The 67,190-nt window shown below is 49.2% G+C and overlaps 3 protein-coding genes across 3 annotated transcripts; all 3 read left to right on the top strand.

The window, feature by feature from the left end:
- The first annotated feature begins 11,309 nt into the window (after positions 1-11,309).
- On the top strand, positions 11,310-22,073 carry LOC129082465 (leukocyte immunoglobulin-like receptor subfamily A member 5). The gene is made up of 7 exons (XM_054588161.1): positions 11,310-11,340; positions 19,131-19,166; positions 19,329-19,604; positions 19,737-20,039; positions 20,324-20,374; positions 20,962-20,973; positions 21,904-22,073. Exons 1-7 carry the CDS (start codon positions 11,310-11,312, stop codon positions 22,071-22,073), a joined length of 879 nt encoding a protein of 292 aa, XP_054444136.1.
- Positions 22,074-28,089: 6,016 nt separating this feature from the next.
- Positions 28,090-43,046, top strand: LOC129082464 (leukocyte immunoglobulin-like receptor subfamily A member 5). Its single transcript, XM_054588160.1, has 9 exons — positions 28,090-28,127; positions 28,287-28,315; positions 28,478-28,753; positions 28,885-29,187; positions 29,472-29,522; positions 29,810-29,860; positions 31,132-31,184; positions 32,210-32,327; positions 42,910-43,046. Exons 1-9 carry the CDS (start codon positions 28,090-28,092, stop codon positions 43,044-43,046), a joined length of 1,056 nt encoding a protein of 351 aa, XP_054444135.1.
- A 13,119-nt stretch (positions 43,047-56,165) lies between these two features.
- Positions 56,166-61,914, top strand: LOC129082610 (leukocyte immunoglobulin-like receptor subfamily A member 6). Its single transcript, XM_054588340.1, is given in 11 exon segments — positions 56,166-56,196; positions 56,361-56,396; positions 56,558-56,833; positions 56,979-57,281; positions 57,494-57,790; positions 58,048-58,350; positions 59,979-60,149; positions 60,433-60,474; positions 60,708-60,760; positions 61,556-61,744; positions 61,801-61,914. Coding segments are annotated over 11 exon segments (1,815 nt in total).
- The last annotated feature ends 5,276 nt before the right edge of the window (positions 61,915-67,190 follow it).

Here is a 67,190-nt window from a genome sequence, read left to right as displayed (position 1 = left end):
CGGACATAGGCAGCTGGAGACACAAAGAGCTGTTTAAAGGGCCAACGAATAAATTTTTGTTTGAAGCCACTTACCCTGGTCTCTCGCAAAGGCGGGGGCAGAGTGGGCTAGAGATGCCTGAGGAGAGACTGGGGAAGGAGGCGTTGGAGAGAGAACTGAGACAGTAGCCAGCAGGTTCCTGGTGCTGACTCATCCCCCATACAGCAGCAGCCATCTTCCTTGGGCACAGACCACTCCCCTGAGTGGCAACGGCGTGAGAGGAAGCGAGAGTCCTGGCCCCAGGAGTGACTTGACCCTGGCCCGGTGGTGCTAAATCCTGACTGCTGAGTGCAGAGTGGCAGCCACAGAGAGTAGATCCCTGGCCAAACGGGGTGCAAGGTGGTCTACAGACACTTGAGGAGAGACTGGATAGGGAAGCTTTGGGGAGAGAACTGAGAGAGTAGCCGGCGGGATCCCGGTGCTGACTCATTCCCCATATGGCAGCAGCTATCTGGCTCAGGCGGACCACTCCCCCGAGCAGCAGCAGCATGAGAGGACCCAATAATCCCACCACCAGTAGGGACTCTGCTCCGCCCTTGGTGTTTAAGCCAGCCTGCTGAGTGCAGAGTGACTCAATTAACAACAGCTGAAGGAGACAGCCACAGACAGTAGATTCCTGGAAGTCTTGAACAGGCTGCCTAAGGTCACACAGGGTCGACATCTGACATCTTCAGAGGCAGATCCAGAAAGAAAAACAGTGGTCTCCTACAATAGAAGTTCACACCACAAAGTCAGGAAATCAAGACAGATCAATTTAAGAAGCAGAAGTGAAAAAGAGGAGTCTCACAAATCATGGGAAGACTAAGAAACACCCCCCCCCCCGCCCATCGAAGGGAAAGGAGGAAGCCCCGGAGAGCGAACTGAATGAAATAGAGGCCAGTAAACTATCACATATTGAATTCAAAACAACAGTTCTAACGAAGCTCAATGAGCTCAGTCAGCTCACAGAAAATTATCAGAAACTATAAGGAAACTAACAGGAAATTACTGCAAACTGTATCAGCATGAAAAAGGACATAGGAACTATCAATAAGAGACAAGACGAAATGAAGAATACGATTTCTGAATTGAAGAACACAGTAGAAGGAATCTAAAGCAGGGCAGATGAAGCACAGGAACAAATCAGCGATCTCAAGGATAAGGTAGAAAATCGCTCCTGAAAGAGCAAAAAAAAATGAAAAGAGACTCAAAAAGGGTGAAGAGACATTTAGGGAAATGCAGAAAACCCTGAAGCGTAGTAATATCTGGGATCCCGTATAACAGGGATCCCAGAAGGAGAAGAGGATGAGGAAGGGATAGAGAACCTGTTGGAGAAAGTAATGATGGAAAACTTCCCTAATTGGAGGAGAGACAAAGTCACACAAGTCCAGGAAGCACAGAGGGTCCCTATCAAGAGGAACCCAATGAGGACCACTCCAAGACACATCATCATTAAAATGGCAAATAGCAAAAACAAACGGAGACTCCTGAAGGCAGCAAGGGAGAAACAGGTAGTAACATATGAGGGAGCCCTGGTGTAGCCAGCAGTAGACTTCTCCACAGAAACACTGCAAGCCAGAAGGGAATCGCAAGAAATATTCCATGCGATGAAAAGCAAAGGCCTGCAACCAAGGCTGCTCTTCCATTTTAACATGGAAGGCAAAACAAGGAGTTTCCCAGACAAACCAAGGCTCCAAGAATACTCCTCCACCAAACCAGCACTGCAAAATATGCTAAAGGGACTGCTTTAAAAAGATGAAGAAAAAGGGTCTAGGAATACCCAGTTCCTATCACAGTCACCAATACTTGATATGACCATTATTTTTAATACTTATTAACCCGATTATGACAATGATGTGGGATTTAATTGTTACTTTATTGTTTGTTGAAACTAAATCTGTATTTGTATATTTCTTGCCTATTTCTATTTTTTAAAAAAGCTTTAAATGACTTTTTGGTGTTCTTTTTCCATTTATCGATTAAAGGTTGTAGAATTTTTTTCCCTAAAAAAGAAACTATTAACCTTTTTTCAGATGTGTGAAGAACACTTTCCTGTTTCATTACTTGTCCTTTACCTTTTTTATATGTATATTACTATATAGTCTTAAATGTTTACTATAGTCATATTCTTAATATTTTACTTTATAGTTTCTGGGGACGAATATTTTATTTCAGTGTAAGAAAAATATTCGTTTGCATTATCTCCTACAACTCTTTGTATTCTACATATTGATTTTTAACTCACCTGAATATTTCTTGTATCATGTGTGAAACAGGGCTCTATATTTGTTTTATTCCAAGTAATAGTGGTCCATGCACCTTGTTTGTTGAATAAGCCTTATTTTACCCATTGATTTGAAATATCAAGTTAATCATATATTACATTGTTAGACAATATATATATTTGTTTCTTGATCTATTTCGTTGATCTACTTGATTCTTTCTGTGCTTGTGTCATGGTGTTTTAATTGCTGACAATTTATAATGGTTTTAAATATTTTGATATTTTAGACTTGAGTTTGACATTTTAAAAAATAAATACAATCAATCCGCATTTAAGAAATAAAGGAAGGAAGGGAGGGAGGGAGGGCTAACACATTGCCTTCTTCTCTCCTAGGCATCTCCTACAGCAAACCCAGCCTCTGAGTCTTTCCCAGCCCTGTCGTGACCTCAGGAGGGAAGGTGACCCTCAAGTGTGGCTCATGGGAGGGCTTTGAAAGGGTCATCCTGACTACGGAACGAGAACACAGGCTCTCCAGGACCCTAGACTCACAGCCACACCCCAGTGGGCAGGTCCAAGCCCTGTTCCCTGTGGGCCCCCGACCCCCAGCCACAAGTGGACATTCAGATGCTATGGCTGTTACAAGAGCACCACCCAGCAGTTGTCTCACCCTAGTGACCCAAGGATCTACTGGTCTCTGGTGAGGAACCCCTGAACCCTCCCTCTCTGAGCACAGTCGGCTCAGGATGCTGTCCCCAGCAGACATCTGAAGTTGGATGAAGAGTGAGGGTCTCTGAGTGATGGCCACCCAGCAGAGATCTGCCCCCAGAGACACTCAGCGCAGTACACCCCTCCTCCTCACCTGGGTTAGGAAGGTGGTAGGTGGGGAGGGGGAAGTCTTGGAAGCGTCCCAAGCAGACATGGAAGAGTCCGGGTGATGTGCTGACTCCAGGGTTAGTCCCTGACCCTCACCCACTTCTGCCCTCATTCCCAGGACTCTTTGGAGACCTCAGCCACCCACCCACAGGGCCCATCCCCACAGCCAGTGAGTCCCTGAGAACTCTGCTCAGAGGGAGCACAGGGCGGCCCAGAGAAGTTCTCAGGGTCCATCAGGGTGTCTAGTATCACCCAGACACTCAGGGATGGGCTTATATGCCAGAAGCTGGGACTCAGGCAGAAATGCCAGAACCACAGGGTCCCCAGGGCTCTGAGGCTGGCAGGTGACAGGACGGGTGGTCATGGGGGAGTGACATGCTGGGTCATCATTGAGGGAGGAGCCAGATCAAGTGTGAAGAGGCAGCCTCCGACCTTCACTGCCGATCCTGAATTCCCAGAAGTCTCTGAGGATCGGCCTCTCCCCTCCATCTCCACAGGAGGCCAGCAGAGCATTAAGGAAGGGTCCTGCGGGGAGGGGGTGGGTGCGTCCATGGGGACTGGAGCTGAGGCATGTCATGTGGAAATTCAGGCACCTCTGGAGGCTCTGACTTGGACATGCCCTTCCCCTCTGTGCCTCAGTGTCTCCAAGTGTAAACAGAGAGAACCTTCTCCCAGATTTTAGATTTCCTTTCAGTGTAACTCTGACTTCCTGGGAGGACGGACTCACAGGGAAGACCCCAGGACGCAATGTTATGGGGAATGTCCCTTCTGTAGCAGTGATAGTGACACTGTACGTGGAGGAGCATGCAGGACAATGGTTTTCGGTGTCAGGCCATTTGCCTCATCTCAGGTGATCAGCTCAGAGGAGGAAACAAGGGCTGGAGTCAGTCCTGGGTCAGGTCCCGGCTCTGCGGCTCCCGCTGTGGGGCCAGGTAGTCCCTTCTCTTCTCTGAGTGTCGGGTTCATGTCTCTCATCCCTGGTCCCGCCCTGCTCACAGGCCTGCAGTGACATTGGGTGACATAAAGGGCCTCACAGAGCTCAGGAAGGCAGAGCACAGGCCCAGCCTCACCTCTCTCTCTCTAGGGTGGCTCCATGACAGACACGCCCTCTCAGTCCAGCCAGGCCCCAGAGTGGCCTTAGGCGAGCAAGGGACCCTGCTGTGTCAGTCAGAGCTTGAGGGGCACATTCCATTGTCCATTAAGAGGACAGCCTTTACCCGCCTCCCCCAATTCTTCATGAATCTTGTGACCTCAGCCCATGAGGGCATCCACAGGTGCTACAGCTCACACAGCACCTCTCTGCAGCTGTGGGGAGCCCTGGAGCTCCTGGTCTCGGGAGAGAGGAGAGGAGCCCTGTCCTCTCTGAACTCACTCAGCACAGGCCTTTGATTCTTCGGAATCTGGAACAGTAATAAATGGGAGGGTTTAGGAGACCACAGAGGAGGCTGTTCAGCACACCCTCACACTGACCGCTAATCCATGGGCCCAGGCTCATCAGCTGTTGAGTCGGTGGGATCTCTCAATATAGACAAATCGGTTTATAGGGTCTGCCTCTCAGGTGGAACACAGAACAGAGCACTCAACCATTTCCACAGTGCGACCATTATATTACTAATCCTGAGTTGTGGACAGAGTTGACTCTGATGCAAAGGGAATCTGTGCAGGTTCTGAGAGCACAAGAGGCTGAGATAATCAAAGGAGGGGACAGAGAACCTGGCAAAGTAGAGGCAGGGCTCGTGAAGGGTCTGCGCAGAAGTGATGTTGAGAGGTGGGGGCATCGGAGGGCACGGAATCCAGGAAAGAGGGTCATGTCTCCCCTAAGTCTTCTATCACACCATCATTTCATTATTCTCCAGAGACGCCCATCACAAAACAAGTCAGACCCCAAGAGCAGCGAGTAGGAGAAAAATCTCAGTTATGGGACTGAACTCAGCGGGCCCTGTCCTGTCCGAGAGAGGCAGGTGCACTGGGCGGACATTAGGATCCTTGGGTGACATTGGCCTGCTCTGACCTCTGCGGTCTCTTTGTCCTCATTTCCTGGCATCAAGACTATACCAGGCTGAATCTGATCGGCACGGCCGTGGCTGGGGTGGTCCTGGTGGTCCACGGGGTGCTATTGTTTCAGGGTTTACACATTCAGAGAAGGTCCTGCGATGCAGCCAGGACACGAACACAGAGGGTTCGGGGCACCATTGAGTCTGGGAGCCGTGGAGCCCAGCCGATGACCCAGGAGGTGGTGAAGGACAGTCTGACCACAGTTGGGGAAACTGTCTGCTGACAATACACAGGGGACTCCACAAGGTGTGGGTGCAGGGAGGGTCTGAGTGCTCCTTGTGCAGGACTCTTCCTCCATTAAATCTGTGCTTTCTCACTTTCTTGGTCGACTCTGTGTAATAACTCCCCTTCTTTTCTCACCCCTATGACCTGTGGTTCCATCCCACAGGGCTGTTTGGGGCCACACATTCAAAACCTCAGGTTCCTTCCACAATCATGTCATAAAATGTTCTTTCTAATCACGACATGACCGGAGGCACAGTATTGGATTCTCAGCTCCTCAGTTCAGAAGATACAACCTGGAATCAATCAATCAATAAACGGGGAACATTGGATATGACCCTGTAAAGATGAGTCCAAACTGGTGCTTACCACTCTCTTTGGACCCCACGATACTTCCTGTCTCCATCGGATGCCATGTGTGCCGTTTCCCCAGAACTGGCATCACCTGGTGTTGGAAGGGATAGCCCAGGGGGATGTCACCTTGAAAGGTTTTGATGTTTAATAAGGACATGATTTGTAGAATGCTTCCAGTGTTGTTATATATAAAATAGAATATTGTTCAACCACAAGAAGGACCAACCAAAAAGGAACAGAAGCCTGAACCCATGGAGCGAATGGACAGCTGTCAGAGGGGAGGGAGGAGGCGGGACTGGGTGAGGGTAGGTGAAGGGATCAGCCAAAGGACAGACACACGTGACCCACAGACACAGACGGCAGTGTGATGAGGCCGGAGGGGAGAGGAGGCGAGGGCTGCATGGAGGCAGGCAAAGGAGGGGGGTGGAAACTGGGACATCTGTAATAGTGTCAACAATAAAAATAAGGAAGAAACCCTTGTCGTTTCAGAGAACATGAGTGGATCTTCAGGGCATGTTTTTTGCTCAGCCAGATCGCATAGAGGAAGAGCAATTCTGAATGAGCCCATGTATATGCGGAATCTAGAAAGGCCAAATGGGTATTAACAGAGATGGAATGGGGGTTACCGCGGGGAGGCTTTGGAAGGGAGAGATGCGGGTCAAAGAGCTCCACCCTTCCATTACGAGAACACCACCCCCTGGGGGCATCACGGACAGCATGCTGATTACAGTTAACAAGGCTGTGTTATATACGGGAAAGGGGCTACGGGAGTGTACCTGAAAGATTCTCCCCACAAACAGTAAGTGGTTGGCATGTCACTTCTTGATACTCTTGGTAGCTAAAGCTGACGTGGTATCATATTGCAACATATAAATGTATCACATCACCCCTCTGTACCCTTTACACTTACACAATGTTATCTGTCAGTTATATCTTCAGAAAGCTGGAAAAACTGTCTGCACACTTGATCTAAGAAAAACTTACCTAGAGCAGGAAAGTGGGATGTGATCGGATAGCAAATGTCGGAGGGTTTGTGAGTCTCTTCACCGATGTATCCACTTATCTTCTATCTGTGTGTCAGTCTCTCTCTCTTTATGGCTCTATCTCTGTCTCTTTATCTGCTTATCTATCTATTCACTTATATATCTCGATCTGTAATTATCACCTGGCCTCCAGTGCTGAAACAATTAAAAAATTCAGTTGTCTGAGGCCCTGCACTTTGTTGTAATTTAGTGTAACAACTTTACCAAACCCCATTACCCCCCGCCCCGTCACTGGGTTTTCACTCAATCACAACACATGATTTGAGGAAAAAACAAGACTTTGCAAGTTTTCCTCTCTTCTAAAAAAGCAGAGCTAAACTGGCCCGTTAACAGCTTTCTCTTTCTCATGAGAGTATAAAATATGCAAGTGATACAAGGCCTCATTAATATGAAGTTGGAGACAAATTTCGTATGTCTCCTGAAAATACTTTCATATCATTAACCCTTTTATATATTAGCTTGGCCAAAGAACACTGACTGTCATAAGCTGTAGAATGGCCGTCGATTTCAAATGGTAGCAAGCAATGGAAAATCAATATGTGATTGCAGAGTTTAGGGAAACTAAATGTGACACTTGGGACATGAGGGGTGTTTAGTTAGATGGCTCAGCTCAGTCCCTCAGCACCTGCTATTTTTAGGGTGAGAAGAGCTGGTCCTCTTCCTGTGTGACAGGCACCTTGCACTGAACACACCGTGGTGTGGGGACATTGCCCACCACATCCTGTCACTTTGGCTCTTGAGCTTCACCTTAACAACTGAAAAACAAGTCATCCAAAGCTCTGCTAGAACAACGTCCACTGAGACGTTACCCTGTTCCCTGATGTGAGAACAGCACACTTCTGATGCTGCAAAGCAAATACACATTGGTCACCTCAGGATCCCCAAATCAGGACAACTCGCCTACTGTCCCGACGTCGTGCTGACCCAGACCGAGTCCAACCTTGAGCAGGACTGGGCACGTGTATCTGGGAGGCTTCCCTCAAAACCATCGACCAGCCCCATCTCCCCTGATTCTGTACTATATTGTATGTGAAACCCGAGAGGTAATGGAGAATTCAGAACTGGTTCTTGGACAGCTCCACCCTTTCTCCAGAGCAAACTGAGATGTGTCTCTTCTCTAAGGGTTCTGTGTGTTGGGGGGAGGGGCTGTTTAATTTTATTTTTTTAAATGTTAATCCCTCACTCGGGTTCCAACTGTATCCCTTTGCCCTCCTCCACACATCCCACCGCCCTCTCCCATGACGCTGTCCCCTAAAAATCCCAAGTCAACAATTCAAAAGAAATCACGCGCTTCTATGTTCATGACAGCACTATTTACAATAACCACGATCTGGAAACAGCCCACGTGCCCACCAGGAAATCAGCGGGTTAAAATCTGTGCAACCTTTACACAATAGAATACTGTGCAGCAGAAAGAAAGAAGGAACTCCTACCTTTCCCATCATGGATGGAACTGGAGAATCTTATGCTAAGTGAAATAAGCCACTCGGTGAAAGACAAATACCACCTGATCTCACCTATAGGAGGAATATGATGAACAAAATGAACCAATGAAGATGATCAAACCACAGGCATGGAACCCTGGCACAGAACGACAGAGACCAGAGAGGAGGGCGAGGAGGGACGATAGTGGATGAAAGGGGAAGGGACTAGTGAAAGAACATGTGTGCGTGACGCATAGACACGCACTGCAGAGTGCGGATGGACTGTGAGAGCAGGGGGTGTGATGGGCAGGGGAGAGCAAAGGGGGGAAATGGGACAACGTAATAGAATGGCAATTTAAAAATTATTTTAGAAAAGCTTACCACAAACAATGAGTATTTTTTACCTTTGTGTAAAGAAAAACTAACTGGCTAACTCTTCAGTCTGTCATCCATCTCGCATTTTTTTGCATATGGGGTAAAGCAGGGGTCAAGTTCAGTTTGGTCCATAGACCACCCCCCAGCTGGCCCTGCACCAGTGACGTGAGGAACAGGGTCAGCCCTCTGCACTCCAGGCGTCTCTGTCATGATCACGTGACTCTGCACTGCCTTCCCTCTGCTCCATCAAGCAAGGTATCTCTGCTTTTCACTTTCTGAAACTTCCTCCGTTCATCTACATCTCAATGACTGATTTCCTTTCCCTCATACCTCCGGCAGTGTAAATTGTGAGCCCACTTGTTGCGGGGGCGGGGGGTGGTACCACTGGGCTACAAATGGAGGAAGTGAGAGCAACAGAGGAAGCAGGCTGTTCAAGGGTCCTTCAGCCATTCGGGATGTGGTATTGCAGCAACTGATATTTCAAGTGTGGGGGGTATTTTTCTGTCTCTAACGGAACTCCCGTGAGTCTCCATTTTTCCTGACTCCTCAAGAGTCTCCACAGGTCAAATAAGTTCTTGACACTCAACATCAAAAGTGCTCTGTGGAGGGAGAAATGACTCAAATGATTCACCCCAAGGAGAGGGATTGAGAAACAGCCCACTTCTCTCAGACACACAGAGTTGGGTGGACACAGTGTGAGACATGGACCCTACGTTCCAGGGCCCAAAGGAAGCACTGAGCTCTCCTTGGGGAGCAGAGTGTTTGCACACACTCTCGGGCTCGTCCCACCCCCGTCCCCTTGCTCATCGTCATGATGGCTTCTTGGGTCTCTAGTCATCAAGGCAGGGAGGGAAGGTCACCCTTCATGTTACCAAGGCAGCAGCCACCTTCTGCTGCACCTTCTGCTGGGTTCTGAGTCCCACACCCTTTGTCTCTTCTCCCAGCCACCCTCCACTCAGTCTTCCCAACCGTCTTCAGGAATCTCTCCATTTCTGCTCAAAATCCTTCCATGGTTCTCACTCATTTTAGGGTCACTCATTTTAGTTCTGAACTGATGGTTATTTATGATCATCCACATGGGACCCTACACCCTCGGCTCTCCCTTCTGCTGTCACCCACCAGCAGGGGTAGTTACCTGTGAACACACAGCCACTCACACACTCAATCTCAAACACTGATGCACACATACACTTACTCACAGACTGACACATATACCTCATAGATACACTCACGCGCATACACGTAGTCACACATACTCCTGCAGACATACATACCCACACAACCACACACACCCTCACACACACTCACACAACCACTCCCACATATACACTCACACACATACGCAGTTACACACACCTACAGACACATTCCCATTGAGCATTTCTATTCTCCTCCATATCTGCTTCTTAGGGTTATACAGAAGTAGCAAATTCCTTCCCTACTTTCCCGCTAAAAGCCCAGGACCAGAAGTAACACTGAGATTTCTTCTCCTCCTTCTCTTCTGTACATGTGATGTGACAGCTAAAAACCATGCATGATACATGGTAAATCCTTGTAAGCCTTTGATCTAATATTCTCGGACACATGGGATTGGAGTTCAATTAGTGCTGACATTATGTTTGATTTACACATATTGTATTGCTCTAGTTCCTTTGTAATACACAGCCCATATGAGATTCATAACTCGGTCTGATTGTGGCCATCCATTCCTGCATATGCCTTTGCCTCACAGACTTAATCCTGCGTCCTTGCGCGGGGTGAACCTGCCTTTGACCAGCCACCAACTCACCCTGCCCCACCGCTATCAGTCAGTCTCTGTCACTAGAGTTCCTAATATTTGTTCTTCTCAAAAACATTCTCACTCCCTCCTCCTCGGGTTTCACATCATTAAACAGCCCTTCCCTCAGCCCTGGCTGGGGTCTTACTTAGCTTGCAGTGTCACCAAATACGCCAAAAGATTGTCAGCTACCTGCCCAGTCCGGACACATAGGAGAGGTGACCAATCAATGTTTTTCTCTCTCATCAGTGTCAGTCTGCCTGTCTCTCCCTTCCTCTTTCTATAAAATCAATAAATATATCCTTCCATGAGGATAAAAAATAAAAAAACAGCTGTTACTTCAACCACAGCATAGTCATGCTCCCAGATGTTCTCATATTTTTCACATTTCTCCTGTGTAAGTAAAGTCAATTCGACTTTAGACGAAGAATGTTCACTCTCTGCTACAAAGGAGCTCTGAGGATACAGAGAATCAGACTCCTGAATTATGAGTGTATTCGTTTCTGGCACGAGTATTTGACTGCACTGGGTGACCAGTAAATATTTGTTTACGGACGAGTCAGATATGGAAGTAAATTCCGTTAGTGGGAACCTGAGAAAAAGTAGCAAAGTCTGTTTAGAATAAGTCTATTGGTGGTCAGCTGAGGATCACAGCCTGGGTCCGCCCATTCTGAGAAGGAGCACAGAGCAGACAGAGGGTCACGGGGGTGAGAAGAGGCCCCAGATCTGGGCGGAGCGTCTCCAGAGGATGAGGAGTCCTCCTGAGCCCTCGTCACGGAGAAACCCAGAGCCCAGGGCGGGGCCGTCCCCTTGCTGTGGGTCGTGGAGATGGGAAGGCGGAAGGGCAGTGGCCGCCCCTGACTCACCACATCCTGCGCGTCTCTGTCCTTCAGGCCAGGGTCTCATCCACATGCAGTGTGGGGACACTCAGAGCAGACAGGACGATGTCCATCCTCCCTGCTCTTTTCTGCCTCGGTCAGTTGTGAGGACATGGGGACGGGGTAGCAGGAGATGGGGCAGCGGCACATTCTTGTTCATGGGGGAGGGACAGCTGGACTCAAGTGGGGAGAAGGCAATCTGACCCCTCACCCTCATCTGCAACTACCAGGAAGCTCAGAGGATCAAGGAGGCTGCTGCAGAGATTCCGGAGAGCAGACCTGTAAGTGAGGGTCTCGGGGGAGCTCATGGGTCCCAGTTCAGGTCCCGCCTCTGTGGCTCTCACTGTGGAGCTCAGGGTCACTTCTCTGCTTGAAGTATGAAGTTCCTGTCTGGCCCCCTCCTGTTCACAGGCCTATGGTGACATCAGTCACTTCAGGGGCCTCACAGAACTCAGAAAGGCAGAGCCCCATTCCTACCCAACGTCCTTCTTTCTAGAATGGCTCCATGACAGGCTCCATCTCGGTCCAGACAGGTCACGTTGTGGCATAAGGAGAGCATGTGACCCTGCTGTGCCAGGAATGGAGTCTGAGAGATACTTTCCTTTGACCATGAAAGGATCAGCACATTCCCCCCTTGCCCAGTTTCTCATGAGTCTTGTGACTTCTCCCCATGGGGTGACATAAAAGTGCTAGAACTCACACACCTCCCCATGGCTGTGGGGAACCCTGGAGCTCCTGGCCTCAGGCGAGCCGACATATAGCCTGCTCTGTCTGTGCTCACTCAGTTCAGGGCTCTGTCTCTTCAGAGTCGGAGGGAGTTATAAATGGGGGAGTTGGGAGGTCTCCACAGAAGAGGCTGCTCAGCAAACCCTGACTGCAAGCCCTCCATGTATCCTAGATCATCAGCTGTTGACTTAGTGGGAGCTCAGCTAGAGCTGAATAAGCGTGGGGTTTGCCTCTCAGACAGAGCACAGAGCACAGCACTGAAACATTTCTATATTGCGACCACTTTGTTACTAATCCTGAGCTCAGGGGCACAGTTGACTCTTGTCCAAAGTGGCATCTGCGCAGGTTCTGAGAGCACTAGAGGCTGAGATAATTGAAGGAGGAGATAGAGAACCTGGCAGAGTAGAGGCAGGGCTCATGAACGGACCATATAGAAGTTTTGATCTGAATAGTGAGGAATCGGAGACCCTATACCCCACGAGAAAGTCTCCTTTCTCCGCAGGACCTCACTCACACCCTCATTTCATGACTCTCAGATGCAGCCGACACCATCAGCCCATCAGAAAAGAAGTCCAACCCTAAGACTGGGGAGTAGTAGAAACGCTAGTTAATGGGCTGGGTGCAGAGGGGAGGTCATGTCCTGCCAGAGGGAGAAAGGTGTCCAGGGTGGACACCATGGATGGTGGGGTGACTCTGTCTTCTCTGGCCTCTGTCACCTCTTTTCCCTCATTTCTGAACCTCCCCCCAGACCAAACAGTGGAGGTTTTCATCCGCATCGGCGTGGCTGGATGGGTGCTGGTTGTTCTCGGGGTGCTGCTGTTTCAGGGTTAACGATTCAGCGAGAGGAGGGCCCGCGATGCAGCCGGGACATCAACACAGAGGGTCGGGGCACCTTTCAGAGTGGGGGAGCCGTGGAGCCCAGCTGATGGCCCAGGAGGTGGTGAAGGACAGTCTGGACCACAGGTGGGGAACTGTCTGCTGAGAATGTCAAGGGAAGTCCAAATAGGTCTGGGTGCAGGGAGTGCCTGAGTGCTCCCTGTGCAGGGCTCCTCCTCCTTTAAATGCCCGCTTTTCTCTCCCTTTATCTTTGCTGACTTTCCGTAATGACCCCCCTTCTTTATTCACCCCTAGGAAATGAGGATCCATCCCACATGGCTGTTTCGGGCCGCACACTTAAAACCTCATGTTCTCTTCCAGGCTCATGTAATAAAGAGTTTTTTATTTCCAATTACGACATGACCAGAGGCACGTTATTGGAGTCTTCATCTCATCGGTTCAGAAGACTTAACCTGGAATCAATCAATCAATACATGGGCAAACATCGCATGTGACCCTGGAAAGACGAGTACAAACTGGTGCCTACCACTCGTCTAGGACCCCACGATACTTCCTGTCTCCATCGGATGCCATGTGTACCGTTTCCCCAGAACTGGCATCGCTTGGTGTTTGAAGAGACAGCCTAGTGGGCTGCCACCTTAAAAAGTTTTGCTTTTTTAAGGATATGATCTGTGAATTCTTCCAGAGTTGTATATATATAAAGTAGAATATTGTTGAACCACCATAAAGGAGCCCAAATATGTAAACAGAGGCATGGACACATACAACAGACTGGACAGCTGTCAGAGGGGAGGGAGGAGGGGGTCGGGTAAAGGTAGGTGAAGGGACCAGCCAAAGAGCAGATATGCCTGATGCTTAGACACAGACAACGGTGCGGTGATGGCCGGAGGGAAGGGCCGTGAGGGCTGGTGGAGGCAGGCAAAGGAGGGGGGGAAACTGGGACACATCTGTAATGGTCTCAACCAGAAGAATGAAGAAAAATCCTCGCGCTTCAAGACAACATGAGTGGATCTTCAGAGCATGTTGTTTACTCTGCCAGATCGCACAGAGAAAAAGCACATCTGAATGAGCCCACGTATATGTGGAATCTAGAAAGGCCAGGTGTGTAGAAACAGAGAGTGGAATCGTGGTTACCATGGAGAGTGTGGGGAAAGGAGAGAGGAATCTCGACTTTCCGTTATAAGATTCATATTTTCTGGGACATCTAATGGACAGCATGGTGATTACAGTTAACAAGACTGTGTTATATACTGGAAAAGGGGCTATGAGAGTGCATCTGAAAGATTCTTCCTCACAAAAAGTAAGTGGTTGGCATATCACTTCTTGCATACTATTGTCACCTAAAGCTGAGGTGGTACCATATTGCAACATATAAATGTATCACATCAAACTACTGTACCTTTTACACTTATACAATGTTACTGTCAGTTATATCTAAAGAAAACGGTAAGATTGCCTGCACACTTGATAAGAATAACTTACATAGCGTAGAAAAATGTAATGTGCTCGGATACCAAATGTTGGAGAGGTTTTCAGTCTATCCACCTATGTATCCATTTATCTTCTATCTGTGTGTCAATGTTCTGGGTCAGCTCTCTCTTTACTTGGTCTATCTCTCTATCTATTTATCTGCTTATCTATCTATTCATTTATATATCTCGATCTGTCAATTATCTCTCTGGCCTCCAGTGCTGAAACAATTAAAAAGACAATTCTGTTGTCTGAGGCCCTGCACTTTGTTGTAATTTAGTGTACAACACCTTTACCAAGCCCCCATCCTCCCCTTCTCTTCTCTTTCTCCCTTTGCCCCACTCATCAAAGCTGGGTTTTGACTCACATCACAGCACATGATTTCAGCAAAAAACAAGTTTTGCAAGTTTTCCTCTCTTCTAAAAAAGCAGAGCAAAACTGGACAGTTAAATGCTTTCTCTTTCTCATGAGAGTAAAAAATATGCAAGTGATACAAGGCCTCATAATAGTTAGGTGGGAGACAAATTTCATATTTCTCCTGAAAATAGTTTTCATATCATTAACCCTTTTATATATTAGCTTGGCCAAAGAACAGTGACTGTCATAAGCTGTAGTAACTGGTACGTCGATTTCAAATGGCAGCAAGCAATGGAAAATCAATATGCGATTGAAGAGTTTAGGAAAACTAACTGTGACACTTGGGACATGAGGGGTGTTTAGTTATGATGGCTCAGCTGAGACCCTCAGCACATGCTATTTTTAGGGTGAGGAGACCTGGTCCTCTTCCTGTGTGACAGGCACCTTGGCACTGTACACACCGTGGCGTGGGGACACTGCCCACCACATCCTCTCACTTTGTCTCTTGAGCTTCACTTTAAAAACTGAAAAACATGTCATCCAAGAGATCTGCTAGAAACAACGTCCACTGAGAGTTTACCCTGTTCCCTGATGTAAGAACAGCACAAACTTCTGCTGTTGCAAAGCAAATACACAATGGTCACCACAGGATCCCCAAGTCAGGACAGCTCGCCTACTGTCCCGACGTCATGCTGACCCAGACCGAGTCCAGCCTTGAGCGGGACTGGGCATGTGTACCTGGGAGGCTTCCCTCGAAACCATGGACCAGCCCCATCTCCCCTGATTCTGTACTATTTTGTATGTGAAACCCGAGAGGTTATGGAGAATTCAGAACTGGGTCTTGGACAGCTCATTTCCAGAGCAAACTGAGATGTGTCTCTTCTCTAAGGGTTCTGTGTGGTTGGGGGGGGGGGATGTTTAATTTTATTTCTTTAATTGTTAATCCCTATACTCGTGTTCCAACTGTATCCTTTGCCCTCCTCCGCACATCCCGCCCTTCCGATGAGCTGTCACTCTAAGAATCCCAAGTCACCAATTCAAAAGAAATCACGCGCTTCTATGTTAATAACAGCACTATTTACAATAACCATGTTCTGGAAACAGCCCACGTGCCCACCAGCAAATCAGCGGGATAAAATCTGTGGAACCTTTACACAATAGAATACTATGCAGCAGAAAGAAAAAAGGAACTCCTACCTTTCCCATCATGGATGGAACTGGAGAATCTTATGCTAAGTGAAATAAGCCAGTCGGTGAAAGACAAATACGACTTGATCTCACCTATAGGAGGAATATGATGAACAAAATAAACTAATGAAGATAATCAAACCACAGACATGGAACCATGGGACAGAACGACAGAGACCAGAGAGGAGGGGGAGGAGGGATGATACTGGATGAAAGGGAAAGGGACTAGTGAAAGAACATGTGTGCGTGACACATAGACATGCACTGCAGAGTGGGGATGGACTGTGAGAGCAGGAGGTGTGATGGGCAGGGGAGAGCAAAGGGGGAAATGGGACAACGTAATAGAATGGCAATTTAAAAATCATTTTAGAAAAGCTTACCACAAACAATGAGTATTTTTTACATTTGTGTTAAGAAAAACTGACTGGCTAACTCTTCAGTCTGTCATCCATCTCGCATTGTTTTTGCATATGGGGTAAAGCAGGGGTCAAGTTCAGTTTGGTCCATAGACGCCCCCCTCCGCAGCTGGCCCTGCACCAGTGACGGGAGGAACAGGGTCTGTCCTCTGCACTCCAGGCGTCTCTGTCATGATCATGTGACTCTGCACTGCCTTCCCTCTGCTCCATCGGGCAGGGTATCTCTGCTTTTCACTTTCTGAAACTTCCTCCGTTCATCTACATCTCAATGACTGATTTCCTTTCCCTCATACCTCAGGCAGTGTAAATTCTGAGCGCACTTGTTGCGGGGGGGGGGGGGCGTGGGGTTGGTACCACTGGGCTACAAATGGAGGAAGTGAGAGCAACAGAGGAAGCAGGCTGTTCAAGGGTCCTTCAGCCATTCGGGATGTGGTATTGCAGCAACTGATATTTCAAGTGTGGGGGGTATTTTTCTGTCTCTAACGGAACTCCCGTGAGTCTCCATTTTTCCTGACTCCTCAAGAGTCTCCACAGGTCAAATAAATTCATGACACTCAACATCAAAAGTGCTTTGTGGAGGGAGAAATGACTCAAATGATTCACCCCAAGGAGAGGGAGAGAGAAACAGCCCACTTCTCTCAGAGACACAGAAGCAGGTGGAAAGAGTGTGAGACATGGACCCTGCATTCCAGGGCAAAAAGGAAGCACTGATCTCTCCTTGGGGAACAGAGTGTTTGCACACACTCTCGGGCTTGTCCAACCACTGTCCCCTTGCTTATCGTCATGATGGCTTCTTGGGTCTCTAGTCATCAAGGCAGGGAGGGAAGGTCACCCTTCATGTTACCAAGGCAGCAGCCACCTTCTGCTGCACCTTCTGCTGGGTTCTGAGTCCCGCACCCTTTGTCTCTTCTCCCAGCCACCCTCCACCCAGTCTTCCCAACCGTCTTTAGGAATCTCTCCATTTCTGCTCAAAATCCATATATAGTCCTCACTCATTTTAGGGTCATATTTTAGACTTCTGCACTGATGGCTATTCATGATCATCCACATGGGACCCTCCACCGTCAGCTCGCCCTTCTGCTGTCACCCACCAGCAGGGGTAGTTACCTGTGAACACACAGCCACTCACACACTCAATCTCAAACACTGATGCACACATACACTTACTCACAGACTGACACATATACCTCATAGATACACTCACGCGCATACACATAGTCACACATACTCCTGCAGACGTACATACCCACACAACCACACACACCCTCACACATACTCACACAACCATTCCCACACTATACACTCACACACATATGCAGTTACACACACCTACAGACACATTCACTCCATTCCCATTGAGCATTTCTGTTCTCCTGCCATATCTGCTTCTTAGAGTTATAGAGAAGTAGCAAATTCCTTCCCTACTTTCCCGCTAAAAGCCCAGGACCAGAAGTAACACTGAGATTTCTTCTCCTCCTTCTCTTCTGTACATGTGATGTGACAGCTAAAAATCATGCATGATACGTGGTAAATCCTTGTAAGCCTTTGACCTAATATTCTGGGACACATGCAGGATTGGAGTTCAATTAGTGTCGACATTATGTTTGATTTACACATATTGTATTGCTCTAGTTCCTTTGTAATACACAGCCCATATGAGATTCATAACTCGGTCTGATTGTGGCCATCCATTCCTGCATATTCCTTTGCCTCACAGACTTACTCCAAAGTCCTTGCGCGGGGTGAACCTGCCTTTGACCAGCCACCAACTCACCCTGCCCCAGTGCTATCAGCCAGTCTCTGTCACTAGGGTTCCCTCTTTTTTTTTCCTTTCATTCTCACTCCCTCCTCCTCGGGTTTCACCTCATTAAACAGCCCTTCCCTCAGCTCTGCTTGGGGTCTTACTTGCTTGGAGTGTCACCAAATACACTCCAAAAAAAGTTTCTCACCTCGTGCCCAGTCCAGACATATAGGAGAGGTGACCAATCGGTGTTTTTCTCTCTCATCAGTGTCAGTCTGCCTGTCTCTCCCTTCCTCTTTCTATAAAATCAATAAATATATCCTTCCATGAGGATAAACGCAAAAACAGCTGTTCCTTCACCCACAGTGTAGGCATGGTCCCAGGTGTTCTCATATTTTTTCTCATTTCTCCTGTGTAAGTAAAGTCATTTCCACTTTAGACTTAGAATGTTCACTTTGTGCTACAAAGGAGCTCTGAGGATACAGAGAATCCGACTCCTGAATTATGGGTGTATTCGTTTCTCGCACAGGTATTTGGCTGCACTAGGTAACCAGTAAATATTTGTTTACGGACAAGTCAGATATGGAAGTAAATTCCGTTAGTGGGAACCTGAGAAAAAAGAAGCAAAGTCTATTTAGAATAAGTCAATTGGTGGTCAGCTAAGGACCGCAGCCTGCATCCGCCCATTCTGAGAAGGAGCACAGAGCAGACAGAAGGTCAAGGGGGTGAGAAAAGGCCCCAGATCTGGGCTGAGAGTCTCCAGAGATGAGGAGTCCTCCTGAGCCCTCGTCATGGAAAAACCCAGAGCCCAGGGTGGGGCGGTCCCCTTGCTGTGGGTCGCGGAGATGGGAAGGCGGAAGGGCAGAGGCTGCCCCTGACTCACCACATCCTGCACGTCTCTGTCCTTCAGGCCCAGGGTCCCATCCACCTATAGTGCGGGGCCACTCAGAGCAGACGGCACGATGTCCATCCTCCCTGCTCTTCTCTGCCTCAGTCAGTTGTGGGGACATGGGGAAGGGGCAGCAGAAGATCACCTAGCGGCACGTGCTTGTTCATGGGGAACACCAGTCTCAGGAGCGCAAGGGGTGGAGGCTCTAAGGAAAGGGAATCAGCTCCAACATCCGGGTGCAAATCTGAGAGGGACTCTTCCAGGGCTGAGTCTGGACCAGAAAACCCACGAGCCGAATGGTGAGTCCTCCTCAGGCCCCCTGTCCCACCGCCTACTTCATCCTGGGGCTCAGGAGTGAACAAGATGTTCTGGGATGAGGGGATAAAAGAGGGGGGACAAGGGCTGAGCTGGAGGATGCGGGAGGGAAAGGGCTTCCTAATGCCGCCTCTGATTTCTTCCAGGGGCCCTCCCCAGTCCCACCATCTGGGCTGAGCCGGGGCCGGTGGTCCCTTCAGACAGCTCTGTCACCATCTGGTGTCAGGGGTCCCTGGAGGCTCAGGAGTACTGTCTGTGGAACAAAGATGTGGATAAATTCTCGAACAGACAGAAACCAGGGGCGACAACGGACAAGGCCAACTTCTCCATGAGAGACCCCTATGCAGGGAGATATTATTGTAAATACCGCAGCCCCACTGGCTGGTCAGAACTCAGTAACTCCTTGGAGCTGGTGCTGACAGGTGAGGGGGGTCCCAGCCTCAGGCTCGGCCCTCAGGAAGAGGGATGCTCTCAGAGTGCCTCCCTTCATACCCCAACTCAGGGGATGTGCGGGAGGTTGACTCCGTCTACCTTGCTGCCTCCTTCTCTCCAAGGATTCTACGACAAACCCAGCCTCTCAGCCCTGCCCAGCCCTGTCGTGACCTCAGGAGGAAACGTGACCCTCCAGTGTGCCTCACGGGAAGGAGTGGACGGGTTCACTCTGATTAAGGAAGGGGAAAGCGGGCACTCCTGGACCCTGGACTCACAGCCTGACCCCAGTGGGCAGTCCCAGGTCCTGTTCCTTGTGGGCCCCGTGACCCCCAGCCACAGGTGGACGTTCAGATGCTATGGATATTTTAGGAAGCACCCCGTGGAGTGGTCTCACCCCAGTGACCGCCTGGAGCTCCTGGTCTCAGGTGAGTGGCCTCTGACCCCATTTGTTCTGAGCTCAGTCGGCTCAAGGTCCTGTCCGCTGCAGACATCTGAGTTTGGATGAAGAATCAGGGTTCTGAGTGATGGTCGCCCAGCAGAGACCTTACCCCAAAGACCCTCCCAGCCTTGCCCATCCAGGATAGGAAGGTGGTAGGAGGGAAGGGGGAGTGTCTTGGGGGCCATAGAGCAGATGGAGGAGAAGAGTCTGGGTGATATGATGACCCCAGGGTTAGTCCCACACCCTCACCCACTCTGTCCTCATTCCCAGGACCCTCTGGAGGCCTCTGTCCCCCACCCACAGGGTCTGTCTCCACAGCCGGTGAGTCCCTGTGAACTCTGCTCAGAGGGAGCACAGACCAGCCCACGACGTTTTGAGGGTCCATCAGGGGGTCACATGTCCCCCAGACACTCCGGGGTAGAAGTGTGTCCCAGGGGCTGGGAGTCAAGCAGAGATGCTGGAACCGCAGCATTCCAGGGCATGGAGCCTGGCCGGTGATGGAAGGATGGTGGAGACAGAGGGTCATGTTGGGGCCATGGCTGGGGGAGGAACAGCTGGACTCAAGTGGGGAGAAGGCAGCCTGAACCCTCACCCCCATCTGCAATTTCCAGGAAGCTCAGAGGATCAAGGAGGCTCCAGCAGACATTCCGGAGACCAGACCTGTAAGTGGGGTCTCTGGGGAGCTCATGCGTACCAGTTCAGGTCCCGCCTCTGTGGCTCCCACTGTGGAGCTCAGGGTCACTTCTCTGCTCGGAATATGAAGTTCCTGTCTGGCCCCCTCCTGTTCACAGGCTTGAGGTGACATCAGTCACTTCAGGGGCCTCACAGAGCTCAGGAAGGCAGAGCCCCTTTCCACCGAACGTCCTTCTTTCTAGAATGGCTCCATGACAGACTCGACCTCTGTCCAGCCAGGCCACGTGGTGGCATAAGGAGAGCATGTGACCCTGCTGTGCCTGGCATGGAACCTGAGGGATACATTCCTTTGACCATGAAAGGGTCAGCGCATTCCCCCCTCGCCCAGTTCCTCAGGAGTCTTGTGACCTCTCCCCATGGGGTGACATACAGGTGCTAGCACTCACACACCTCCCCATGGCTGTGGGGAACCCTGGAGCTCCTGGCCTCAGGCGAGCGGACATATAGCCTGCTCTGTCTGTGCTCACTCACTTCAGGGCTCTGTCTCTTCAGAGTCCGAGGGAGTTATAAATGGGGGAGTTGGGGGGTCTCCACAGAAGAGGATGCTCAGCAAACCCTGACTGCAACCCCCCATGCATGTATCCTAGATCATCAGCTGTTGAGTTAGCAGGAGCTCAGCTAGAGCTGAATGAGCTTGGGGTTTGCCTCTCAGACAGAACAGAGCACAGCACTGAAACATTTCTATATTGCGACCACTTTGTTACTAATCCTGAGCTCAGGGGCACAGTTAACTCTTGTCCAAAGTGACCTGCGCAGGTTCAGAGACCTAGAGGCTGAGATAATTGAAGGAGGAGATAGGGTACCTGGCAGATTACAGACAGGGCTCATGAATGGACCATATACAAGTTTTGATCTGAATAGTGAGGAATCGGAGACCCTATACCCCACGAGAAAGTCTCCTGTCTCCGCAGGACCTCACTCACACCCTCATGTCATGACTCTCAGATGCAGCCGACACCATCAGCCCATCAGAAAAGAAGTCCGACCCTCAGGCTGGGAGTAGCAGAAACGCTCAGTTAATAGGCTGGGTGCAGAGGGGAGGTCATGTCCTGCCAGAGGGAGGCAGGTGTCCGGGATGGACATCCTGGATGCTGGGGTGACTCTGTCTTCTCTGGCCTCTGTCACCTCTTTTCCCACATTTCTGAACCTCCCCCCAGACCACACAGTGGAGGTTTTCATCCGCATCGGCGTGGCTGGATGGGTGCTGGTGGTCCTCGGGGTGCTGCTGCTTCAGGCTCGAGTCAGCGAGAGGAGGGCCCACGATGCAGCCGGGACATCAACACAGAGGGGCACTTTTCAGAGTGGGGGAGCCATGGAGCCCATCTGATGGCGCAGGAGGTGGTGAAGGACAGTCTGGACCCCAGGTGGGGAACTGTCTGCTGAGAATGTCAAGGGAAGTAAATGAGCTCTGGGTGCAGGGAGTGCCTGAGTGCTCCCTGTGCAGGGCTCCTCCTCCTTTAAATGCCCACTTTTCTCTCCCTTTATCTTTGCTGACTTTCTGCAATGACCCCCATTCTTTATTCACCCCTAGGAAAGGAGGATCCATCCCACATGGCTCGTTTGGGTCCGCACACCTACAACCTCATGCTCTCTTCCATGGCCATGTAATAAAGAGTTTTTTATTTCCAATTACGACATGACCAGATGGACATTATTGAGTCTTCATCTCATCGGTTCACAGGACTTAACCCAGAATCACTCAATCAATACATGGGCAAACATCGCTGTGACCCAGGAAAGACAAGTACAAACAGATGCCACCACCCAGTCTAGACCCCACAATCCTTCCAGTCTCCATCGGATGACATGTGTACCATTTCCCCAGAACTGACATCGCTTCATGTTTGAAGGGACAGCCTAGTGGGCTACCACCTTAAAAAGTAATCCTTTTTTAATGATATGATCTGTGAAATTTTCCAGATCTGAATATATATAAAGTGGAATATTGTTGAACCACCATAAAGGAGAAATATGTGAACGGAGGCATGGACACATGCAACAGACTGACAGCTGTCAGAGGGGAGGGAGGAGGGGGTCGGATAAAGGCAGGGGAAGGGACCAGCCAAAGAGCATATATGCCTGATGCTTAGACACAGACAACGGTGCGGTGATGGCCAGAGGGAAGGGCCGTGAGGGCTGGGGGAGGAGCGCAAAGAAGGGGGGAAAGGGACACATCTGTAATGGTCTCAACCAGAAGAATGAAGAAAAAATCCTCACACTTAAGACAACATGAAAGGAACTCAGGGCATGTTGTTAACCCTGCCAAGTCACACAGAGAAAAACAAATATGACCCCCGTATATGTGGAATCTATAAAAGCCAGGCGTGTAGAAACAGAGAGTGCAATCGTGGTTACCATGGAGAGTGTGGAGAAAGGAGAGAGAATCTCGACTTTCCGTTATAAGATTCATATTTTCTGTGAATCTAATGGACAGCATAGTGATACAGTTAACAAGACTGTGTTATATACTGGAAAAGGGCTATGAGATGGCATCTGAAATATTCTTATTCAAAAAATAAGTGGCCATTATATGACTTCTTGCTACTATTGTCACCTAAGCTGAGGCGGTACCATTCTGCAACATATAAATGTATCCAATCAAACTACTGTACATTTTACACGTATACAATGTTCTGTCAGTTATATCGAAATAAAACAGTAAGATTACCTGCACCCTTGATAACAATAACTTACATAGCGTGAAAAAAAATGTAATGTGCTCTGATGACACCAAATTTTGGAGAGTTTTTCAGTCTATCCACATATATATCCATTTATCAACTATCTGTGTGTCAATGTTTCTGTGAGTCAGTCTCTCTCTTTACCTTTCTATCTCTCTATCTATTTATCTACCTATCTATCTCTTCATTTTTGTATCTCCATTTCTCAATTTTCTCTCTGGAATCCAGTACTGAAACAATAAAAAAGACAATTCTGTTGTCTGAAACACTGCAGTTAGTTGTAATTTGTTACAACACCTTTACCAAGTCCCCTTCCCTTCCCTTCTCTTCTCTTTTCTTCTCCCTCTTCCTCCCTCTTGCCCCTACTCCATAGAGAAAGAAGGAACTGGGTTTGGACTCACACACAGCAAATGATTTCAGCAAAAACAAGTTTTGCAAGTTTTCTTCTCGTCTAAAACTGCAGAACCAAACTGTCCAGTTAACTGCTTTCTCTTTGTCAGGAGTGTAAAAAATATGAAAGTGGTACTAAACCAAATAAAAGCTTAGGTGGGAGACAAATTTCATATTTCTTCTGAAAATAGTTTTCTATCATTAACTACTTTATATATAAGTTTGGCCAAAGAAGAGTGAATGTCATAAACTGTGTAACTGATACGGATTTCAAATGGCAGCAAGCTATGTTAAATCAATATGCTATTACAGAGTTTAGGAACAATAACTGTGACACTTGAGACATGGGGGTGTTGAGTGATGTGGCTCAAGTGAAACCCTCAGAACCTGCTCTTTTTAGAGTGAGGACCACCTGGTCCTCTTCCTGTGTGACAGGCACCTTGTGCCCTGTACAGACTGTGGTGTGGGGACACTGCCCACCACTTCCTCTCACTTTGTCTCATGAGCTTCATTTTAAAAACTGAAAAACAAATTATCAAAATGTCTGCTACAAACATGTCCACTAAGTGTTTATCCCTTTTCCTAATGTAAGCACAGCACAAACCTGCTGTTGCAAGCAAATTCACAATAGTCATCACAGGATCCCCAAGTCAGGACAGCTCATCTACTGTCCAGAGGTCATGCTGACCCAGACCAAGTCCAGCCTTGAACGGGACTGGGCATGTGTACCTGGGAGGCTTCCCTCGAAACCATGGGCCAGTCCCATCTCCCCTGAGTCTGTCCTATTTTATATGTGAAACCCGAGAGGTTATGGAGAATTCAGAACTGGGTCTTGGACAGCTCATCCAGAGCAAACTGAGATGTGTCTCTTCTGTAAGCGTTCTGTGTGTGGGGGGGGGGGAGAGGATAACTTTACTTCTTTATTGTTAATCCACTATACGTGTTCCAACGCTACCCTTTCGCCCTCCCCCTTGAGGCTGCACTCTAAGAATCCCAAATCACCAATTCAAACGAAATTCTGCGCCTCTATGTTAATAACAGCACTATTTACAATAACCAAGTTCTGGAAACAGCCCACGTGCCCACCAGCAAATCAGCGGGATAAAATCTGTGGAACCTTTACACAATAGAATACTATGCAGCAGAAAGAAAGAAGGAACTCCTACCTTTCCCATCATGGATGGAACTGGAGAATCTTATGCTAAGTGAAATAAGCCAGTCGGTGAAAGACAAATACGACTTGATCTCACCTATAGGAGGAATATGATGAAGAAAATAAACTAATGAAGATAATCAAACCACAGACATGGAACCATGGGACAGAACGACAGAGACCAGAGAGGAGGGGGAGGAGGGATGATACTGGATGAAAGGGGAAGGGACTAGTGAAAAAACACGTGTGCATGATGCATAGACACGCACTGCAGAGTGGGGATGGACTGTGAGAGCAGGAGGTGTGATGGGCAGGGGAGAGCAAAGGGGGAAATGGGACAACGTAATAGAATGGCAATTTAAAAATCATTTTAGAAAAGCTTACCACAAACAATGATTATTTTTTACATTTGTGTTAAGAAAAACTGACTGGATAACTCTTCAGTCTGTCATCCATCTCGCATTGTTTTTGCGTATGGGGTAAAGCAGGGGTCAAGTTCAGTTTGGTCCATAGACCCCCCCTTCCGCAGCTGGCCCTGCACCAGTGACGTGAGGAACAGGGTCAGCCCTCTGCACTCTAGGCGTCTCTGTCATGATCACGTGACTCTGCACTGCCTTCCCTCTGCTCCATCGGGCAGGGTATCTCTTCTTTTCACTTTCTGAAACTTCCTCCGTTCATCTACATCTCAATGACTGATTTCCTTTTCCTCATACCTCCGGCAGTGTAAATTCTGAGCCCACTTGTTGCGGGGGGCGGGGGGTGGGTTCGTACCACTGGGCTACAAATGGAGTAACTGAGAGCAACAGAGGAAGCAGGCTGTTCAAGGGTCCTTCTGCCATTCGGGATGTGGTATTGCAGCAACTGATATTTCAAGTGTGGGGGGTATTTTTCTACCTCTAACGGAACTGCCATTAGTGTCCATTTTTCCAGACTCCTCAAGAGTCTCCACAGTTCAAATACAAGCGTGACACTCAACATCGAAACTGCTGTATGGAGTGAGAAATGACTCAAATGATTCACCCCAAGGAGAGGGAGAGAGAAACAGCCGACTTCTCTCAGAGACACAGAGTTGGGTGGACACAGTGTGAGACATGGACCCTGCATTCCAGGGCCAAAAGGAAGCACTGAGCTCTCCTTGGGGAGCAGAGTGTTTGCACACACTCTCGGGGTTGTCCAACCACTGTCCCCTTGCTCATCGTCATGATGGCTTCTTGGGTCTCTAGTCAACAAGGCAGGGAGGGAAGGTCACCCTTCATGTTACCAAGGCAGCAGCCTCCTTCTGCTGCACCTTCTGCTGGGTTCTGAGTGCCACACCCTTTGTCTCTTCTCCCAGCCACCCTCCACCCAGTCTTCCCAACCGTCTTTAGGAATCTCTCCATTTCTGCTCAAAATCCATATATAGTCCTCACTCATTTTAGGGTGAATTTAGACTCTCTTCAGAACTGATGGCTATTCATGATCATCCACATGGGACCCTCCACCGTCAGCTCTCTCTTCTGCTATCACCCACCAGCAGGGATACTTACCTGTGAACACACAGTCACTCACACACACAATCTAAAACACTGATGCACACATACACTTACTCACAGACTGACACATATACTTCATAGATACATACACGCACATACACATAGTCACACATACTCCTACAGACGTACACACCCACACAATCACACACACCCTCCCATACTCACACAACCATTCCCACACTTAAACTCACACACATATACAGTTACACACAACTACAGACTCACTCACGCCATTTCTTATTGATCATTTCTGTTCTCTGCCATATCCGCTGTCTTAGAGTTGTAGAGAAGTAGCAAATTCCTTCCCTACTTTCCCGCTGAAAGCCCAGGACCAGAAGTAACACTGAGATTTCTTCTCCTCCTTTCTCTTCTGTACATGTGATGTGACAGCTAAAAATAATGCATTATATGTGGTAAATCCTTGTAAGCCTTTGACCTAACATTCTTGGACACGCAGGATTGCAGTTCAATTAGTGTCGACATTATATATGATGTACACATATTGTATTGCTCTAGTTCCTTTGTAATACACAGCCCATATGAGATTCATAACTCGGTCTGATTGCGACCATCCATTCCTGCATACGCCTTTGCCTCACAGACTTACTCCAAAGTCCTTGCGAGGGGTGACCCTGCCCATGACCAGACACCAACTTACCCTCCCCCACTGCTATCCGCCAGTCTCTGTCACTAGAGTTCCCTCTATTTTTTTCCTTTCATTCTCACTCCCTCCTCCTAGGGTTTCACCTCATAAAACAGCCCTTCCCTCAGCTCTGCTTGGGGTCTTACTTGCTTGGAGTGTCACCAAATACACTCCAAAAAAAGTTTCTCAGCTCGGCCCAGTCCAGACACATAGGAGAGGTGACCAATCGGTGTTTTTCTCTCTCATCAGTGTCAGTCTGCCTGTCTCTCCCTTCCTCTTTCCATAAAATCAATAAATATATCCTTCCATGAGGATAAACGCAAAAACAGCTGTTCCTTCACCCACAGTGTAGGCATGGTCCCAGGTGTTCTCAAATTTTTTCTCATTTCTCCTGTGTAAGTAAAGTCATTTCCACTTTAGACTTAGAATGTTCACTCTCTGCTACAAAGAGGCTCTGAGGATACAGAGAATCTGACTCCTGAATCCTGGGTGTATTCGTTTCTCGCACAGGTATTTGGCTGCACTAGGTAACCAGTAAATATTTGTTTACGGACAAGTCAGATATGGAAGTAAATTCCGTTAGTGGGAACCTGAGAAAAAAGTAGCAAAGTCTATTTAGAATAAGTCTATTGGTGGTCAGCTAAGGACCGCAGCCTGCATCCGCCCATTCTGAGAAGGAGCACAGAGCAGACAGAAGGTCAAGGGGGTGAGAAAAGGCCCCAGATCTGGGCGGAGCGTCTCCAGAGGATGAGGTGTGCTCCTGAGCCCTCGTCATGGAAAAACCCAGAGCCCAGGGTGGGGCGGTCCCCTTGCTGTGGGTCGCGGAGATGGGAAGGCGGAAGGGCAGAGGCTGCCCCTGACTCACCACATCCTGCACGTCTCTGTCCTTCAGGCCCAGGGTCCCATCCACCTATAGTGCGGGGCCACTCAGAGCAGACGGCACGATGTCCATCCTCCCTGCTCTTCTCTGCCTCAGTCAGTTGTGGGGACATGCGGAAGGGGCAACAGAAGATGACCTAGCGGCACGTGCTTGTTCATGGGGAACACCAGTCTCAGGAGCTCAAGGGGTTGAGGCTCTAAGGAAAGGGAATCAGCTCCAACGTCCGGGTGCAAATCTGAGAGGGACGCCTCCACGGCTGAGTCTGGGCCAGAAAACCCACGAGGAGGATGGTGAGTCCTCCTCAGGTCCCCTGTCCCACCTCCTAATTCACCCCTGAGGCTCAGGAGGGAACAAGATGTCCTGGGATGAGGGGATAAAAGAGGGGGTCAAGGGCTGAGCTGGAGGATGCGGGAGGGGAAGGGCTTTCTAATGGAGCCTCTGATTTCTTCCAGGGACCCTCCCCAGGCCCACCATCTGGGCTGAGCCAGGGCCGGTGATCCCTTCAGACAGCTCTGTCACCATCTGGTGTCAGGGGTCCCTGGAGGCTCAGGAGTACTGTCTGTGGAACAAAGATGTGGATAAATTCTGGAACAGACAGAAACCAGTGGCGACAACGGACAAAGTCAACTTCTCCATGAAAAAATCCTACGCAGGGAGATATTATTGTAAATACCGCAGCCCCACTGGCCGGTCAGAGCTCAGTGACGCCTTCAAATTGGTGCGGACAGGTGAGGGGGTCCCAGCCTCAAGATCGACCCTCAGGAAGAGGGATGCTCTCAGAGTGCCTCCCTTCATACCCCAACTCAGGGGATGTAAGGGAGGTTGACTCCGTCTACCTTGCTGCCTCCTTCTCTCCAAGGATTCTACGACAAACCCAGCCTCGCAGCCCTGCCCAGCCCTGTCGTGACCTCAGGAGGAAACGTGACCCTCCAGTGTGCCTCACGGGAAGGAGTGGACGGGTTCACTCTGATTAAGGAAGGGGAAAGCGGGCACTCCTGGACCCTGGACTCACAGCCTCACCCCAGTGGGCAGTCCCAGGTCCTGTTCCTTGTGGGCCCCGTGACCCCCAGCCACAGGTGGATGTTCAGATGCTATGGATATTTTAGGAAGCACCCCGTGGAGTGGTCTCACCCCAGTGACCGCCTGGAGCTCCTGGTCTCAGGTGAGTGGCCTCTGACCCCATTTGTTCTGAGCTCAGTCGGCTCAAGGTCCTGTCCCCTTCAGGCGTCTGAGTTTGGATGAAGAATGAGGGGATCTAAGTGATGGTATCCCAGCAGAGACCTTACCCCAAAGACCCTCCCAGCCCGCCCATCCAGGATAGAAAGGTGGTAGGAGGGAAGGGGGAGTGTTTTGAGGGCCATAGAGCAGATGGAGGAGAAGAGTCTGCTTGATCTCTTCACTCCAGTGTTAGGCGCAGACCCCCACCCACTCTGTCCTCATTCCCAGGACCCTCTGGAGGCCTCAGCCCCTCTACCACAGCATCTATCTCCACAGTGGGTGAGTCCCTGAGAACCTTGCTCAGAGGGAGCACAGAGCAGCCCAGGGAAGTTCTGAGGGTCCTTTCTGTGGGCACGTGTCCCACACACAACTCAGGAGTTGACTCCCAGGGGCTGGGAGTCAAGCAGAGATGCTGGAAGCACAGCAACCCAGGGCACGGAGGCTGGCCTGTGATGGAGGGATGGTAGTGGCAGAGGGACATGCTGGGGTCTAGCCTGGGGGAGGGATAGCTGGACTCAAGTGGGGAGAAGGCAGCCTGACCCCTCACCCCCATCCGCAATTTCCAGGAAGCTCAGAGGATCAAGGAGGCTCCAGCAGAGATTCCGAAGAGCAGAGCAGTAAGTGAGGGTCTCTGGGGAGTTCATGGGTCTCAGTTCAGGGTCCAGCTCTGTTGCTCCCACTGTGGAGCTCGGGGTCCCTTCTCTGCTCTGAGTATGAGGTTCCTGTCTGCTGCCCTCTGGCTCACAGGCCTGTGGTGAGATTAGGTAGCATAAGGTAGCACAAGCTCAGGAAGAGAGAACCTCAGCATAACCTTCCCAATGTGGTGTCAATGTTCACCCCACATCCCTGCCCCTCCCGTGTCCCTGCTGGGGTGAGGGGCAGGTCATAATGAAGGACCCTCAGCTCCAGATGAGACAGGACAGGCCCCTGCAGAGGAGGAGCACTGTGCTCAGAGCTGGTGTCGCCCTGGGGGCACCACTGAGAACCCACATCCAGAGCCCAGACCCTGCCCCGTCACGGCCAGGCTGGGGGCCCTGGGGGACGCAACTGACCTCTCTGAGTCCCAGAGGACTGGAAGGTGGGTCAGCGATGCCTGGTGCAGGAGGCTGCGAGGTTAGAGATGATGCACCACAGACCCCGGCACGTGCCTCGCACACAGTAGGTGCCCATTAAATGGCACCTTGGTTCATTCATGATGTCACTCCATCCGAAGGTCACCCAGGTTTCCTCATTGGGGTCTCAGTGACCCTCTTCCTGCTACTTGCTCTCCTCCTCTTCTTCTTGCTCCAACACCGGCGTCAGAGCAAAGACAGGACATCAGGTGAGTAGGGGACGGGGTGACCGGGGCCACAGGAGAGAGGGGCTCAGCGAGCTGGGACAGGAAAAACAAAAAGATGGAGAAGGTCAGCTGAGCAACAGATTTCTCCAGAATCTCAAATCAGAAAACGTAGGAAAAAACAATGTCAGCACAGATGTAGGAATAAATTTAGGTCATTTTTGGTTATTTTCAATCTCCTAAGATATGAAACATAGGTCCAAGCAGGTGTTCAAGTTTCCTTCTCCCTCTGGAATCCCACGGGGATGTGTCCCTACCTTCCCAGGACCGAGACTCTCTGTCCACCAGTCCCACAGCACAACCCTGGAGGGGCCCCTCTGTGAAAGGGAGGGACAGCTGTCCTGGGGGAGGGGACACAGCGATTTGAAGAGGCCATGAGAAAGGGGACACCCTGGGAGGGTGCGGGGTCAGGGGTGAGAGGGACTGAAATCCACACTGTCTGACCTAGCCCCTCACCTCACCTCGATTAGTGGCTAATCACTGACAGGTGGGTCTCCAACCCTGGGATCACGAGGACCCTGTAAGGAGACACACCCCGTTCTGCCTCCACAGATGCTCTTGTGATGGGCCCACAGCCTGGGGAGAGCATGGAACTGGACCCTCAGGTGAGACCCCTGCTCCTGTCCAGGCCTCCAAGGACTTTCCTGTTGTCCAGTTCACTCCAATGGTCCCTTCCCTGTCCTCCCCTCCCCTGGTTCTCAGCAGCGTCCACACTGACCTCTCCTTCTGGGCACCAGGTCGTCCTGCTGTGACTCACTCCTCCCTTTCCTGGGACCTCATGGCCCCTCCTGGGGGGTCCCCTGGGCTGGCCCTTCATCCCCTTTCTGACCTTGGGCAGCCCCAGGTCTCAGGAGGAGGCACGAATGAGTGACTCACCCCAGGCCTCAGGGCCCCTTCACTCAGTCACGCAGCCGCCGTGACGGGAGCTCCCTGGGCACCGGCTCCATGTAGGGGCCGCGGCGCAGCCCTGAGCAGCCTGTACCCACACTCGTCCAGCCCACCTGTGGGCGAGGGAGACACCTGCACACAGGCCATGGCGTCCTGGAGGGCCAGCTGCTGTGAAGGAGAATAAAGCAAGAGCAGGGGGTGGAGTGCGTGGTGAGGGGGGAGAGCAGAGGAAACAGCAGGTGCAAAAGTCCTGAGGCAGGACATGCGCTTCAGCCAGAGGGGCCGAGTGGTTGGAGCCAAATGAGCAGGAACAGTGGGTTAGGTTACGAGTCAGAACCATCGATGCCCCAGATGCCCCAAGGCTCAAGAATCTCCCGCAGATTCCATCAGGACAGTGACCTCATCTGACCTGAAATTTAAACCCTCACCCTGACACCATGTGGATGCTTGATGGGAGGATTCAACAGTGGGATCAAGGAGACCTGTTCCTGTCTCACTGTCTCTCTGCAGCACAACAGGCCCCATGAAGACCCCCAGGGAGTGACATATGCCCAGCTGACCCACTCAAGCTTGAGGCTCAGGCAGGGAATGGCCTCCTCTCCTTCTTCATCATGGAGATTGTGGGACAAGAAGGGCCGACAAGCAGAAAGAGACTGACAGTCAGATGGGGCCCACCCTCTCTAGGCCTCAGGCGTCCCCAGCCCCAGCCATGTCTCACACTCTCACTGTTCCCCTGATCCAGGTTGCTGCACCTGCTGCCCCCCAGGAGGTGACCTACGCCCAGCTGACCCACCTGACCCTCAAAAGGGAGACAAGTCCACCCCCTTTCTCCCCATTAGAGCAGCCCCCGGCTGAGCCCAGTGTGTATGCTGCTCTGGCCGTCCACTAGCCTTGGAAGAGCCCAGACCTCACACTCTAGGGAGGGGGCCTCCAGGGGCCCCCAAAGGCACAGGAGATGTCCCCAGGAACACTCAGCTTGACCCCAACCAGCCTCGTGACCTGACATGGATTCCCAGTAGCACTTAGGACCCTCTGTGGTCCCCTAATTCTATAGCCAGTGATCATCGATATCCCCACATTATGGAAACAATGCAAACAGACTTCTCAATAATCAGTTGTGAACCAAAAGAGAAATGAATGCTTTAGATTAAATATTCATGTATATATTGCACATCTAACATGTGAAGTGAGAAAAGTGAAAACAATGAATGAATATATTGGGAACCAAAAAGCCTCTAAGAATCAATGGCTTAAGCATTAGGTAAAGAATTTAGAAAATGATTGCATGGGATCTTTAGAACCACAAATGGCAGGATAGAAAGATGTGGCATGTATGCACAATGCAATGAAAATCTATCAAAAAATGGAATGCACTCCCTCCATTTGTGTCCACCTGATGGACCTAGAGCTTATTATGCTGAGTGGCACCGTTCACACAGAGAAAGATTTTGCTTATACGTGGAATATTTAAAATCATTAAAACAAACAGAACAAAAACAGGCCTAGAGACACGAAGAAGATTGAATGGTTGCCCAAGGGGAGGTGGTGGAGGGGTGAGTGGAAAGGGGGAGATATTCAATCCTGAGTGATAACTTTGCATGAGACACACAGGTCCTGGAGTTAGTGTGGGGAGCACATCCTGAGATTCCCAAAGAGAAGGTCAGTGCTGCACACCTGCAGCTAATATAATATGGCCTGTCCTTTAGATTTAAAAAAAGTATTCAATTTAAAATAATTTGTATTCTCCGGATCCATCCATGCTGTAACAAAAGGAAATATCTTTTCATTTTTATGGCTGAAAAGTATGCCACAGTGAAATATGCCAGTCACAGAAACACAAATACCATACGATTTTATGTATAATGGATCCTAATAAACAAAATAAACCTGCAAACAAAAGAGAAACAGACTCAGGGATAGAGAAAGCAGACTGAGAGCTGTCAGAGGGGAGGCGGCACGGGCTGGGCTTAAAAAGGTAAAGGATGAAGCAAAGAAAAAACAACTCATACATACAAGCAATGGTTTGGTGATTACAGGGGGAGAGGGGATCAGGGGTGTGTAGAAGAGAGTAAAAGGAGGAGAAAAGGTGGTGGGAGGAGACCTAACTTGGGGTGGGGAACACACAATATAGTATATGGATGATGTATTATACTACCGTACCCCTGAAAACTATGTAACTTTGTAAACCAATGTCACCACAATGAAGTGAATTCAAAAACAAATAAACCCTGTAGTACAAAGAGTAATGATATACAAATGATCGTTCTTTGTAATAGAATACCAATTGAAAAATCTTTACAAAATGATAGTTTTAATGCCTCAAAATAATTGTAAAAGAATAGCATATTTTCGTACGTGAAGGTGCAAGGAATGGACTGACAATGACAGAAGTTACTCTTCAAGACAATTAAAAATAGAGAGAAAGAAACTAAGTAAACAATTCGTTTTTGAAAGCATTGATCACACTGTGGGAGAGGTGGAAGGAACGGGCACAGGAGGTCAAAGGGGGAAAAACGGGGGCAACTGTGATAGAATAACAATAAAACATCTTAGCTTGAAAGGGCAAGATAATATGGAAGGACACACATATTACTAATATGAAAGGTGAAACAGCACCCAGCAGGACACCAGGTACAGGCTTTAAAGAGATCAGAGCAGAACGCTGTGAACCCTTCATTTTGTACATATGGTGAGCATGTTTATTGACGCGTGGATATGGGGCCCACCGTGCATCCCCAGAATACAGCCCACTTGAGTATGGTGCGAATTTTTTTAATGCATTGCTGAATCTGCTTTGCTAATATTTTCTGAGGATTTAAGCATCTACGCTCATCAGGGACATAAGCTTAAATTTTTCTTTCTTTGTGCTCTTTTTATCTGGTAACAGAGGCATGGACACATGGACAAACGGACCGTTGTCAGAGGGGAGGGGGCGGGTGGGACAGGTTGGAGGAAGGTGAAGGGATCAGCCAAAGGACATATGTGCATAACCCACACACACAGACAACTTGTGCTGATGGCCAGAGGGAAGGGGCCTGGGGCTGGGTCGAGGTGGGCAGCTAGGTGGAAACGTGGACGTCTGTAATAGTGACAACACTAAAGATAAGGGAATAGAAAAAGGAAATTCCTGCCATTTGAGAGAACATGAATGGAGCTTGAGCACCTTTTGGTAACCCAGCCAGATCGCACAGAGAAAGGGCAATACTGCATAACTGCACATATATCATGAATCTCTAAAAGTCAAATGAGTAGAAACGAAGAGTGGAATGTGGTTACCACAGTGAGTGTAGGAAAAGGAGAGATGTTGGTCAAAGAGCATCAGCTTTCAGAGAAGATGGCAGAGGAGTGAGTGGAATGCACACTGGCCTCCTCCCAGGACCAACCTGGAATTACAACTAAATTGTGGAGAAATCACCTGGAACAAACAACCGAACAAGAGTGAGAGAGGAGCCTTAAAACCTCGGAGACAGAGGAATCAGCTGTAGTGCAATCTAACTGATCGGGAATGCAGTAGAGACTCAGGAGGGGGGGCGGGGCACCCACGGCCGGCAGCACCAGAGGATATTAAAACGGCCAGTTGGATTCCCCTGAGAAGAGCAGGGTCTAAACCAAAAGTGGCGATCTCTAGCCTCCAGCACCAGAGCCCAAAAACAACACAGAAAACAGCCAGCTGTGAAAAGCGGCAGGGTTGCTCTCTGCCGGACATAGGCAGCTGGAGACACAAAGAGCTGTTTAAAGGGCCAACGAATAAATTTTTGTTTGAAGCCACTTACCCTGGTCTCTCGCAAAGGAGGGGGAAGAGTGGGCTAGAGATGGCTGAGGAGAGACTGGGGAAGGAGGCGTTGGAGAGAGAACTGAGACAGTAGCCCGCAGTTTCCTGGTGCTGACTCATCCCCCATACAGCAGCAGCCATCTTACTCAGGCACAGACCACTCCCCTGAGTGGCAACAGCGTGAGAGGATGCGAGAGTCCTGGCCCCAGGAGTGACTTGACCCTGGCCCGGTGGTGCTAAATCCTGACTGCTGAGTGCAGAGTGGCAGCCACAGAGAGTAGATCCCTGGCCAAACGGGGTGCAAGGTGGTCTACAGACACTTGAAGAGAGACTGGAGAAGGAGGTTTAGGGGAGAGAACTGAGAGAGTAGCTAGCGGGATCCCGGTGCTGACTCATTCCCCATATGGCAGCAGCTATCTGGCTCAGGCGGACCACTCCCCCGAGCAGCAGCAGCATGAGAGGACCCAATAATCCCACCACCAGTAGGGACTCTGCCCCACCCTTGGTGTTTAAACCAGTCTGCTGAGTGCAGAGTATCTAGATTTACAACAGCTGAAGGAGACAGCCACAGACAGTAGATTCCTGGAAGTCTTCAACAGGCTGCCTAAGGTCACACAGGGTCGACATCTGACATCTTCAGAGGCAGATCCAGAAAGAAAAACAGTGGTCTCCTACAATAGAAGTTCACACCACAGAGTCAGGAAATCAAGACAGATCAATTTAAGAAGCAGAAGCGAAAAAGAAGAGTCTCACAAATCATGGGAAGACAAAGAAACACACACCGCCCCCCCTTCGAAGGGAAAGGAGGAAGCCCCAGAAAGAGAACTGAATGAAATAGAGGCCACTAAACTATCACATATTGAATTCAAAACAACAGTTCTAACGAAGCTCAATGAGCTCAGTCAGCTCACAGAAAATTATCAGAAACTATAAGGAAACTAACAGGAAATTACTGCAAACTGTATCAGCATGAAAAAGGACATAGGAACTATCAATAAGAGACAAGATGAAATGAAGAATACGATTTCTGAATTGAAGAACACAGTAGAAGGAATCTAAAGCAGTGTAGACGAAGCACAGGAACAAATCAGCGATCTCAAGGATAAGGTAGAAAATCGGTCCTGAAAGAGCAAAAAAAAAATGAAAAGAGACTCAAAAAGGGTGAAGAGACATTTAGGGAAATGCAGAAAATCCTGAAGCGTAGTAATATCTGGGATCCCGTATAACAGGGATCCCAGAAGGAGAAGGGGATGAGGAAGGGATAGAGAACCTGTTGGAGAAAGTAATGATGGAAAACTTCCCTAATTGGAGGAGAGACAAAGTCACACAAGTCCAGGAAGCACAGAGGGTCCCTATCAAGAGGAACCCAATGAGGACCACTCCAAGACACATCGTCATTAAAATGGCAAATAGGCAAAAACAAACGGAGACTCCTGAAGGCAGCAAGGGAGAAACAGGTAGTAAAATATGAGGGAGCCCTGGTGTAGCCAGCAGTAGACTTCTCCACAGAAACACTGCAAGCCAGAAGGGAATGGCAAGAAATATTCCATGCAATGAAAAGCAAAGGCCTGCAACCAAGGCTGCTCTTCCATTTTAACATGGAAGGCAAAACAAGGAGTTTCCCAGACAAAACAAGGCTCCAAGAATACTCCTCCACCAAACCGGCACTGCAAAATATGCTAAAGGGACTGCTTTAAAAAGATGAAGAAAAGGGCCTATGAATACCCAGTTGCTATCACAGTCACCAATACTTGATATGACCATTATTTTTAATACTTATTACCCCGATTGTGACAATGATGTGGGATTTAATTGTTACTTTATTGTTTGTTGAAACTAAACTTCTTTTTGTATATTTCTTGCCTGTTTCTATTATTTTTAAAAAGCTTTAAATGGCTTTTTGGTATTCTTTATCCATTTTTGGATTAAATGTTTGTGGAATATTTTCCCTAGAAAAAGAAAACAAAACTATTTACCCTTTTTAAAATGTGTTGCAAAATATTTCCTATTCTATTACTTATCCTTTAATCTTTTATATGTATATTACTATATAATCTTAAATGCTTAATATAGTCCTATTGTCAATATTTTATTTTATAGCTTCTGGGTTTGAATACTTCAGGGTAAGAAAAATATTATTTTGTATTTTCTCTCAAATCCCCTTAGATTTTATACATTGATTTTTAACTCACCTGAATACTTTGTGTATAATGTGTGAAATAGGGCTCTCTGTAATAGTGGACCATGCACCTTATTTGTTGAACACGTCTTATTTTACCCATTGATTTGAAGTATCAATCTCATCACATATTACATTGTTAGACCAAGATATATGTTTGTTTCCAGAATGCTTATTTTATTTCATTGATCTACTTGATTATTTCTGTGCTGGTTTCATGTTGTTTTAATTGCTGAGGTAATGTAATGGATTTAAATTTTTTAATATTTTAAAATGTATTTTGAGAAATAAATAAATAAATAAATTGGCATGGAAAAAAAGAAATAACTCCTATCTTTTGTGAGAGGATGGATGGAAATGGAGAATATTAAACTGAGTGAAATAAGCCAGTCGATGAAAGACAAATACCATATGATCTCACCTATAACGGAAATCTCTTCAACACAATAAACTAACGAACAAAATAAACCACAGGTGTGGAAACATGGAGCCGACTGAAAGTGATCAGAGAGGATGGGGAAGGAGGACAGTGGTGGAAAGAAGGGGAAGGGAGTAAACAAAGAACATGTATGAATGACCCGTGGACATGGACAACAGAGTGGGAACTGACTGTGGGAGAGCGGGGTGGGGTGAAGTGGATGGAGGAGGGCAAAGGGGAATAATTGAGACAACTGTAATAGAATAAACATGATTTAAAATTTTAAAAATTAAAAAATATTAAAAAATATTTTACCTCAGAAAAGGTGAACTTGCTTTCTCCTAGGTGTGGGTGCAGGATTTGGGGTGGGTGTGGGTGTGTCTCTGTTTGTGTGCACAGGTGTGTGTGTGAAGTCGGGTGAGTGAGCAGACAACCAGGCAGATGGTCAAGGGAGGTCATGGTTCTCTGTCCATGGGGCCGTGTGGGTAGGGAGACCCTGACCTGAGGCTTCAGGACAAGAAGCCTGGAAACATGACGTTGCTGTGAGACACTGTCACCTCCTTCTGTGACCCAGATCCTGGCATCCTGGGCTGCAGTGGGTGGGGGGACCATGAATGCACCCCATACAATGCCTTGAAAACATAGTGTTGACTAGGGTAAAAGTAGGGGACCCCTGGTTCCACCTCAGCCTGGTGCCAGTGCAGGAAACCCCTGCAGCTGGATTAGGATTCCTTTAAAGCACAGGCCGGCCCTAGGACAGCTGGGATGCCCCTCCCAAAGCCACGCCTTCCCTCCCTTCCCTCCGTGAGGCCTGGCCCCTGGCCAGGTGTCTGACAGGCTGCAAACAGATTGGCCGGTAGGAGCTTCACTAAGTCCTTAAGAAGAGTTAATGAGCAATGTATACATTTTAGCTGTAAATACAGCTTAATATGACAGGATTGGAGGTAAAAAAAAAAAAAGTTAATGGTGTGAGGTGGGTATGAAGTCACCCGTGGTCCCTGGACTCCCCCAGCTGGCCCAGCACCATGTGTTTAGACGTGTACAATCTGCCCACCGCACGGGGAGGTCTCTGTCATGATCACATCACTCTACACGTGCGGTCCGAGTCTGATCCTTCCTTCATTGGACAAGTTATCTCTGTTTTTCAGGTTCTCAAACTCCAATGTCTCCATATAAGTCTGAATGGCTGGTTTCCTTTCCCCCATATCTCAGGTAGGAGGAATTCTGATCACATTTGTGGGGGTGGGGTTGGTACCGATGGAGTATAAATGAGGAAAGTGAGAGCAACAGAGGAAGCAGGCGGCTCAAAGGTCCTTCAGCCATTCAGGATGATGTAATTGCAACAACTGATATTTGAAGTGTGTGTGTGTTTACTGCCTTCTAAGAAAAACATTCATGAATGTCATTCTTGTCTGAATACTGAAGAATCTCGAGAGTTGGAACAGGAGAGTGACACCCAATATCAAAGGTGCTCTGAAGAAGCAGGAATGACTCAAATTGTTTACCCCAAGGAGAGGGAGAGAAAAAGAGCCCACTTCGCAGAGAGACACAGAGTCGGTGGAAACGGTTTGAGACGCAGCCCCTGTGTTCCAGGGCCAGGAGGGAGCACTGAGCTCTCCTCCAGGAGCAGAGTGTTTGCTCAACCCTGGGCTCGTCCCTCCCCCTCCCCCATCTCACTATCATGAGGGCTCCTTGTGGCCTCCTGTCGACAAGGCAGGGAAGGAAGGTCACCCTTCACAGTGTCCACATCCACCACCTGCCTGGGTTCTGAGCTCTAAATCCTCACTCCCTTCTCCTGTCCACCCCCATATCAGTGTTTGCAAATCACATTTCAGAATCTGTCCATTTTCTGCTGAAATTCTTCCATGGTCCTCACTGTCTTCAGGGAAAATCCTGACATTTCTTGCTGAACTGACATCTGCTCATGGCCCAGCAGGTCGTAGGTAATCAGTAAATAATTGTTTATTGACTAGTCAAAGTTAAAAACTACATTTGACTTGTGGAGGGCTGAGAAAAGTAAATGCTTGTCCTCTTTAGAACAAGCCACCCCTTGCTGTGGGTGCACAGAGCGCTGAGAATCAGGAGGGTGGCGGGAGCCCGACTCACCACATCCTGCGAGTCTCTGTCCTTCAGGCCCAGGGTCTGGTCCACCCGCAGAGCAGGAGCACTCAGACTGGACGGCACAGTGTCCATCCTCCCTGCTCTGCTCTGCCTCGGTCAGCTGTGGAGACATGGGGACGGGGCACCAGCGGGGAATGAGGCAGCTGCACATACTTGTCCATGGGGAACCTCAGGGCTCAGGCAGCTGGAGTGACTTAGGCCCTAAGAAACCGGAATCAGCTCAAAAGGCTGGGTGCAAATCTGAGACGGACTCTCTTCCAGGGCTGAGCCTTGGCCAGAAAACCCATGTGCAGAATGGTGAGTCTTCCCCAGGCCCCCTGTCCCATCTCCTACTTCACCCCTGGGGCTCCAGAGGGGGCAAGAGGTCCTGGGATGAGGGGATAAAAGAGGGGGGACGTGGGCTGAGCTAGGGGTTGAGGGGTGGGAAAGGTCTTGGTAATGTGGCCTCTGATTCCTTCCAGGGACTCTCCTCAGATCCACCCTCCCGGCTGAGCCAGGCTCTGTGATCCCCTGGGGGAGCGCTGTGACCATCTGGTGTCAGGGGGCCCTGCAGGCTCAGGAGTTTTGTCTCTATACTGAAGAAACAGACACACCCTTGGACAGATAAAACCGGTAGATCCTGGGGACAGGGTCAAGTTCTTCGTGGAAGACGTCTCTGCCGGGAGATTTTATTGGAAATCCCTCAGCCCCCCCTGGCTGGTCAGAGCACAGTGACCCCCTGGAGCTCCTGGTATCAGGTGAGGAGCCCTGGACCCCATTATTTCAGAGCACAGTCAGCTCAGGGTCCTGTCCCCAGAGACATCAGAAGTTGGGGGAGGCTGAGGGTCCCTGAGTGATGGTTGCGCAGCACAGATCTGCCCCCAGAGACCCTCGCGTCCTGCCACCTTCCCCCTCACCTGGGATCAGAAAGTGGTAGGAGGGCCAGAGGCATGTCTTGAAGGGGCCACAGAGCAAATGCAGGAGAAGAGTCTGGGTGATCTGCTGACCCCAGGGTTAGTCCCAGACCCTCTTCCTTTCCTGTCCTCATTCTCAGGACCCTCTGGAGGTCTCAGGCTCCAACACACATGGACCATCCTCACAGCTGGTGGGTCTCTGAGAACCCTGCTCAGAGGGAGCCCAGAGCCACCCAGGGAAGTTCTGAGGGTCCATCTGGGGGTCTCATGTCCCCCAGACACTCAGGGATGGGCATGTGTCCCAGGAGCTGGGAGTCAGGCAGAGATGCTGGGGACCACAGGGCCCCCGGGGCTCTGAGGTGGTCAGGTGATGGGGGGATTGTCATGTTAGAAGGACATGGTGGATCCCAGACTGGGGGAGGAGCCAGGTTCATGTTGGGAGAAGACAGACCCAATGCCTTACTTCCACCCTGACTCTCCAGGAGACTCTGAGGACTGGCCCCACCCTCCCTCCATGGAGTCAGGTCTTCGACGCTGTGAGTGAGGGTCTCTTCGGGGAGATGGTGGGCGTGTCCATGGGGAACATGGGCTGAGTCATGCAGGGGATTCAGGCTCCTCTGGAGGCTCTGACTTGGACACGCCCTCCCCCTCTCTGTGCCTCAGTGTCTCTGAGTGTCAAAGGAGAGAATCGTGGCCCAGAGCTTAGATATCCTTTTATTCTGGCTCCTGAGAGGGAGGCCTCATAGGGAAACCCCCAGGACGTGGTGTTATGGGGACTGTCCTCTCTGTGGAAGTGATAGTGACACTGTACACAGAGGGACCAAGAGGACAATGTTCAGGGTTTCAGGTCCTTTCCTCAGCTCACGTGCTCAGCTCAGAGGAGGGAACCAGGGCTGGAGTCAGACCGGGGTCCGGTCCCGGCTCTGCTGCTCCCGCTGTGGAACCGGGTGGTCCCTTCTCTTCTCTGAGTGTCGGGTTCATGTCTGTTCATTGCTGGTCCCCTCCTGCTCACAGGCCTGCGGTGACATAAGGGGACTCACCGATCTGGGGAAGGCAGAACCCCAGCCTAGCCTCACCCCTCTTTCTCTAGGAGGGCTCACTGACAAACAGTACCTCTTGGTCCATCTGGAACCACGGTATCCTCAAGAAAGCAGGTGACCCTGCTGCATCAGTCACAGAGCCCAAGGAGCACTTTCCATTGTCCACACAAGGTGTGAACCCATTCTGCCTTCCCCCAGTTCTTCATGAGTCCCTTGACCTCAGCCCATAGCAGAGCCTACAGGTGCTGCAGCTCACACAGCACCTCCCCGCTGCTCTGGGCTCCCCTGGAGCTCCTGATCTCAGGTGAGGGGACATGAACCCTCTCTCTTCTGAGCTCACTCTCCTCAGGCTTCTGTCACTCTACAGAGTCTGAAACAGTAATGAACGGGGGAGTTTAGGAGGCTCCACAGAGGGGGATATTCAGGAGCCCCTCACACCAACCCTGAATGCATGGACCCTGGTTAGTCCGCTGTTGGGTTAGTTGGATCTCTCAGCTATATGGGGAATAAGTTTATGGGGTCTATCTCTCAGACAGAACTGAATACATGGCACTCAATTATCTCTGTATTGTGGCCATTTATTACTAATCCTCAGTTCTGGGGCAGAGTTAACTCTGGCATCCGTGCAGGCTCAGAGAGCACAAGAGGCTGAGATAATCCAAGGAGGAGACAGGGAACCTGGCAGAGTAGAGACAGGGCTCATGAAGAGATTGCAAATGAGTTGTGATCTGAGAAGTGGGGGCATCAGAGAGCACAGAACCCAGGACGAGGCTCATATCACCCCAAGTCTTTACTCACACCTTCATTTCATGATCCTCAGGAGCCACCAAACACAATCAGCCCGTCACGAAACAAGTCAGACCCCAGGAGTGGGGAGTAGGAGAAACTCTCACCTATGGTGCTGGGTGCAGAGGGTCATGTTCTGCCAGAGGAAAGCAGGTGTCCTGGTGGACTTCCTGGATCCTGGGGTGACTTTGGTCTTCTCTGACCTCTGTGACCTTATCCCCCACAATTCCTAGCCTCCAGCCCCCAGGACCACACAATGGAGAATCTCATCCTGTTGAGTTGGGCTGGACTGATGCTCATAGGGTTTGAGGCCCTGCTGTTTCAGGCTTTAGACAGTGACGGAAGGACCCAGGATGAAACTGAGATGTGAACACAGAGGGAACAGAGCACCGTCCAGACTGGGGGAGCCGTGGAGCCCATGGGATGACCCAGGAGGTGGTGAAGGACAGCCTGGACCCCAGGTAGAGAAGGCTCTGCTGATTTGTCCAGGGGACTGAACAAGGTGTGGGTGAGGGAGTGTCTGAGTGCTCCCTGTGCAGGACTCTTCCTCCATTAAATCTGTGTTTTCTCTCCCTCTACCCTTGGCTCCCTGTAATGACCCCCGTTCTTTTTTCACCCCTAAGTCATGAGGGTCCTTCCCACATGGCTGTTTGTGTCCCCATATCTACAACCTGATATTCTCTTCCACTTTTATGTAATAAAATGTTCTTTGTTTCTAATAACTCCCTGACCAGATGGATGTTATTGACAGATATCTCAAAGGTTCACAGGATTAAACAATAAAGGGACAAAATTAGATATGACCCTGGAAAGATGAATAGAAACTGGTGCCTATCACCCTCTATGGACCCCACAATCCTTCCCGTCTTCACCAGATGCCAGCTGTACCATTTCCCCAGGACAGTCATCACCCAGTACTTGAAGGGACAGCCTAGCGGGGAGCCACCTTTAAAAGTTATGATGTTTAACAAGCGCATGATCTGTGGAATTTCTCCAGAGTTTGATTGTATATAAAATAGAATATTGTTCAACCACAAGAAAGAAGGACAAAATAAGAACAGAAGCCTGGACCCATGGAGCAGATGGACAGTTGTCAGAGGGGAGGGAGGAGGGGGTCTGGATGAGGGTCAGTGAAGGGATCAGCCAAAGGGCAGACATGCATGACCCACAGACACAGACAATAGTGTGATAAGACCGGAGGGAGGGTGCAGGTGCTGGTGGAGGTGGGCAAAGGGGGTGGGGGAGTGGACACAGCTGAAAAGTGTCAACAGTAAAAATAAAGGAAAAAATCCTGCCATTTGAGACAACATGATTGCACCTGGAGGGCATTTATTTACTTAACTCTGGCAGATCACACAGAGAAAGAGCAATGTTGAATGACCTCATGTATACGTAGACTCTAGAAAATCCAAATGTGTAGAAACAGATGGCAGAATGATGGTTACCATGGGGAGAGCGGGAAAAGGAGGGATGTGGGTCAAAGTGCAGCAACTTTCAGTTACGAGATTACCACTTCCTGGGGGTCTAACAGACAGCGTGGTGATTACACTTAACAAGACTGTGTTATATCCTGGAAAGGGGCTATGAGAGTGAATCTAAACTGTTCTCACCACAAAAATGTGACTGTTTTGTGACTTCTTCATACTATTGTTTGCTAAAGCTGAAGTGGTGTCATATTGCAATATATAAATGTGTCAAATCAACCCACTGCACATCTTACACTTACACATTATATGTCAGTTATAAACCAATAAACCTGGAAATAATGTCACAAATTTGGGGGCCGTTTTTTACTTTATTTTTTTATTATCATGATTCTATTACAGCTTTCCCACCATTTCCCCTTTGCCCCCTTCCGCCCAGCTATGCCCCCGCTCCCACACTCTGATGTAGGAAACACTTACCTACAGCAGGGAAATGCGCTGAACTCCAACAACTGCAAGTGTCGGAGAGTTTGTGATTCTATCTACATATGAATCTCTTCATTTACTATCTTTGTGTCCATGTATCTGCGTGTCAGCTTCTCCCATTATCTCTCTATCCTTCTATCTCTCTGTTTATCTATTTATGTACCTATGTATCTATTCACTTATCTATCTCCATTTGTCTATTATCTCTCTGGAATCCAGTTCCAAAACAATAAAAATGATTCAGTTGTCTGGAGCTACACAGTTAGTGGTAATTTGTGTTAACAACGTTACCAAACTCCCTTTCCTTCCCTTCTCTTTTCTTTTCATTTCTCTCTTTCTCCCTCTCTCCTCACCTCTCCATACTGAAAGAAGGAACTGAGTTTTCACTCACACACAACAAAGGATTTCAGCAAAAACAAAACATTGCAAGTTTTCCTCTCTCCTAGAAATGCAGAATCAAACTGTCCAGTAAACTGCTTTCTCTTTCTCAGGAGAGTACAAAATATGCAAGTGGTACTAGACACAATGAACATTAGATGGGAGACAAATTTCATATTTCTCCTGAAAATAGTTTTGTATTATTGTCTTCTACATTGGCTTTATCAGGGAATATTGATTTTGTGAACTGAATAATTGTTATGACTTTCCAATAACAGCAATCTCAGTCAAAATCCTCCTATGATGGAAGAGATCAGGAAAACTAAATGTGACACCTTAGGCATGAAGGGTGTTTAAAGCTGTGGCTCAGGTCAGTCCCTCAGCACCTGCTTCTTTCAGTGTGAGAAGAAGCTGGTCTCCTTCCTGTGTGACATTCACCTTGCACGATACAGACTGTGGTGTGGGGACCCTGCCCACCACATCCTGTCACTTTGCCTCTTGAACGTCACTTTAATAACCGAAAAACAAATCTTCAAAGCTCTGCTATAACAAGGTCCACTGAGACTTTTCCCCTTTTCCTAATGTGAGAACAGCACAAACCTGTTACTGCAAAGCGAATTCACAATAGCCATCACTCAATCCCCAAGTCAGGAGCTCGTCTACTGTCCAGGGGTCGTGGCAACTCAGACCGAGTCGAGCCTTGAACAGCCACCTGCACATATATCTACGAGGCTTTCCCCAAAACCGTAGGCCAGCTCCATCTCCCCTGATTCTCTCGTTATTTACATGTGAATCGCAAGAGCTGGTGAGAATTCAGCACTGGGTCCTGGACAGCTCCACCCTTCCTCCACAGCGCACTGATCTGCATCTCTTCCCTAACGTGTGTGTGTTTCAATATTTTCTTGTTATTCGATTACAGGCCTCCTAATTTTGCCCCTTTGCCCTCCTTTCTCCATTCCACTCCTCACTCCCATGGGAATATACCTAAGAATCCCTATTCACCAGTTCAAAGGAAATTATGCACTCCTATGTTCATAGCAGTGTTATTTACAATAGCCAACCGTGGCAGTAGCCCAAGTGCCCGTCAGTAAGTGAGTGGATAAAAAACAAACAAACTGTCGTACATTTACACAATGGAATTCTATTCAGCATAAAGAAAGAAGGAACTCCTACTTTCACCACAACATGGATGGAACTGGAGAATATTATGCTACTGAAATAAGCCAGTTGGTTAAAGATAAATACCATATGATCTCACCTATAAGACAATTCAAATGAGCAAAATAAACCAATGAAGAAAATAGAACCACAGTCACGGAAAGGAGGAATGGACGGACAGTGACCCGAGTGGAAGGGGCTGAGGGATAATGGTGGGAAAAAGTGGAAAGGACAGCACAAAGGACATGTATGAGTGACCCACAGACATGGACAACAGCATAGGGATTGACAAGGGCATGGGATGGGCAGGGGGGGGAAAGGGGGGAAATGTGGGACAAGTGTAATGGAATAACAATAACTAAAAGATTTTAAAAGAGCTTTGCAATAGAAAAAAAGATATTTTCTCCAGTTTTTCATAGAAAAGAACTGATTTATTCCTGAGTCTGCCATTCACCTAGCATAGATTTGGGTATGGGGTGAAGCAGGTGTGAGGCTCACCTTGCTCCACAGACTCCCCAGCTGGCCCTGCACCCGTATTGCAAGGACCAGGAGCTGCCCACTGCACTGCATGGGTCTCTGTCATGATGATGTGACCCTGCACTGCGGCCTGAGTCTGAGCTTTCCTTCTGCTCCATTGGACGAGGTATCTCTGCTTTTCAGTTTCTCAAACCTCCAACGTCTCCGTCTAAATCTGAATGGCTGGTTTCCTTTCCCTCATACCTCAGGCAGGGTAAATTCTGATCACACATGTGGGGTTGGGGTTGGTATCTCTGGGCTACAAGTAAGGAAGTGAGAGCAACACAGGAAGCAGGCTGCTCAAGGGTCCTTCAGCCTTTCAGGATGTGGTATTGCAACGACTGACATTTAAAGTGTGCGGTGTTTTTCTGTCTCTAACAGAACTCCTATGAATGTCAATTTTTTCCTGAATTACTAGGAGTCTCCAGAGTTCGAAGAAGAGAATGAAACCCAACATCAAAGGTGCTCTGAAGAAGCAGAAATCACTCAAGTCATTTACCCCAAGGAAATGGAGAGAAAAAGATCCCACTTCTCACAGAGACGCAGAGTCAGGTGGAAACACTGTGAGATGCAGCCACTATGTTCCAAGTGCAGGAGGAAGGGCTGAGTTCTCCGGCAGGAGCAGAGTGTTTCCACAGACCCCAGGCTCCTCCCTGACCCTTCCCCTTGGTCCACTGTTGTGAAGGTTCCTTGGGGTCTACGGTCAACAAGGCAGGGAGGGAAGCTCACCCTTCACGTCCCCAAGGCAGCGGTCACATCCACCGCCTGCCTGGCTTCTCAGTCCCACGTGCTCACTCTTGTGCAGTTCACCCTCCACATCACTCTTTCCAACTCTTTCAGAATTTGCCCATTCTGCTGAAAATCCTTCCATGCTCCTCATTGCGGTTTGGGTAAACTTAGACTCTTTCTTCTGAACTGACAGCTGTTCATGATCATCCACATGTGACCCTCCAACCTCAGCTTCCCCTTCTGCTTCCCTCAGCGAGACAGGTGCAGTTACCCTATGAACACAGTCATACACACACAATCACACTCACTGACACACACACTCACAGACTCACACACACAAACACACATATACACACTCATACTCACACATACTCTCATGCAATACACACTTTCACATATATGCGCTCATGCACACACATGCACATAGTCACACATGCTCATGCACGCAGACACTCCCACACGCTCACACACACGCTCACTTGCCCACACAGAAACACACACTCACACCGTCTCCTACTGACCATATCTGTTCTCCCTCCATATCGGTTTTCTTAGAGTTCTGTAGAACTAGCAAATTCCTTCCTATGTCTCCAGCTGAAAGCACAGGACTAGCAGTAACACTGAGGTTTCCTCTCCCCATTTTTATTCTCTACATGTGTTGTGTCAGCTGAAAAATATGGATATATTGAGTGGTGAATCCATGTAAGCCTTTCACCTAATACTGTTGGACAACACGGGAGTGGAAATCAATTACTGCCTACATTACATGTTACTGACACATGGCGCTGTGCTCTGGTCCTTTGCAATACATGGCCGACATGAGATTCATTCCTCAGTCTGACCGTAACTGTTCATTCCTGTATATGCCTTTGCCGCACACATTTCACCCAACTTCCTTCACAGGGGAGATGCTTGCCACCTCCCCTTCCCTTCCTGCTATCACACAGTGTCTGTCTCCAGAATTCTATATAATATTCTTTTCTGTCAGGAATATTCTCACTCCCACCCCCTAGGGTTCCATGGTATTAAACAGCCCTTCCCTTAGCCCTGGTCTGGCGGCTTACGTGCTTCGAGTGTCATCCTCTACGCCAAATGGCTGTGAGTTCGCTCCCCAGTCAGGGCACGCATGAGAGACAACTGATCGATGTCTCCCTCTCATATCAATGTCTGTCTGTCAGTACCTCCCATACTCTCCCTATAAAATCAATAACCATATCCTTTGATCAAGATGAAAAAACAGCAGTTCCCTCAACCACGGTCTAGTCATGGCTCCAGGTGTTCTCATATTTTTGTCATTTCTCCTTTGTAAGTAAAGTAATCCCCACTTTAAACTTGGAACATCCATTTTCTGCTAAGAAGAGTTCTCAGGACACAGAAAGTCAGTCTCAGGGTCACGAGTGCATTTCTGATATGGCACAAATATTCAACTGCACTAGGCGATCAGTAAATATTTGTTTATGGATGAATGAACGACCGAAGTAAATGCTGATGGTGGGAGCTGGAGAAAATGAGTAGCGAGTTCTATTTAAAGTCAGTCTGTTGAGAGTCTACATAGGACCAGAACTTGGGTCCTGCCCTCCCTGAGCAGGAGCACATACCAGGGAAAGGGTCCTGGGAGTGAAAAGAAACCCCAGGTCTGGGCTGAGCATCCCCAGAGGGGAAGAAGCCCTCCTGGGCCCCCATCGTGAAAAAACCCCCAGGCCCAGGGCGGGGACATCCCCTTGCTGTGGACCCACAGAAGTGAGACCCCCATACACAATGTCTATCCTTGCTGCTCTCCTTTGCCTCGGTCAGTTGTGAGGGCATGGGGATGGGGCAGCCGGAGGGAATGGGGAGGCTACACCCCCTTGCCTGTGGAGAACTTCAGCTTCAGGCAGTCCCAGCGTTGGGGCCCTGAGGGGACAGAATGAGCTCAGATGTCCAGGTGCAAATCTCCTACAAGGACTCCCTTCCCGGGCTGAGTCTGGGTCATAGGGCTCACTTGCAGACAGAAGAGTCCGTCCCCAAGCTCCATGTCCCACCCCTGCTTCCGCCCTGGGGCTGGGGCCTCTTCCTCCACGAACGGAGTGTTTTCTCCCCCAACTGTGGCTCCTTTGACTCTCACCCCCGTAACATAAGGGTCCATCCCACTTAGCGGTTTGGGTCCACACATCGAAAACCTCATGCTGTCCTCCAACTTCCTATAATACAAGTTGCTTCCATTTCTAGCAACCACATTGCCAGATAAACATTATTGAGTCTTCAACGGTTCCGTACACAGGACTTTACCTAAATTCAATACATGAGTAAATGGCAGAAGTCAGACCCAAGCGTGGAGAAAATAAACCTAAAGCGATGCCTACCGCCCTCTCTGGACCCCACGACTCTTTCTCTCTCCCCCAGGTGCCACCAGTCTCGTTTTTGCAGAAATCTCATCGCTCAGAATCAACATAATAATGTGTGAAGGGACAGTGTGGAGGAGTGTTGCCTCAGAAACAAACACTTTCGGAATGCTCTCATGGGGGCGTTGGCGAATATCTGAGCATACGTGAAATGAAACGTGGTTCAGCCACAAGTGGGAAGGAAACCCTGCCGTTTACAAGAACCCTGATGGAATCTGAGAGTGACGTGCTAAGTGAGACAAATCAGACAGCGAAAGACAAATATGGAGTAACCGCAAGAATACGTGGAATCTGAAAAAGCCAAACATGTAGAATCAGAGAATGAAAATGGTGGTTACCACAGGGAGTGGGGAAAAAGGAGAGATGGTGCTCATAGAGCATTGACTTTCAATTAGGAGGTTCCCACTTCCTGGGAGTGAGAAGAAACCCCAGGTCTGGGCTGAGCATCTCCAGCGGGGGACAAGCCCTCCTGAGCCCTCATCATGGGGGTCTAACAGACAGCATGGGGACTGCAGTTAACAAGACTGTGTTATATACGGGAAAGACGCTTCAAGAGGGTGTCCAAAATGTTCTCGCCATGAAAAATAAGTGACAGTTAATGTGACATTTTCTCATACCTCTTTTTTTCTATTGTTATTCTATTACTGTTGTCCCAACTTCCCGCCTTTGCTGTCCTCCTTCCATCCCACACCCCACTTCCATTAAAGCTAGGAAGGTAGTATATTATAATATTTACGTGTATCAAATCAACACAGAGTCGCCTAATACATACTGTTACTTATCAATTATATGTCAGTAAAGTTGGAAAAACTTATCCTCAGGCTTTACGTGAAATCGACTTAACCTAAAAAGGACACGTATTGGACCTGACCATTGCAAATGCTGGAAAGTTTGTGAATTTACCCACCTATGTATCCATTTATCTACTATCTCTGCATATCTGTCTGATTATATGTACATATATATATTTATAACATATAAACTTCATCTTCCAAGTGATCTGTCTGATATCTGGACTTCAATAAAATTAATTTCTACTGCCTTAAGCCACCCACTTAGTTGTATTTTATTGTGGCAAAATTAGCAAACTAACCAATTTTCTCTCTCTCATAGAAGAAATCGAAGGGTCAAGTCAAGGAACATGTATAAAGGACCCATGGACACAGCCAAACTGGGGAAGGACTGAGGGTGCGAGGTGGGGGTGGGTGGGGCAGGGGAAAGTGGTGGTGGAAAAATGAGAGAAATGTATTCCAACAATTAAAAAAAGATTTCAATACAACAACAGAAAAATAGACTTTATAGGTTTTTTTCTCTTCTAGAAATGCAGAATCGAGGTGTTTGCTTTGCTTTATGTTTGGTAAGAGAGTAAAAAATATGCATCCGGTGAAAAGCCTAATAGATATTCAGTGAGAGAGATTTCATACTTCTCCTGAAAGTAGTCTTATATTATTAACTATGTTGCATATTAGCTTTGCTGGGGAAATTTGAATGTTGTAAACTGAATAATCATTAGGACTTCTCAATAACAGCAAGTTCAGTTAAAATCCTCCTATAAGTATAGAGTATGGAAAAATTAAATGTGACACTTGAGACATGAGGGGTGTTGAGTAATGCGGTCGAGTGAAACCTTCAGAATCTGCTATTTTTAGGGTGAGGAGCAGCTGGTCCTCTTCCTGTGTGACAGACACCTTGGGTCCTGTACAGATTGTGGTGTGGGCACCAGCCCACCACATCCTGTCACTTTGCCTCTTCAGCTTCACTTTAACAACGGAAAAACAAATCACCAAGCTCTGTCATAAAAAGGTCCACTGAGTGTTTGCCCCTTTTCTAATGTAAAAACAGCCCAAACCTGACACCTCAAAGTACGTTCACACTTGTCATCACAGGAGCCCCAAGGCAGGACAGCTCATCTGCTGTCCGGCGGTCGTGCTGACCCAGACTCTGTCCTGACTTGATCAGGAATCTGCACGTGTAGGTTCCTGGGAGGCTTTCCTCACAGTCGTGGGCCAGCTCCATCTCCCCTGATTCTGTCCTGTCTTGTATGTGAATCCCGTGAGGTGGTGGAGAATTCAGCACTGGGTCCGGGACAGCTCCACCCATCAAGAGCACACCTAGCTGTCTTTTCTAACGTGTGTTTCAATATTTTATGCCTGTTCTACTACAGTTGACCCAATCTGTCCCCCTTTGTCCTCTACCGTCCATCCCACCCCATTCCCATGGGAATATACCTAAGAATCCCGAATCACCACTTCAAAGGAAATGATGCACCCCTCTGTGCATAGCAGTGTGATTTACAATAGCCAAGGGGTGGAAACAGCCCAAGAGCCATCAGTAAATGAGCTGATGAAAATATCGTGTACATTTATACAGTGGAATACTACACAGCAGAAAGAAAAAAAGAACTCCTACCTTTCGTGACAGCATGAATGGAAGTGGAAAGTATTATGCTAAGTTAAATAAGCCAGTCAGTGAAAGACAAATATCATAGAATTTCACCTATAACAGGAATATAATGAAAAAATAAACTAACGAACAAAATAGAGAGTTATTTAAAATAGCCAAGTGCCGGAAACAGCCCAAGTGTCCATCGATAAATGAGCAGATCAAAAAAATGTGTACATTTACACAGTGGAATACTACAGAGAGAAAAAGGAACTCCTACCTTTTGCGACACTATGGATGGAACTGGAAAAGTGAATTAAGCCAGTCAGTGAAAGACAAATACCACAGGATCTCACCTAAAACAGGGATAGAATAAAAAAATAAACTAATGAACAAACTAGAATCACAGTCATTGGAACATGGAGCAGAAGGACAGTGAACAGCGGGGAGTGGGAACAGGGAAAATGGTAAAGAAAAGGGGAAGGGGCTAGTCAAGGAACATAAACAAATGATCCGCAGACACGGACAGCAGTGTAAGAACTGACTGCAGGACCTGTGGCGGGGGGGTGGGGCGGGCAGTGTGTGCAAAGGAGAGCAAAAGGGGAAAGCGAGGCAACCGTAATGGAATCAGAATTAAAAATTGTTTTAAAAATGCTTACCACAAAGAAAAAAGATATTTTCTACATTTTTGCTAAAGAAAAACGTATTGACTTCCTCTTCAGTCTGCCATGCATCTAGCATCGATTTTGTGTGTGGAGTGAGGCAGGTGTGAAGTTCGCCTGGCTTCGTACATAGACTTCTCCACCTCTCCTAGCAACCGTGACCAGGACCTGCACTGGGAGGGTCTGTCGTGACCAGGTGACTCTGCACTGTGGTCTGAGTCTGATCCTCCCCTCTGCTCCAGTGGCTGAGGTACCTCTAATTTTCGTTTCTCAAACCTCCAACGTCTCCACCTAAATCTGAATGGCTGGCTACCTTTCCCCCATCTCTCACGTAGCGTGGATTTTACCACATTCATAGGGGTGGGGCTGGTATTTTTGGGCTACAGTTGAGGGAAGTGAGAGCAACAGAGGAAGCAGGCTGCTCAAGGGTCCTTCAGCCATTCAGGATGTGGTATTCCAACACTGATATTGCAAGTGTGTGGGATGTTTTCTGCCTCAAACAGAACTCTGCTGATTGTCGATTGTTTCTCAATCCTCAAGAGACTCCACAGTTTGAAGAGGAGAGTGACTCCCAGCACCAAAGGTGCTCTGAAGAGGGAGAAATGCCCTAGATGATTCACCCCAAAGAGAAGGAGAGAGAAAGAGATCACTTCTTAGAGACACAGAACCAGGTGGAAACAGTGTGAGACACAGCCCCTGCGTTCCAGGGCCAGAAGGAAGTGCTGAGCTCCCCTGCGGGAGCAGAGTGTTTGCACAGACCCCAGTCTCGCCCCTCCCCACTCCCATTGGCTCATGGTCACCAGGGCTCCTTGGAGTCTCCAGTCAACGAGGCAGGGAGGGAGGTCATCCCTCACGTCCCCAAGACAGTAGACACATCCACCACCTGCCTGGGTTCCAAGGCCCACATCCTTACTCTTTTCTCTTGTCCACTCACCACATCAGTCTTTCCAACTCTTTTTTACTTTCAAATAATATTTTATTGTTGTTCTCTTACAGTTGGCCCTGTTTTCTCCCTCTGCTCTTCTCCGCTCAGCCCACCCCCGCTCCCACTGACAACCCCCACCCCATTGCCCTTGCCCATGGGCCAGTCATATATGTTCCAACTCTCTTTCAGAATCTGGTCAGTTCCGCTCAAAATTTTTCCATGGCCCTCATTGTTTTTTTCTTAATTTAATCTTTATTGTATTTATTCCATTGCCAGTTAGTCGCATTACACTCCACCCCCCCAGTAATCACCCCACTGTTGCCATATCCATGAGTCCTTCTCTTTTTTGATCAACCCCTCCACCCTCTTCACCCCCAACTAGCTGTCATCTATGAGTCTGTCTCTGTTTTGCTTGTTAGTTCAGTTTGTTCGTTAGATTCATAAGCACCTGTATGGTCATTGCAATGTTATTTACAATTGTGAAGATATGGAGAAGCCCGAGTGTCCATCAGTAGATGAGTGGAGAAAACAACTGTGGGACATTTACACAATGGAATTCTACTTGGCCATAAAGAAGAACAAAATTTTACCCTTTTCAACATCATGGATGGGCGTGGAGAACATTATGCTAAGTGAAACAGAGAGTCAGAGTAAGACAAATACCATATGACTTCACTCATATGTTGTCCTGAATGTTTGTAAGGTAAATTTAGGCTCTTTCTTTGGAACTGAAGGCTGTTCTTGATCATCCTCATGTGAACCTTCACCCACAGCTCTCGCTTCTACTTCCCTCAACCAGACAGGTGCAGTTACCCTGTGAACACACAGTCACTCTCACACACAATATCGCACTCATGGACACACACATGCGGTCATTCACACACACACATGCATGCTCAAACACACACAACAGTCACACTCACACAGATATACACACACATACACCATCACTCATATGCAAAACACACACACACATACACACTCACTCACCAACAGACACACTTACTCACATACACAGTAATGCGCACATACACAAAATATACACGCGCACATATATACACACGTACACAGGCAGACACAGTCTCAACATCTCAGACTGACCATTTCTCTTCCTCCATATCTGCCTTCTGAGAGTTCTCTAGGACTAGCAAGTTCCTTCCCAAGCCCCCTGCTAGGAGCAGAGGACTAGAGGTAACACTGAGATTTCTTCTTCTCATTGCTCTTCCCTACATGTCTTGTGACAGCTAACAAATATGCATGAATTGCATGAAAAACCCATGTACACCTTTCATCTAACATTATTAGACACACAGGATTGGACTTCAATTACTGGTGACATTATGTTATTTACATATATTGCCTTGCTCTACTCTGTAATACATGGCCCACGTGAGATTCATAACTCCATCTGACCGTAACAGCTCATTCCTGTATATGCCTCTGCCTCACAGACTTAATCTAACGTCCTTGAGTGGGGGAGACCGCCCCATGACCAGTCACCACCTGCTGTCCCTTACAGCAACCAGACAGTCTCTGTCTCTAGAGTTCTCTATACTATTCTTCCCTCTCAAGAATATTCTCGCTCCCCGCTCCTGGGGTTCCACCTCATTAAGCAGCCCTTCCCTCAGCCTGGCCCCGTGGCTCACTTGCTTGGAGTGTCATCCTTTTCACCAGGAGGCGTGAGTTCCATCTCCAGTCTGGGCACATATGAGAGGCAACCGATCAATGTTTCTCTCTCTCATCAATGTCTGTCTGTCTCTCTCTCTCTCCCCCCCCTTCGTCTTTCTGTAACATCAATAAACATATCCTTCAATGAGGATCAAGATCAGCTGTTCCTTCAACCACAGCCTAGTCATGGTGCCAGGTGTTCTCATATTGTTTCTCAGTTCTCATTAGTAAGTAAAGTAATTTCCACTTTTGACTTAGAATTCTCATTGTGCACTGAGAAGAGTTCTCAACATACAGAAAATAGTCTCCTCGGTCACGGATGCATTGCCAGTTCTGACACAAATACTCAGATATACGAGATGATCAGTAATGGGAGGCTTATGGACAAGTCAGAAATTAAAGGTAAATGCTGATTGTGGGAAGCTGAGAAAATGAGTAGTGAGTTCTACTTAGAGTCAGCCTGTTGAGGGTGGACTGAGGACCAGAGCCCTGTTCCCGCCCTCTCTAAACAGGAGCACAGACCAGGCAGAGAGACCAGGGAGGGAGAAGAGACCCCATACCTGAGCTGAGCATCTCCAAGGGGTGAGGTGTCTTCTTGAGCCCTCGTCATGGAAAAACCCAGAGCCCGGGGCGGGGCCGTCCCCTTGCTGTGGGTCCACAGAGATGGGAACCCGGAAGGGCAGCAGCAGCCCCTGACTCACCACATCCTGTGTGTCTCTGTCCTTCAGGCCCAGGGTCTCGTCCACCTGCAGAGCAGGAGCACTCAGAGCAGACGGCACGATGTCCATCCTCCCTGCTCTTCTCTGCCTCGGTCAGTTGTGGCCATGGGGACAGAGCAACAGTAGGAGACAGGGCAGCAATGTCCCTTTGTTCATGGGGAACCTCAGGGCTCAGGCAACTAGAGCGGATGATTCCCTGAGGTAAGAGATTCAGCTCAGACTTCCGGGTGCAAACCTGACAGGGACTCTCTTCCAGGGCTGAGTCTGTGTCAGAAAACCCGCGTAAAGGATGGTGAGTCCTCCCCAGGGTCCCTGTCTACCTCCTCTTTCATCTCCAGGGCTCAGAAGGGAGCAAGATGTCCTGGGATGAGGGGATAAAAGAGGAGGGATGTCGGCTGAGCTGGGGAATGAGGGTGGGGTAGGTCTTTCTAACACAGTCTCTGATTCCTCCAGGGAACCTCCCCAAACCCACCATCTGGGCTGACCCGGGTCCTGTGATATCTGTGAGAAGCTCTGTGACCATCTGGTGTCGGGGGACCCTGAGGGCTCAGGAGTACTGTCTGTATACAGAAGACATGGATACGCCCTTGGACAGACAGAAACCGCTGGAGCCCAAGGACAGGGCCAGGTTCTTCAGGGAGGTCCCCAGGGCAGGGAGATTTTTATGTAAATACCGCAGCCCCACTGGCTGGTCACAGCACAGTGACCCCCTGGAGCTGGTGGTGACAGGTGAGAGGACACTCAGGGGTCCCTGCCCAAGGCTCTGCCGTCAGGGAGGGGGATGCTCTCAGGGAGTCCATCCCTCACAGCCCAGCCCTGGGGGACAGGAGGGAGGTGTGAGCCCCATTTACCACGCTGCCTCCTTCTCTCCTAGGGGTCTACAGCAAACCCAGCCTCTCGGCCCTGCCCAGCCCTGTCGTGACCTCAGGAGGGAACGTGACCCTCCAGTGTGGCTCATGGAAGGAATTTGACAGGTTCATTCTGACGAAGGAAGGAGAACGCAGATCCCCCTGGACCCTGGACTCACAGCGACACCCCAGTGGGCATTCCCAGGCCCTGTTCCCTGTGGGCCCCGTGACCCCCAGTGACAGGTGGAGGCTCAGGTGCTATGGCTATTTTAGGAGGCACCCTCTGGAGCGGTCTCACCCCAGTGACACCCTGGAGCTTGTGGTCTCAGGTACATCCCATATTATCCCATCCATGGATTGAAGCACCAGCCAGGTTACCAGGGGCCTTGCTGGGAGTGGAGCCTACGTGAGAGGTCGGGGAGAGGGGAGAGCAGGGGTTCCTGGGCCAGAGACACAGAGAGAGACAGTGGGACCTGGGGACAGACCAGGGGGAGGGTCCATGGGACGGGCAGCCCCTGTCACTCACCTCTGGTCCCTGCAGGAGGCTCAGGGAAGCCCTCCCTCCTGACCCAGCAGGGCCCCATCGTGGCCGCTGGACAGAACCTGACCCTCCAGTGCCGCTCGGACCTCGGCTATGACAGGTTCGCTCTCTCCAAGGAGGGGGCACAGGACCCCCCCCAGAGCACTGCCCTGCAGCCCCGGGCGGGGCTCTCTCAGGCCGACTTCCCCCTGGACACGGTGCGCGGCTCCCACGGGGGCCGGTACAGGTGCTACGGGGGACACAGCGTCTCCTCCGAGTGGTCGGCCCCCAGTGACCCCCTGGACGTCCTGGTGGCAGGTGAGGAGTCAGCGAGTTCAGTCAAGGGCCCAGAGTCTGGTCAGGCCCTGCTGGGGGTCTCAGGTGGTGATGGCCAGGACAAGGGCTGTGGGGTCCCCAGGGAGGGGAGGAGACAAAGAGACAGAGGAGGTGAGGGGGAGGGGGAGACGCAGAGAAAACAGAGACAGACAGAAGGGAGGGTCCTCAGAAAGGGGCCTGGTGACTCTCAGGTCAGAACAGGGTGGGCGGCAGCCCCTCACCCGCCCCCCTCTCTCTAGGATGGCTCCCTGACAGACCCACCCTCTCGGTGCAGCCGGGCCCCAGGGTGACCTCAGGAGAGAAGGTGACCCTGCTGTGTCAGTCACGGAGCCCGAGGGACAGCTTCCTTCTGACCAAGGAGGGGGTGGCCGATCCCCCCCTGCGGCTCAGATCACAGCCCCGAGCTCAGCAGCACCAGGCAGAGTTCTCCATGGGGCCCGTGACCTCCGTCCATGGGGGCACCTACAGGTGCTACAGCGTTAGCCTAAGCAGCCCCTACCTGCTGTCGCAGCCCAGTGACGCCCTGGAGCTCGTGGTCTCAGGTGAGGCCCCTGACCCTGTCATTCTGGGCTGTTAGCTCAGGGTCCCCTCTCCAGAAGAATTATGGGCTGAAACAGGAGGGAGGGGCTGTAGGGATGGTCACCCAGAGGGCGTCTGCCCCTCGGAGACCCTGCTACCCCTGCCCACCCCTCCCCCTCACCTGTCTTAGGAAGGGGGCAGGTGGGCAGGGGGGAGTGTCGTGGGGACCCCAGTGCAGATGTAGCGGAAGAGTCTGAGTGACCTGCTGACCCCAGGGTTAGTCCCAGACCCTCACCCACTTCTGTCCTAAATTGCAGGGCCCTCTGGGGGGCCTCCGTCCCCCACCCACAGCCGGTGAGTCTGAGAACCCTGCTCAGAGGGAGCACAGAGCCGCCCAGGGAAGTTCTGGGGGTCCATCTGGGGGTCTCATGTCCCCCAGACACTCAGGTTGGGCATGTGTCCTGGGGACTGGGAGTCAGGCAGAGATGCTGGAACCCCAGGGCCCCCAGGGCTCTCCGGCTGGCAGGTGACGGGGGGTGGTCATGGCAGAGGGACACATGTAGGGACCCCGGCTGGGGGAGGCACAACCGGTTGGTGTTGGGAGAAGGCAACCTCCGCCGCTCACTCCAGTCCTGAATTCCAGGAGGTTCTGATATTCGAGAAAACACCACAGCATCAGGCCAGCAGAGCGGTGAGTGAGGGTCTCTGGGGAAAAATGGTGGGTGTGTCCACAGGGGACAGGGGCTGGGTCCCTGGAAGTTGAGGCTCCTCTGGAGGCTCTGACTTGGACACGCCCTCCCCTCCCTGTGCCTCAGTGTCTCCAAGTTTAACGGAGAGACTCGTGGCCCAGAGCTTAGGTTTCCTTTCACTCTGGCTGTGACCTCCTGGGAGAAGGGGCTTCATAGTAAAGCCACCCCAGAAGTGATGTTATGGGATCTGTCCCCTCTGTAGCAGTGACAGTGACACTGTACAGGGAGGGAGAGGGAAGACATGGGTTTGGGGCCTCCAGGTCTATTCCTCAGCTCAGGTGCTCAGCTCAGAGGAGGGAGCCAGGGCTGGAGTCAGTCCTGGCTCAGGTCCCGGCTCTGTGGCTCCCGCTGTGGGGCCCACGGTCCCTTCTCTTCTCTGAGTGTCGGGTTCATGTCTGTTCATCCCTGGTCGCCTCCTGCTCACAGGCCTGCGGTGACAGTAGGTGACATAAGGGGCCTCACAGAGCTCAGGAAGGCAGAGCCTCAGTCCAACCCGACCTTACCAAGGCATTTTCAGGGTTCACCCCACAGCCTTGCCCCTCCCGTGTCCCGGCTGGACTGGGGGGCACCTCATAAAGAGGACCCTCAGCTCCAGCTGAGACAGAACAGGCCCCTGCAGAGGAGCCCAGAGCTCGGAGCTGGTGTCCCCAGGGGGCAGCATGGGGACAGCACAGGGAACCCACGTCCGGGGTCCGGTCCCTGCCCTGCCCCGGCCAGGCTGGGGGCCCTGGGGCACGCGGCTCACCTCTCTGAGCCCCCGGGGACTGGGCGGTGGGTCAGCGATCCCTGGTGCAGGGGGGCTGTGAGGTTAGAGGAGACGAACCACAGGCCCCAGCATGTGCCTCGCACACAGTAGGGGCTCATGAAAGGGCATCTTTGGCTCATTCTTGACATCAATGCAGATCAAGGTCACAAATGGTACTGGAAGGTGCTGATCGGGGTCTTGGTGACCCTCATCCTGCTACTCGCCCTCCTCCTCTTCCTCTTCTTCCAACACCAGACTCAGAGCAAAGGCAGGACGTCGGGTGAGTAGGGGACGGGGTGACCTGGGCCACAGGAGAGAGGGGCTCAGAGCACCTGCTGGAGGGAAATCAAATCGATGAAGAAGGTCAGTTAAGCAACAGATTTCTCCCAAATCTCAAATGAGGAATTCTGGAAAGAAATCACTCAATGTCAGCACAGAGGCACGAATAAATGTCGAGTAAATTTCATCGTTTTCAACCTCAGAAATATGAAGCATATGTGCAAGAATATATTCAAGTTTCCTTCTTTCCCCTGGATTCACACAGGGAGGGGACCCTACCCTCCCGGGGCGGAGACTGTTCCTCTGGACAAGCCCAGGGAGAGGCTGACGTCCATCCTCCAGCTCAGTGGCTGACGCCCAGGAAGAGCCCCTCTGTGAGAGGAAGGGACCGCTGCCCTGGGGCAGGGGGCACAGGGGTTCCAGGAGGCCACAGGGAGGGGACAGCCTGGGAGGGTGTGGGGTCAGGGGTGAGGGGGACGGAAATCCCCACAGCCTGACCTGGCCCCTCGCCTCACCCTGGGTGAGTGGCCCATCTGGGGGCAGCGGGTCTGCAGCCCTGGGATCCCGGGGACCCTGCCAGGGATCACACCCTGTTCTGCCTCCGCAGATGCTGCCATGAAGGTCCCACAGGCTGGGGAGGGCGTGGAGCTGGACCCTCGGGTGAGACCCCTGCCCCTGTCCAGGCCTCCAAGGACCTTCCTGTTGCCCAGTTCACTCCAATGGTCCCTCCCCTGTCCTCCCCTCCCCTGGTTCTCAGCAGCGTCCACACTGACCTCTCCTTCTGGGCACCAGGCCGTCCTGCTGTGACTCACTCCTCCCTTTCCTGGGACCTCATGGCCCCTCCTGGGGGGTCCCCTGGGCTGGCCCCTCGTCCCCTGTCTGACCTTGGGCAGCCCCAGGTCTCAGGAGGAGGCGTGAATGAGTGACTCACCCCAGGCCCCAGGGCCCCTTCACTCAGTCACGCAGCCGCCGTGACGGGAGCTCCCTGGGCACCGGCTCCATGTAGGGGCCGCGGTGCCGCCCCGAGCAGCCTGTCCCCACACTCGTCCAGCCCACCTGTGGGCGAGGGAGACACCTGCACACAGGTGATGGCGTCAGGAGGGCCAGCTGCTGTGAAGGAGAATAAAGCAAGAGCAGGGGGTGGAGTGCGTGGTGAGGGGGGAGAGCAGAGGACACAGCAGGTGCAAAGGTCCTGAGGCAGGACATGCGCTTCAGCCAGAGGGGCCGAGTGGGTGGAGCCAAATGAGTAGAGACACAGAGCATTAGGTTAACGGTCAGGACCTTAGAAGCTTCCAGATGCCCCAAGGCTCAGGAAGCCCCTGCAATTCCGTCAGGACAGTGACCTCATCTGACCTGAAGTTTCAACCCTCACTCTGACCCCATGTGGATGCTTGACGGGAGGACTCAACAGTGGGATCGAGGACATGCCGTCTCTGTCTCACTGTCTCTCTGCAGCAGAACAGGCCCCGTGACGACCCCCAGGGAGTGACATATGCCCAGGTGAACCGCTCAAGATCAAGGCTCAGGCAGGGAATGGCCTCCTCTCCTTCTTCGTCGTGGAGATTGTGGGACAAGAAGTGCAGACAAGCAGAAGGGGACAGACAGATGGATAGTCAGGTGGGTCCCACCCTCTCCAGCCCCCAGGCTTCCCCCGCCCCGGCCACGTCTCACCCTCTCACTGTCCCCTGCTCCAGGCCCAGGACGTGACCTACGCCCAGCTGACCCACCTGACCCTCAGACGGGAGACAGGTGCACCCCCGTCAGAGGAGCCCCCGGCTGAGCCCAGCGTGTACGCTGCTCTGGCCGTCCACTAGCCCAGGAAGGGCCCAGACCCCACACTCCAGGGCAGGGGCCTGCAGGGGCCCCGGAAGGCACAGGAGCTGCCCCCAAGGAAAAATCAGCCATGACCCTGGGCAGTCTGGAGACCTGACTGAATTCCCTGAGGCTCCTGGGACCCTCTGGGATTTTTCAGTCAATGATAACCAGTACCCCCACATTTTGGAAAGAAAGCAAATGGACTTCTCCATAAGCAATGTGTGAACCAAAAGAGAAGTGAATGCTTTGGATTAAATGATCGTATAAATATTACACATCAAACCCATGAAATGGGAAAAGTAATATTCATGAATGAATATATGAGAAAATAAAAGGACTTTAAACAATCACTGGCCTGAAGTATTATATCGAGAATTCAGAAAAAGATTGCATTGAATCGTTAGAACCACAGACAACTGGATAGAAAGATGTTGCACGTATGCTCAATGGAATGAAAATCTACCATAAAAAAAGGTTTTATGGCAGTCCCTCCATGTGTGACCACCTGGGTGGACCTAGAGCTTATTATGCTGAGAGACACCGTTCACACAGAGAAAGATTTCAGGTTGGTGTGGACTTTTAACACCATCAGAACAAACAAAACAAAGACAGACCTAGAGACACGAAGAAGAGACGATGGTTGCCCAAGGGGAGGTGGTGGAGGGGTGGGTGGAAAGGGGGAGATAGTCCACCATGAGTGACAACTTTGCACGAGACACTCGGTTCCTGGAGTCAACGTGGGGCGCACATCCTGAGATTCACAAAGAGAAAGTCAGTGCTGCACGCCTGCAGCTGATACAATATGGCCCGCCCATTAGATTTTAATAACAGTATCCAGTTAAAAATAACTCGTATTCTCCAGGTCCATCCATGCTGTAACAAAAGGAAATACTTTTCTTTTTCATGGCTGAGTACAAATACCATATGATTTTGCTTATATGTGGAATCTAGTGAACATAGTAAACTAACACACAAAATAGAAACAGACTCAGGGATACAGAAAACAGACAGACAGCTGTCAGAGAGGAGGGAATTCGGGGCTGGGTGAAAAAGGTAAAGGGATTAAACAAAGGAAAAACAACTCATAGATACAGAAAACAGTATAGTGTTTACCGGGGAAAAAGGGTTGAGGGTCTGCAGAGGAGAGTAAAGGGGGGATAAATGATGATGGAAGGAGACTTGGCTTGGGGTGGTGAACACACATACAGTGTACAGGCGATGTACTGTAGAATTATAACCCCTGGCTCTGGCTGTGTGGCTCAGTGAATTTAATACAGGCCTGTGAACCAAAGGGTGGCCAGTTCAATTCCCAGTCAGGGCACATGCCTGGGCTGCAGGCCAGGTCCCCGTAGGGGATGCATGAGAGGCAACCACACATGGATGCTTCTCTCCATCTCTTTCTCCCCTGCTTCCCCTCTCTCTAAAAAATAAAATCTTTTTAAAAAGAATAATACCCCCTGAAACCTATATATCTTTATTAACCAATGTCACTACTATAAAGTCAATTTAAAAAGAAAGAAACCCTGGAGCAAAAAAAAAAAAGTACTACATTAAAATGTAGTTTCTTTGTAATAAAATAATTTTTAAATCTTTTAAAAAATGATAGCTTTAATTCCTCAAAATCATTGTAAAAGAACAGCAAGTTTTTCTACATGACAGGTGAGGAGGGAAATGATAGGAACAGGAGAAGCTACTACTGAGGACAAACAAAACCAGAGAGGAATAAACAGAGTCAAAAATTTCAATTTTGAAAACATTAATCACACTGTGGGAGTGGGGGTGGGGTGGGTGAAGGAGGGCAAAGGGGGAGAAATGGAGACATCTGCAATAGAATAACAAAAAAATTCTTAGCATGAATGACCAAGAAATATGGAAAAACCCACATATTTCTAATATTAAAGGTGAAACAGGAGGCAGCAAACACCTTGTATAGGCTTTAAAGAGATCAGAGCAGAACACTAAGAACAACTTGATGCCAATATAGTAGAATCAGAGAGATGCAAATTAAAGCCACAATGAGATATCTCCTCACCCTTGCCGGAGTGGCCACCATCAATAAACCAACAAACAGCACGGGGTGACGAGGATGTGAAGAAAAGAGAACCCTGGTGCCCTGCTGGAGGGAAAGCAGACGGGTGCACCCCTGGGGAAGACAGCATGGGGTGTCCTCAAAAACAGCAAAAATGGAACTGCCTTTTGACCCAGTAATTCCACGTTCCGGAAAAAATCCCCAGAGTGCCACACCACCGGTTTGAAAGAATAGAGGCAGCCCAATGTTCATAGTGCGGTTTGCAGCATCTAAGGTTGAAAACAGCCTAAGGGCTCATCATTTGGAAGCCTCTTTTGTCAGAATTGTGGTTACCCCGGCTTTCTTTTTGCTCCCTTTTGCCTGGAATATTTTTTCCATCTCTTTGTTTTCAGCCTATGTGAATCCTTTGTTCTGAGGTGGGTCTCTGGTAGACAGCATCTATAGGGGTCATGTTTTCTTATCCGTTGAGCTACCTCACTTTTTTTTGATTGGGGCATTTAATCCACTCACATTTTAGGATATTATCGATAGGTACTTATTTACTCATTATTGTGCTATGTTCCTCTCTCCATTTCTTCTTCTTCAAACATTCCCCTTAATATTTCTTGCAATGCTGGTTTGGTGGTCATGAACTCCTTTAGTTTTTGTTTTGTTTAATTTGTTTCTGCCTTGGAAGCACTCTACTTAGCCTTCCATTTTAAAGATTTTATTTATTTATTTTAGACAGAGGGGAAGGGAGGGAGAAAGAGAGGGAGAGAAACATCAATGTGTGGTTGCCTCTCACATGTACCCCACCGGAGACCCGACCCTCCACCCAGGCATGTGCCCTGACTGGGAATCAAACCAATGACACCATGGTTCACAGGCCAGAGCTCAATCCACTGAGTCACACCAGCCAGGGCATAGTCTTCTATTTTAAATTATAATCTTGCTAGATAGAGTATTCTTGGTTTCAGGTCCTTGCTTTCATTATTTTGAATATTTCATGCCAATCCGTTCTGGCCTGAAATGTTTCTGTTGAGAAATCAGCTGACAGCCATACAGGAAGTTCCTTGTAGATAATTGACAGTCTCTCTCTCTCTGGCTGTCTTTTAGGTTCTCTCTTTGCCTGTAAACTTTGACATTTTAATTATAATGTGGCTTTCTGTGTGTCTATTGGGGTTCATCTGTACTGGGACTCTCTGTGCTTCCTGAACATTTGAGGCTTTTTCCTTCACCAGCTTAGGAAAGTTTTCTGCAATTATTTCATCAAGCACTTTCTGTATCCCTTGCTCACTCTCTTCTCCTTCTGGTAGCCTGATGATGCCAATGTTGTTACATTTCACGTTCCAAAGTTCCTTTAAACTATCCTCTTTCTTTTTTTGTTAGTCTTTCTTTTTTCTTTTTGTTGCCAAGATTGGGTATTTTGTTCTACCTTGTCTTTTAAATCACTGACACAATCCTCTGCTTCCCCTAACCTACTTTTCCTTCCTTCCAGTGTATTCTTCATGTCTGATACACTTTTCTTTACTTCTAACTGGTCTTCTTTTATGGTTTCTATGTTCTTTTCATGCTCTTGTAGTTCTCCCTAAGTTCCTTGAGCATCTTTATAACCATTACTTTGAACTCTATATCTGGTTAATTGCTTGCCTCCATTTCATTGAGGTCTTTTTCTGGATATTCCTCCTGTTTGTTTGTTTGTTTGTTTGTTTTTGTTTGTTTTAATCTAGGGCCCATTTCTTTGTCTCCCCATTTTAGCTGTCTCATTGTGTTTTGGGGTATTTTTTTTGTATTACATAAATCTGCTATGAGTCCCAGTCTTTGTGTGGTGGCTTTATATAGGTCAGAGGTGTCCTGTGGGACTCAGTATTTCAGTCTCCCTGATCCCCTTAGCTGGGTGCTCTAGGAACATTTCTTCTTCAGGTTTTGTGAGCCCTCTGGCTGGCAGTGAGATTACTACATGCTGGCTGCAGTACGGGTGCTGATCAAAGTGTAAACAATAAGTTAAAAAAAGGAAAATATATATATGGTACAATTAATAGTCTATATCAAACACCTATATATTAAAATATACATATATAGAATTTAAAAGGCAAAAATAAGAAAAGCAGAAAGGAAAACAAATAAGGAAATAACTAAAAATAATAACAAAAAACAAAACAGATAACACAGAAAAGATGAAATTTTAAAATTGTAATTAAAGAAGTAACACAAGAAAAAAATCAGAAAATTTAAAAAAAGAAAAAATAAGGGGGGAAACAAGATGGTGGAGGAGTGAGTGGAAGTCACACTGACCTCCTCCCAGGACCTATCTGGAATAACGACTAAATTGTGGAGAAATCACCTGGAACAAACAACTGAACAATAGTGAGAGAGGAGCCTTGTAACCTCAGAGACAGAAGAATCAGCTTTAGTGCAACCTAACTGGTAAGGAGTGCAGTACAGACCTGAGAAGGCAGGCTAGGTGCCCACAGGCGGCAGCACCAGAAGGATATTGAAACGGCCAGTTGGATCCCCCTGAGAAGAGCAGGGTCTAAACCAAAAGTGGGGATCTCTAGCCCACAGCACCAGAGCCCAAAAAGTACACAAAAAACAGCCAGCTGTGAAAAGCGGCAGGGTTGCTCTCTGCCAGAGACAGGCGGCTAGAGACGCAAAGAACTGTTTTTAAGGGGCCAACGCAAAAATGTTTATGTGCAGCCACTTGCCCTGGTATCCAGCAAAGGCGGGAGCAGAGTGGGCTAGAGACGCCTGAGGAGAGACTGGGGAAGGAGGTTTGGAGAAAGAACTGAGAGAGTAGCGGGTGGGATCCCAGTGCAGACTCCTCCCCCATATGGCAGCAGCATGAGAGGACCCCATAAGCCCGCCCCCAGGAGGGATTCTGCCCTGCCCTGAGTTCTCTAAGGAGGCCTGCTGAGTGCAGAGGACCGAGTCAGTGAGCTGCAGAACAAGGTAGAAAAGAGCTCCCAGAAAGAGCAAGAAAATGAAAAAACACTCAAAAAGAATGAAGAAACAATTAGGGAAATGCAGGACAACCTGAAATGTAATAATATCTGTATTATAGGGATACCAGAAGGAGAAGAGGATGAGGAAGGGATACAGAAACTGTTTGAAAAAGTAAAAATGGAAAACTTCCCTAATTGGAAGAGAGAAAAAGTCACACAAGTCCAGGAAGCACAGAGGGTCCCATTCAAGAGGAACCCAACGAGGCCCACTCCAAGACACATCGGAATTAAAATGGCAAATAGCAAAGACAAACAGAGAATCCTA

This window comes from Pteronotus mesoamericanus, unplaced genomic scaffold (genome assembly GCF_021234165.1).
Source record: "Pteronotus mesoamericanus isolate MK-2021 breed Mesoamerican mustached bat unplaced genomic scaffold, CSHL_Meso_final scaffold_128, whole genome shotgun sequence".
In the NCBI taxonomy this organism is placed as follows: Eukaryota; Metazoa; Chordata; class Mammalia; order Chiroptera; family Mormoopidae; genus Pteronotus; species Pteronotus mesoamericanus.
The sequence above is the reverse complement of the archived record's forward strand: the minus strand, read 5'-3'. Positions and strand labels throughout refer to the sequence as shown.

Bases quoted from the DNA above. Each gene is read 5' to 3' on its own strand.
- LOC129082464 (XM_054588160.1), top strand. From the start codon at position 28,090: ATGTCCATCCTCCCTGCTCTTCTCTGCCTCAGTCAGTT. The intron at 28,128-28,286 runs GTGGGGACATGC...TCCACGGCTGAG, and splicing joins CTTCTCTGCCTCAGTCAGTT to TCTGGGCCAGAAAACCCACG. The intron at 29,861-31,131 runs GTAAGTGAGGGT...CTGCCTCCACAG, and splicing joins AGATTCCGAAGAGCAGAGCA to ATGCTCTTGTGATGGGCCCA.
- LOC129082465 (XM_054588161.1), top strand. From the start codon at position 11,310: ATGTCCATCCTCCCTGCTCTTTTCTGCCTCG. The intron at 11,341-19,130 runs GTCAGTTGTGAG...GGACTCTTCCAG, and splicing joins CCCTGCTCTTTTCTGCCTCG to GGCTGAGTCTGGACCAGAAA. The intron at 19,167-19,328 runs GTGAGTCCTCCT...GATTTCTTCCAG, and splicing joins GAAAACCCACGAGCCGAATG to GGGCCCTCCCCAGTCCCACC.